The following is a 72,089-nucleotide window of genomic DNA, read 5'->3' on the forward strand; positions in this document are numbered from 1 at the left end:
GCTTCATTAGGTTCATAATAAGTTGGGCTTTGCTCCATTAGTATTTAAAAGTGTTTCCAGAAATAAGACAATCAACATTTTTTGTTCTATCCAAAATTTGCCCTTGTTTCAGGGCCACTTCCCTTCTTTCTCTCCATCACCCCATCTTACGAGATGAGAAATACAGCTTCTATTGGTTATAAATACACTAGGTCCTTTGGCAACAGAGGTGGAATAAAGGTAATATTAATAGAAAGTAACAAATCTGAAATTTCTTCCAGAATAGTTATATAATTTATATATATCTATAGGTCTTTCAGGTTCGCCTCCTTCTAAAAAATTTCTACTGATAGAGTCAGGCATCTATTTTCTTGGCTGCCTCTCCAAGTGTGTAGATATAATACATTACAAGTTATTTCTATTATAACTCTTGTGCAATACCATCAATGTTTGCATATGGTGGAAATGGGGCCATATAGGATATAAATAATTTGATCATAGTTTTAATAAAATGGTATAGAGCTTTAAATCCCACAAAATATATTAAACAACTAGTAATTTTTAGGCACTATGTCTCCCTGAGTCAGAATGTGAGCTACCACTTCCTTCTGTTCTCTTCCTTCCTTCTGTTACCTTCTCCACATCTGTTACTCTCTTCCCTGCCCCCATCTGTCTGTCTTCAGCATGTCCCCTATGGACTCCTCAGGTAGTGTTAGCTTTTCTCCTACAAGACACTAGTTTCTCAGTGATAAGTTGAGCATTATATTCTTAAATATCGAAGGTGGTTCTAACTGAGTTAACCACTTGACTTTAAGCCAAAGTTCAATTTCCAACTGATACCGTGGCACCTTTTGTAAGGGAAGAGAATATTGAGAACTCTAAGTCAAATGGAAATAGGGTAAGTGCTCCTATCTGACATCTTGATGAATAAGAATTAAGTCAAGTTTAGTTTAGTAGTTCATAGGTTCATGTCAGCAGTGATGACAGTAGCCATTAGTGGTGACACTAAAAATGTTGATTTTAACAAGGATTTCCTTTGAAGTTTAAGGGACCTAGCGACCAAAGTTCAACTCTAAGATAGGATGGAACATAGAAAGGAGAAAATGCCTTAAAAATGGATATAATTTACATCCTCACCATCATGTTACCTATAGCTCTCAGGTCATTTTCATCAGTTATAGAATTATTATACAGAATTATTATTCTATTATTTATAGAATTATTGTTCTATTACATTAAATAGAAGCTACCAATTTTATTTTCAGAGAAGAAACCATGGTAAAATTTGAAAATAGAGTTCTCTGTAAGGCAGGAAGAAAGAGGATAATTCATTCTTTCCGGAACAAAGTCTATAACAAACTCCAGGTGGCGGCTTTGTCCAGTTCCCTGACGATCATAGAAGGCCACGTAGAGGAATGTGGAATCTAATCTCTAGACTAATGTGTCCAGGGCACAGGTGCTTTTCTGTTAGTCAGCAGTGTTTCCCATGCGGTGGTCTTGGATCATCTGTATCAGCACCACCTGGGAAAACTATTAGACACTGACATTCTTGGGCCCTACCCCAGATCTACTGAATCCGAATCTCTGGAGTTGGGTCCTGGACTTCTGCATTTAATACTAGCTCTGCAGGTATTTGTCATACACACTGAAGTCTGAAGCTCAGTGCTTTCTAAGTGCACAGTGTTTAAGTGGAGAATTTATAAAACTCACTGTCTCACCACTTTGAACTTGAGGGAAAACTGGAATTTGTATCTTTAAGCAAAGGAGATTATTAGTGAAGGTAAATCTTAATAGTCCTACCCCTTCCAATGGAATGCTCAGCACAGTCAATGGCGACATTAAATCACAAGAAAGGAGAGTTATCTAATTGCTCCTTTTCTCCCCAACTCAGTCAGTTATGAGAAGATCTGGTGGACTGCTTGCAGCATGACATAACTGAGATAATTAGAAAGGGCATTCTAAACTCTGACACCCATGATGCTTACAATGGGAGCAGGTTTGGTGACAAATTGCATGGTTAGATGTCTCCTTAGACATCTCGTTGGACAGACGGTAGCGCTTACAAATACCTTGTATACTATTTGACTATGCCAATCCAATGAAAAATGTGTCCACGCAGGAACGTAACTGAGTACCCGGTCATAACTTGGTCAAGAGCTGCTCTACACCGCTGAGGCTTGGAAGGAGACTGAATTTGGAGGTTAGTAACTTGTCAGCCTGTGTCAATGTCCCTATTTTTGTAATTTCCATTTAAACTCCTTAAGACTATGCTTGCGTTTCCCACTTATTTGACGATCTATTTGGAATCAATGCCCATATTTTTGTAACCTCCATTTAAACTCCTCAAGATTGTATTTGGGCATTCCACTTATTTGGGGATCTATTTTTATCTGACTTGAACTTGGCAGTAACACTCTTGTGCTCCACTGACACCAGGGAGGGACTGCAGTATGATTCCATGCTTAAAATGTCTATTAATCCAGTTGCTTGCTCCCAGGTCCTGTCCTAATGTCCCTATGCAGGCAGAAGAGTTCCCCCAGTGTGGTTTTTGTAACATGAGACTGATTTCTAGTACTGTCCCAGAGACCTGTCACTTGGGTGGGGTCTTGCAGTTGTTGAGGTCTGAGGCCCAGATCAGCTGGTACTACTATCTCTTCATCTTTTCCCGTAAGTACTGGAGATAGTAGAGATTCATATTGGAATCTAGAAGATATTTAACTCTTTTATTCATTGGCTGTTTTTAGGCATTTTAAAAATTATTTTATGAATAGTAAATGAGAGCAAAAATATGGGGGTCACAGATGCCTCTCCTCAGTCTTCCTCTTGCACATCTTAATTTTTTAAAACAGTTAAACTTCTAAAACACCAGTCATTTATGTCATTGTCTTGGTATTCCAGGAGACTTTTATCTTTTATCTCATTGTCCTGGTATTCCAGAAACTTTTATCATATTTGTGCGGCTTTATAACACTTTGTCATCTTCTTCGCCTGCAACATTCATTTCTCATGATCTCCGTACCAAAAAGGAAACTGCATTTGCATATGAAACAATTACTGTGATGTTTATTTTTCACATGTTATCTTCATATATAGGGTGGGGCAAAAGTAGGTTTATAGTTGTAAGTACATACAACACAATTTATTCTTGTATTATTATTAATTATTGTATTATTTTTCCATATGAACAACTATAAACCTGGTTTTGCTCCCCCCCTGTATGGAGTGAGTCTTTAAAATGATTTTGGCTTTTCTAAATAAATAAGCCAAGAAAGACCCTTTAAAAACTCTTTTCTTCCTTAAACATTATTGTCTCCTCTTTTATTTAGAGTTCTCCTATAAAGACACAAACAAATCTCATTGCTGTGTTACTTCAAACTGACTCGGTATCAGTCACTGTAAGCCCCAGTGCAGACACCAAATCCTGTTTTCTGTCTCCAAGGCAACTTCCAATTTCATTTAATAGAGTTTGTAAGAATGTTAGGCCCAGTGGAGACCCCCGTTGAATTTGATTTTAGAATTTCTCTGCCTGGTGATTTAAAGTTGTTTGTTTGATTACAGGGCAGGTTGATGTGTGTGAGGACCCAAGCAGGCTGTGGTACCACACATGCGGATCTGCTCCATGATGAACCTGTTGAGACCATCTTCCCAACCTTTTGCTTGTGTGAGGAGGAAGGCTGTATTGTGAGAGATTCCGTGAGTTGTGAGTGGAGTACAGAGTTCTGGGCCTTTGGTCAGACAACTTGGGAGTCTGACAGACCTCGTTTCAATGCCTGATTTTCACAGCTGTATGATTGCAGCTAATTTACTTAACCTACGTTCTCACTTTCCTGTCTTTAAAACACTGTTGTTTTTATGATTAAATGAGATAATAATGTTAATAGTTTAACACAGTACCCTACACATGATCACTAAAGGTAAATGTGCTATTACGCCATTTCTATCTCACAACATGACAGGCATTTTCCTATGTGCTTGTAATTATAGGCCTAACCTGTAATTTATAAATCTAAGCTTGGTAATCTTTAACATTGGACAGTGTATTTATTTTATTCACAGGACTATTCACCTTAGAGGTACAGATTCAGTTTTCATTAGTTATTAATGTTCTTTTTTAAAAAGATTTTATTTATTTTCTTTTCAGACAGAGGGGAAGGGAAGGAGAAAGAGAGGGAGAGAAACATCAATGTGTGGCTGCCTCTCATGTGGCCCCCACTGGGGACCTGGCCTGCAACCCAGGCATGTGCCCTGACTGGGAATCAAACCGGTGACCCTTTGGTTCACAGGCCACCACTCAATCCACTGGGACACACCAGCCAGGGCATGATGTTCTTATAATTAGTTTTCAATGAGTGTGAATAGTAGGACACATAGGAGAGCTGCTAGCTTTGAAATCACACAGACTGGTTGCAAATCTTGGCTCTTGCAATTCCTAGTTACAAAATTGTCTGTCCCAGCCTGTCTGTGCTCAAGTTACCATCTTAACAGGGGGGACAACTATAACTACTTTGCAGGCCTGTCTAGAAAACTTACTTAAAGTATATAAACTACCAAGTTAGCATCCTGTAACTAACTGCTTGATAAATGTTAGCTCTTTTCTGTTTTGTCTCCCTTAAAATAACCCAGAAGTAGCTACTAATTTGGGAAGTGTTTGCTTTTGTACTGAAGGATCTTTGGGTTCATTGTATTGTTTTACCTACCTGTAGCTAACTGTAGGTACTAACTGACATATCAAAGATAAATATGTACCAGTTTTTCATCCTGAAAACCCACTAAAATAACCAAATGTATATAAAACATGGAATACACTTACAGACAATAATATGGAGCCAATGGGATAAGTGGAAAGTAAATGAACAGATCTTGGATGGGTAAATCTGAGCCATAAAGTGGGAAATGCGGAAACTGACCAATTTGCACCTCAGAAACTTGATGACCCAGGAAGTTATGGGAACAGGTATTATTATTATTGAAAGTGATGTGAAAGTAGAGTAGTTACAAGAAAGATTTGTTAGATGTTCAGGAAGTAGATTACTCCTTGCAGGTGGGCAATAGCTCCCTACCTGCTCCCCGGAGCCCACCCCCTACACACTCTTTGGGACTCTAATAAAAGCCTGGGGATTTGCCCTTTGGGGAGGGCAAACTGGAAGACTTGGGGTGGAAGAAGTTCAGGTGCGGGTGAAGGTGGAAATAACATACTGAAAACAGGGGTGAAGTGAACTAAGATATACAGCTGTATTCCTCTAATCAGCTTCCAAAAAAATGGAAATCAGTCTAACACCTTTGAGGCAGAAGTCTGAAAATTTTGTTATGGAAAAATCAGACTAGACCATGAGAAGAGATCTAAAAGTATTAACAAGAAGGGTCACAGCCAGATTACGTTTAGCAAAGCCCCCCTAGTCCACGTGTCTCTTCATTCAGCAGTTTCGTGTGCCATTCTTAAATAAACCTGGCCAGCTAAATATCTAAATAGTTTTTTAAAAGTTTCCAAAATGAAAAACAGAGGCAGGAAAGAAAACAAGGGAAAAAAGAAACTTGAAAGAAATACTGTTAATGCAGGGAGAAGAAAATCTCAAAAACAAAACCCTAACATTAATGTGTAAGAGATTGATAAAAAAATACTGCATTCATGAAACAAGAACAAAAAGAGCCCTGGCTGGTGTAGCTCAGTGGATTGAACGTGGGCCTGCAAATCAGAGGGTTGCTGGTTCAATTCCCAGTCAGGACACAGGCTGGGTTGCAGGCCAGGTCCCCAGTGGGGGCCACATGAGAGGCAACCACACATTGATGTTTCCCTCCCTCTCTTTCTCCCTCCCTTCCCTACTTCAGGAAGTAGATCACTTTATTTTAAAGTGATCTAAAAATAAATAAACAAAATCTTTTAAAAAAAGAACAAAAGGAAAAGATACATTCAGATTTTTTTAAAAAGAGCTGTGGAAGTTAAAAATTATAACAGCTGGAATAAACATTCAGTAGAAGCTCAGGAAAATACAGTTGAAGCAATATTCTAAAAATCATTATAGGAAGCCAGGAAATTGAAAAAATAGAAGAAAAGGTATAAAAAGGTTAGAGGAACAACCCAAGAAGTGCAAATTTTGAAGAAAAAGGGTTCTAAAGAGCAGAACAGAGAATATGGTAGTGAGGAAATTATAAAAAAAATAATTCTTAAAATGTTCCAGGATTAAAGGATATTAGTTTTGAAATTAAAAGAGCCCAACAATTGCCTAGCACAGTGAACAAGGGAAGGGCTCTGCTAAGGCACATGAGATTTCAGACCCCTTGGGAAAAGAAGAAACTAAAAAATGCTGAGGAAAAGAGAAAAGAGAGAGACAGACAGACAGAGGACATATGGTAAAGAATCATGTATCAGAATAATAGCAATGCTGCATAGTGAGCAACAGCTTCAAAATGCTGAAAGAAGGTTTCCTCCTAGAATTTTAGATCCATCCAAACTAGCAGTCCAGTATGAGGGAAGAGGAGTGACACTGTCAGGCATGAAATCTTCAAAAATTAGCCTACTCTATCTCAGAGTGTCGCTGAAAGTTCTAACAAAATCAAGAAACAGGATGCCTTAGTAACCAGAAAATAAACTGGGATGGGACTATGTAACGGAAATCACAGGGTATGTTGAAGGGAGACTCTAAGAGAGTGACTGTGCAGTTGGTCTAGAGCTGGTAGTCAGATTTGGGCAGGGGAGATGGCTTCGGTTAGCTTGTCTTTAAGAGACTGAAACATATAAAATACCTGATGTGTGTGAACATGTTAAGGGGATATTTATGATTCTGAGAAAGATGAGCAAAATGAAGACTGAATTATTATTGACAGAAGAGAACAAGGAGTACAAGTAAAACAGTTACATGAAACTACATGACTCAGCTCATGAATAACACTTATATATTCATAATAATGTGAAAAGTAAACACTGATGAAAATAAGATCAATGACATTATTAAATTAAGAAGATAAAGAAACTGAAGGTAGGTATGTGGGTGTGAGTGGGGAACCTGGGAGGGTGTGTAAGATGAAACCTCATTTGCACAATAGGAAATCAATAGGTATCTATTATTAAAAACTCAAAATATAGAATTATAAGCAGGTTATTTAAGAATATATGGTAAAGATTTAAAAATAGGGTTAAGCTAGTTGGAATTTGTTGCCTCTGAGGAGCAGGGATTGGGGTGGTAGAGATTGAGGTGGCGCAGTAATGTTTTTCTCATCTTGAACTTTAAGAAAACTTTTAACCTTGTGTACTGTAAATATATACATGTTGAATAAAAATTAAAGTCCTATATATGTTATAAGAACTCCCTCTTCAACATACCTCCTCTCTTACTCTTCCTGCTAATGAGCAGGGCTTTTTTTTTGTGAGCATGTTTAAAGAAAATATACATCTCTTTCTAGCATGTATATTTACATGAGAATATGACAAAAAGTACCAGTTTTTACTCATGTCAGTTTCTAAAAGCAGTGGCATAAGTATTTGAGTTCAGTGGTTCTTAAGCTTTGCATGGCTAAGGACAACATATTATAATATGATATAATATAATATAATAATATATATTATATATCCTACAATATAATATATAATATAGTGTAATATATAATACATTATAATATTATATAATATGCGTTATATTATATTAATTATATTACCCCTTTCCATGAACACTATATTTTGAAGTATGCATTAGCTTTTTTATTTTTTTTCCCATTTTATTTGTTAAATTGTTCATAAGCTACAAATGAGACCTACTGTATTATCAGTCATCAAAGTGAATTGATTACACACTGCCCCAAAGCCACATATGTGTTTAGTTTAAAAATGATTTATGAGCTTCTTTTACTTACCTTATTTTAAGAGAGGAAGATTTCCAACAAACAAGTAAAAATAAAAATGTCAGAGAGCAGAAGGTGTTTTGCCTGAATTAGAATAGGGTGGTTTAGGGACAGGGTTCTCACTAGATTCGGTGGTTAACGAAGGCCTCTTTAAAAAGGTGACTTCTAAACTTAACCAGAATGGCCAGGAAGGACCAGTCCTGAGGTTCAGAGATGGCATCCCAGACAGGAACAAACTTGTCCTATTTGAAGTAAGACAAGGTCAGTGCAACTGGCCCTGGTTTTCGGTGTGCGTGTGTGTGTACTTATTGAGAAGTCTCATTAATTCATGCCAAGTCTGTGCAAAGGAATCTACATTAATTTTTAAGAGTCTCACAGAATACTTTGCTGGTAAAGGTCCTTGTAAGGTCATTACTTCAAGGACTAGATAAAGCTGCATTATATTCTTTTTTGTAAAGTTTCACCCTAGACCTATGTTTTCTAATCACCATATCTTTTGGACTATAAGATGCACTTCCCCCCCCAAAATTTGGGAGGAAAATGGGGGTGTCTTATAGTCCAAATATAGCTTCCCTGGCTCGATGTAGGATAGGGGGCAGCAGTAGAACAGGGTCGCAGGAGGCAGGAGCAGGACCACATTTTTTACTTCAACATTTTTTTTCCTATTGTCCTCCTCTAAAACCTAGGTGCGTCTTATGGTCCGGTGCATCATATAGTCCAAAAAATACAGTACTGACCAAAGCTATGAAGGTAAAACATTAGCAAAGTGCCTTTTAAAAATCTTCTACAGATAATATATTAACATGTATGCTTTTGCATGAGGTATTTTTCTTTCTAGAGATTATGACACACACCAGACTTTATATTCAATCAGCTCAGAGTTATTCGTTGACTGCAACAGGATGAAGACCTAGCTTTTACTTTCAAGGATATAGTTTCAAGGGTGAAAAGTTGAAAATACTGTTTTTGTTAATATTGTTTTTTAATCCAAAGACAGCCTTTCTCAGTCACTCACTGCTTATAAACATGATATTCGTCTTGCTTTTCTTAAATTCATTTCTGAAATCACATTTTCTTTTAATATAATTCTAACTATTTAATATTATTATGGACATGGTTTCTCAAATCCCTAAGTCAAAATGAGAAAATAAATTTCTAGGTGTTAATTTTTATGCAGAACTGTGAAATTTTAACTGAACTATCTCAAATAACAATCAAGTGTTTGCTTCTGGAAAAAAGAAATGCTGTGGGTAATGCAGATGGCTTATTTAATTTAAGGAAAATGAAGAAGTCAACATTACTTTTATGAATATTTAAATACTTTCTTGGTAGCATTCTCTAGAGGAAAGCATTCTTGAAGTCCATATTAATTAAACAATTTTTTATTGTTGTTCAATTACAGTTGTCTGCATTTTCCCCCCATTGAAGTCCATTTTAATATTTATAAGTCTAATTGATATTTTTTATTTCATTTTATATTTTCTTCAGGTAATTCAATTAGCATAAAGTTTACAATGTTTTATGTAACAATTTTTATTTTAAAAAGAGAATTCTGAACAATGATTTAAAAATAATTCTTTTCATGAGGATCTTTTTTTTAAAGAGGACATTTGTAGGGAAAAATCACACACTTCCTTGTGTTATACAGCAGCATCCTGTGTGTTTTTCAGAGATCCTTCATCATGGAGGGTGGTCCAGTGGTAATTTACCAGGGAATAAAAGGAGTGTACAAAAATTTAATTATTATTTGACCTCAAATAATTATATGCCACTAAACTAATTAAAGAGCAAATTAACAATGTCCCGCTAATGGGCAGTCTGCTCCTTGTATGACTCACTCATCTTGCACAAAGAATAAGTGATTTGTATTAGAAAAGAGTTGTGAAGGATGTTTTTTGGGATAACTATCGCTGTCATTGCTATGTTAAATCGCAGGCCCAACCTCTGGATAAAAAGAGACGGGCTTATCATGAGCCAGGAAAACAGCAGCCCTGGCCTGATAGCTCTGACTCAAGGCCTTGTTTCAAAGCTATGACTCAGTGCAGGGCAGCCCCGTCCTCCTCAGTGCTTTCCAAAACAGCCATTCAACCTCTAATGTGCAGGTTGCGTGCCTCATGCCGATTATTTCTGTGAAGTCCACCAGAGTCGGCCTTATTTTCTGCAAGCATCCGTCTTCATTTCCAAAGGAATAAAGCGGGATTTCAGTGGCAGTGCTGTCCACGGGACAGAGCTAACAGCTCAGGCAAAACAACGGCTGGAGAAACCGCTAGCAGAGTGTTAACTCTAACATAAAGGCTTTTAAATCATCGTGGCACGTATGTCTGTTTGCAGTGAGTGTGCTCGTGAAGCCTGTGCAGTTTAGTTTTAATGCGAATCAGAATATGTACAAGTGTAAACACTGACATAGGTTAGAACTCAGTGGAGATTTTTACATTCATTGCTTCCTTTCTTATAACTTCTTCTTATTTTGTCCATCCCTTCTTACAACTAAACGACAAAGACTTATTTTTTTATTGTTTCTTTATGCAACAACCTGTAGTTTAATAGAATCAGTTGATCAAGGGGCAACAACTAGAGACCCAGTATAAGTTATATTATATATTCAGTCCAAAGTGATAATAAATGGCAGTTGCCGGTGTGCAGGTACAACAGGGGTTGTGGCTCAATGGAAAAACCATATCCCTGGTGTCAACCTTGACACCCAGGGCCAGTCCATCGCCACCAAGCTTAGAAAGAGGTGAAGTTAGAAATCTAGATCTTTATGGGAATTCAGTTGACTTTTAAAAGGTAGCAACTAATTTTAAAATGTTTAAACACCATGTAGTTCAACAGCCAGTTTGCAAGCTGTTTCTGGCCCGTGGGCTGCCAACGTGCAACCTCTAACTTGAACTCTACAGTTCTAATGGTATCTTTCATTTCACTTTGACTTACTGAGAAATGATCCTCATTTTCTGTTAACGCTCTGTCAACATAAAGTTTTGCAGTAAACAATTGGAAATTTGACTCAAGTAATTATAAGTAATGTGACATAAACTACTTATTGTCACTGTTTTATAGGTAAAAAGAGATGCTTAGGGAAATCATGTGATTTGCCCAATGGCAAAAAGCTGATAGAATGTGCACCTTGTGTAAGTACAAGACATGTATTATGTCCAATTACTCTGTGTTATGGACTGAATCGTATCCCCTCCTCCACCCCAATTCATATGTACATGTCCTCTCAGCGTGACTGCATTTGGAGATAGGGTCTTTTAAGAGGTGATACACCCTAATCCAACAGGACTGGTGTCCTTCTAATGATGACATCAGGAGCATATGTACATGGAGAAAAAAACCATGTGGGGGACACAGAGAGAAGGTGACCACCTGCAAGCCAAGGAGAGAAGCCTCAGGAGAAACCGACTTTGCAGGCACCCAGATCTTGGCATTTCAACCCCCAGAACTTTGAGAAAATAAGTTTCTGTTGTTTAAAGGTAGAAGAAGAAGGAGGAGGAGAATGAGGGGGAGGAGCAGAGGAAGCAGAAGGGGAAGGAGAAGAAGATGGCAACAACCGTAACATCCTCCACTCAAATGACAATTCATTGCTTCGTGCTTTTTCAATTCAAGGGAACTCCAATCGCCTACCATGCTAAATTCAAAATATCTGGAAGAAAAGATACCATCTGGATGTTTGATATCATGTAGAATAGAATGGGGACATAACTATATTTGTTGAATGAATGAATGCTGCTAAATACTTGAATGTTTGGAAATGTCAGTATGAATGAAATATTTTCTGTTGCCTTGGAATGATAAACATTGAGTGGATGTAGACATAAATGCTGAAATCTTCAAAAAGCCATGAAAAAAGGCAGTATTTTTCTTAAATAATTTATTGATATAACCTCCATTTTTTTCCTAGACAAAAAATGTAAGAAGAAAGGTTTTTATTCAGGCTAAGTAGTATATTAAATTTCAAAGATTACACTTTTTCCATTCTCATATGTTCTTATGTAATTTCTAATTATATGTTTTAATTTAGTTGTGAGAATGTCACTTAAAAAAGCTAAAGCCAAATCTAGAATTTTACACTGTAAGAAAAAAATGTAATTAAATGTAAACATTTGTAAGTATCATTAATATGAGTATATAGTATTAAAAAGAATCAAAGCATTACTTTAATATAAACTATTTGGAAAAACAAATAACATGTTCCAAGCTATGAACCATAGAAAACAGAATGGCATATATTATTTGAAATAAACATTTAAGAAAAAGTTATTTTGATTAGAAACTGAATTTTAATAGTGGACATCATCCAAATTTTTCAGAATGAGGCAACTGAGTAACACAATTGAAAATTACCCTATTTGCAAAAGCTTTTCTGGCATGGACCAAAATGAAGTGTTTATATTACTGTCTAATGGGGGGGGATGAGGATTAAGAAGTTAAAATATGTCCTTAACATAGTACTCAAATAGAAATGGACTATTTTCAAACATGAAAACAATCAGTTATTTAGAAGTATAAAAATGTGTGTTTGTTACCTGAAAATTAAAATTCCTATAAAATTATATTTAATAGTGAATAAGGGACATTCATTGCCATGATATCCAAATATAGGCTATAGTTACTGTATGTCTATAAATAACAGAGAGAAAACTGGAAAGGGGGGAGGAAGAAAATGCCTTAATTTATAACAGATGTTTAAAATGCACCTTGGGATACATTCATTATGGACATACACAATTAATCCTTCAGAGACTCCTGCTCACATCATGCTTTCCTTACCTGTTCATTGCTTTACGCTTGCACACTAGGCATGCACCTGGTTGAAATGTAAGTGACTCCTAACATCAGCTTGTTAAATCTTTTTCTATAAATTTTCCTCTTTAAAATGTGGCAAAATAAATTCAGAAACAAAGAAACGCACCTACATAAACAAGGAGATCCCTGAAAAGCATAAGTAGCCACTGGACTCAACCAGAAAGCGCAGGTGGAATGAGAATTTAAAGGACCTTAGAGCACTATGAATGTTTTTCACAGTGTCACAATTACAGAAACACCTGGTTCTGCAAAAGGGGCTGATCCGCTGGGAAAATTTTCCAGGGTTCAATGAGCCTCAGAGTAGCTTTAATACATAGAAGGCTACATAGAAGATTATGTAGATTTCAGCCACATGCTGAAATAGAGTTAAACATACCTGGGCTCCCTGGCCAAAGGTCTTCTTGGTAATTGTTCTGTCTACCAAATAAGTCTTTATTATGATTTTTACTGCACTATTAGTAGCAAAATGTAAAATATTCTAAAAGTTGCCTGATTCAGAGAACATTTTGGGATTTAAATCAACTGGTCCTAATTTGATATGAGGACCTAAGACATCATTAAGCAAACAGGAAACCAAATTTCTGTCTGGACAGAGAGTTGTAATCTCTCTCTCTCTTTCTCTCTCTCACCCCCCTACCCCTCCCCTCCCTCCCTCCTTCTCTCTAAGCTACTGAGCTTAGAGTTAACCACTTTACGGTGAAAGTAGAATGGTGCAAGTCAGATGTCACATATTACCCTGATGACATGTTGGTAGAATTCAATTTCTGCTATAAATTCAAGGTGAAATAAATATCCACTGTGCTTAATAGTGTCTTTCACAACTATAATCACTGAAGCATTTCTATTGACAATTTAGTTTAGTAGCAGTACTAGAAAGCTAGTAATTTACAATACCAAAGCAATGTTTCTATGCAGTGTTATTTTATGGAAATGAAAGAGTAACAGGTAATTACTGACAAGAGAAAAATGGCTCCATGCAAATACATTATGTACCTGGGGGTGGAGAGGGGGACAATGGGGTGATTCTCTTCAAAGTCATCAAAAGGGTTGGATTGCATCCGGCAGGTTTGATATGATGTCAGAAGAGTAAAAGGGAACAATAAATCAGGTGGGTCTTAAAGATCACAGCAAGTGCTTCAGCTATTACTCCGATTGATAGGCAATGGGTGACATGATGTGCTTTGGGCATTAAGCAGGATAACTCTGGCTACCTTTTTAAGAGGAGAGTCAAGGGCAGAAGTGTGAAGACCATTTAGAGACTATTGCAATGGTCAAGGAGGGCCCACTAGAAGTTTGGATTAGAGTGGTAGTATTGGTAAGAAATGGTCAGATCCACTATACTTTGAAGGAATGTCAGATTTGGAATAAGAGGTCAGATTTCAAATCACAGAGAAAGAGGGGTCAAAGATGACTCCAAGTGGTGACCCGAACAACTGGAAGAATGGGGTTGATTTTAACTGATATGAGCCATGAAATAATATTTGGTAATATTATTTTTATTAACTGTATATAATTATGTCATAATCTAATAATGGCTCAGCTAGGGTACTTTAGGCTTATTCCTATTTCTCCACTATTCTAAATAAATCTGTGGTTACTGTCCTTGGACCCAAGTATCTGTCATTTCTTTGATATGTTCTATTGACATGGACTTTTAAGGCCCGGGATACATGTTGCCAAACTTCTTTTCATACATTTTGCAAACACGAGTATGTTATATATTTTTACCTATCCTTTCATTGTTGGGAATAATAAATTTCATTTACTAAGCATTTCATAACACCAGGTATGATGCTAAGCATTTTACACATATCCTCTTATTTCATCCTCATAGCAGGATGTGGTATAAACATTCTTATTTTATTTTACACATTAAGAAACAATCTCAGAAAAAGTAACCCGTTCAAAGTCATAGTTGTTGTCAATTTATAGGTTCTCAACCCTTAATTTCATAGTTTTCATTCACTTAATCTTTGAAAACTTTTTCTGAAACTTAAGAAATTAATGTATTTGTTACAGATTGTATTTTTCAAAAATGATGACAACAGCGTCTCCTGCCCCAGTCATTCTTCTAGAACAGGGGTCAGCAGACTTTTCCCGTGAAGAGACAGCCAGTGAGTGCCGAAGCTTTGTGGGTCATGCGGTGCCTGTCGCGACCTGGCCACTCTGCTGCTGCGGTGCAGACCCAGCCGTACACAACACAGAAAGGTATGAGCGGGTCATGTGTGTGGTCCCCAGAACCCTTGTTTACACCACCAGGTAGCAGGCCAAGTTTGGCCCACAGGCCATAGTTTCCCAACCCCTGTGTGGGAATCAGGGCTTCAAGGAACACACTTTGAAAACCTCTCTAATGGGATAGATTTATTTTCTCAGTGTTTGGAAATAAGCCTGGTGTCATGAAAAGTTAAAAGAAAAACTTGAATCAGGTGACCTTGGTTAATGTTCCAGCTTTAATTAGCAATAAGACCTTGTGCAAACCACTTCACATCTGTGATCCTCAGTTTCCTCATTTTTAAAAACAGAGATTGTGGAACTGAATGATCTTTAAGCTGATGTTTTGCTGAAATATTCTAGGATTGTCATGTCTAACCAAAAATCCTCCTAGCATAATATTCCGGAGATACTAGGAATGAGAATGTCATTATGAAACTGAATTATTTTAACACAATTCTCTACTATTTATACTCTCAGAATTCTCTAGTAATTCACATATTTTATTTAGCTTGCCCACAAGGTGTGTTTTAAAATATGAGTTTTTGGATTTAGACTTTGGCTGAACATTCAGAAATTAAACTGAACCTATAGCTGTCGTTAAATGTTTATGACTAAAAATAGGTTAAATGATAGCAAAAAATTCTGTACAAGGCCAACTTTAAGTCTAATGCAGGTGGAAAAGGAATAATTAGTAAAGATGGGTTTTGAAAAGATGTTTATAAAAGAAATTCCTCATCAATCTTATTCTTATTTTAGTCACTACCACACTTGGCCACAGTATTTAACATCTAAGAAAAAGCCTTCAAAACATAAATTTCTCTTCAGTAACCATGACAACATTCAAAACAAAAAAAGTTTTAAGAGGGTTTCATTTTTCTCTCTTTTTACTTTTTGGCAGTAGTCATTTCTGCTTCTGAAACAAGTCCATCCAAATTTACTGCACTGCTCTCCATGCAGATCGGTGCACAGCACAAACTAGCTCTGTTCCAGCGTATTTAGGAAACAGCTAATAGCAATGGAAAGAGAATTGAAAGTATTGGTGTGAAATGGTGTTAAATTATGTTTTACAAGCTTTAACTTAAAATGTCAGTCACATTATTATAAGGTTTACTTTCCATTACACTTTAAAGCTTCATTTTAATGATCAAATACAGGATAAAACATATGCTTTGTAAAATGGGTCAGACTTGGACTTGAAGTTGATGACCTAATTGTATAAGAAATTGAATTTGAAACATTTCTAATTGGTATGTTATATTAGGAAGGTGCATACTGAGAAAATACTTTATTGTTGCAAACTTTGAAAGTGATTTTTACCCCTTTCTTGAGGTTTGATTTTAAATTGAATTTAGATTTGCAAATTTGTAATTATATTATTTTATCTCATATGGGACTTCTACTTCAAAGCGAGTCACTACAGTTGGTATTTGGCAGCAAAAGAAAGAATTAACAAAACAAGAATGCAATCTATGGAATAAGAAAAAATATTTTCAAACTATTTCATAAGTGGTTACTATCTAAAATATATAAGGAATTTAGAACTCAATAACAAAAATCCAAATAATCCCATTAAAAGGGCAGAAGATCTGAATATATATATATATATATTTTTTTTTAAAGATGTATAAATGGCAAACAGGTACATGAAGAGGTGCTAACCTCATTAATCATTAGAGAAATGCAAACCAAAACCACATTGAGGTACCACCCCACAGCTGTTAGAAGGGCTATCATCAAAAGGACAAGAGACAGCAAGTGTGGAGGAGGATGTGGAGAAAAGAGAGCCCTTGTGCACTGTTGGGGGGAATGTAAATTGGTGCAGCCACTGTGGAAGCAGTATGGAGGTTCCTTGAAATGCTGAAAACAGAACTACCGTATGACCCTGCAATCCCACTTCTGGTTATACACCCAAAAGAAATGAATTAGGTTCTCAAAATGGTATCTGCTCCTCCATGTTCATGCAATATTATTCACAATAGCTCAGCTATGGAAAAAGCTAAAGTGTTCGTCTATGGATAAATGGATAAAGACGATGTACTATATATATAAAGTTCAGCCATGAAAAAGGAGGAAATACTACGATTTACAATGACAGAGAATCTTGGGAGTATTACACCAAGTGAACTAAGTTAGATAGGGAGAGACATACTGAGTGATCTCACATCTGGAATCTTAAAAACGCTGAACTCACAGAAACAGAGATTGCTTGTTGCCAGAGGCAAGTGTGGGGAGATGGGGGAACTAGGGAGACGTTGGTCAAAGGTGCTAGCTTCTAGTTGTAAGATAAGTAAGTTCTGGGGATTTAATGTACAGCGTGGTGACCGTAGATAGTTAACAATACTTGACTGTATACTTGAAAGATACTGAGAGAGCAGATCTCAAATGTTCTTACCACTCAGAAAGAAAAGGTAATTGTGTGAGGTGATGGAGGTGTTAACCAACCCTATTGGTGGTCATTTTGCAATATATGTGTACAAAAGCATCATATTGTTCACCTTAAATTTACATATAATATGTCAATTATATCTCAGGAAAGCTGGAAAAAAAAGTGCTACTTGCTCATTTAGTTTGAAAAAAAAAAAGATGCTGTTTGGAACTCAGGTAGGTGGGGATTAAGCATTCATATTTTTATATTTTACTAAGTTGGAAGGAAAAATGACCCTATATTCATACATAAAAGTTTAAGATGGTGGGGAAAGCCTATTTCATGAATGAGGAAATAATATTTGCATGTAGTCTAATGGATTCTCAGGGTGAACTAGAATAAACAGGTCCTGCCCTAGGAGTTAACACCTCTCAGGCAGAAATGATAAATAATTTCTTAGGTAAGTCAAAATCTTCACCCGAGAGCATATTTAGTCAACACGAAACAGGAACTTGTCCCCATCTCCCAATGTGATTAACAACACTTCGTGGTTTTGCTCAAATCAATTATAAAAATAAAAGATTGAATTAAAATTCTCATAACACTTCTTACATTCATATATAAATGAGCAAATGGTAGCTGTGTTATGTAAGGGTTTGGAATACTCTAAATTTTAAATAGGTTTTTTGAAGGAAAAATAATTGGAAGACCTACGTGGCAATCTTTTTAACAGGTTGTGAATCACACTATAAAGATAAGTTGCTCTTTTTTTCCATGGGATTTTTCCAGTTTTTAATAGCAGTTATCCCTTATTGGGTGTTATGAAGTAGTTACTTTTGGATACACATCATGTTTCTGGTATTCAATGAAAATTAGAATCTTTAAAAATAGTAGACAATTGAAAAATACTTGGTAGCTAAGGCAATTAAGTCTGTTACAAATCAAAAATGTTTTATGAGTTTATTTAACAGATCTTCTTCTTCCTGACACCATTTGAGTAGAAATGCCTGAATGGTGAAATTAGACCTTTGTAGTTGTTGCAATGGCGTAAATCTGCAGAGAATCCCTGTCAGCTTATCTTAGATGCATTCTTCGCTATTGTTGTAGATCATAACTTTTCCTTTTAGGGACAGTCATTTATAAGAAATTCTCAGTGGTATTACTCATAATAAATATACTTGATGTGTGTGAATAATGTTTAGAATCAGCCAAACACCAGCAAGAAATTTTTAAACCGGAACCTCCCATAAGGCCAATGAAGGTCACCTCTGTAAAAAAAAGTAGGTTAAATTCTTGATCTATAAAGTCACTTAAATTCAACTATTGTTTTAGCTGCAGGTAGGATGCAGAGGTAAATGTCATCATTAAAATGCAGCCCTTGCCAGGTTTCCTGTCTTCTCTGGCTCATGATTATTTTATTTCATACCAGGGCTCACTCCGTGGGAAAGCATCTTACCCAGGGACCGACCAGACAGGTTGGGCCCGGTTTTGATAGGCATTTCCACTTACCAGCGTTTGACCATAGGAAACTGCCATTTTTGCAGGTTAAAAAATTGTGGGATGTCAGCAATTCCTATTGCTCAACCTAATATTTGCATGACCATGGGCAAGTTATTTAATTTGGAGGGGTTCTGAAGATCCTCACTTATAATAGGAAAATAAAATTTAGCTCAAAAAATCATTACAGGAATTAAACGCGATGACGTATACAAAATAATTTGCCTTGTGTTTAGCCTATGTTTTTTAATAAAAGGGAACTATTATTATAGCAACTCTACTGCGATCACGGCAGTAATGCAGGAGTATTATTACAGATAAAGTCAGTGTTAGTGAGGTTTCCCATAGGAAACAACCCAAGGTACTCACATTTATTTATTTCAATGCATGACACCTGGGTCTCCAGGTCTTCATGAGAAAAGTGGGCTAAGCTCATACTTGCTGCCTTGGTAGGGCTGTTCCCAATCCCACGCAGGGGCATTTGCTGGTATCTTGTTCACCATCTTTTGTTCTGGTTTGAGAGTTCAAGGCATTGATATGAAGATATCTAATGGGAAATTTTTCTATTGATTTTTTCTTTAAATTCTTATTCACCTTGTATTTATTTAATTCTTTTATTTTACGGGTCCCCCTCAGGACTCTAGGTACCCCTGAGTGGTCAGACTAGCACATTCCTGTGAAGGATTCTCCATTTGGCAGAACGATTTAGTCACACAGTTCTCACATCCCTGACTGGCCCTCTCAGCCCCACCTACTTCCTTTCTCCAGGAGTTTCCATCAGGAAACTCCTAGAGGAGCCCTTGGTACTTCAGAGTGACATCGTGGTACAGACCACCCACTCCTGCCTCTGTTTCTCCCTATGGAGTAGAAGAATACTAGTTATACCTCACAAAGTCAAGAAATATAATAATGATAACATAAATATCAGACATAGGCAGTTTCCATGGGGAAACAGAAGTGCCCAGCACATAATACATGTTTTAGCTATTTTTATCATCTTTCTTATAGCTTTTTCCCTCTTCTATCAGAAAGAAAGCAAAGTACGGGGAATTTAAGTAATTTGCCCAATATATCACAGATAAATATGAAACTGGTTTTAGAACCAAAATCTATTCTTATGTTGAAGCCTTGCTTGAGTTGCATCTCTCCGCTATGTTCTCCTATAGAGCTTAGCACTCTGATCACTTTGAATAATAATGATTTGTGTCTTTGCCTGCCTTTTTCTGAGCTAAAGGCAGCTGGCAGGTAGGGAAAGTGTTGTGGTTTTTTCGGTCCAATAACAGAAATGTACTTGATGAATAAGTGAAAGACTAAACTTTCCCCATATTCCTGTCACTTAATAGGGACCTTCCGTTTTCTTGATGTTTCCCTGGGAGAGCTTTTGGCAACCCTTAGTTAAAATCTCAGCATCTCCCAAAGATCTTGTATTATTAATATCTGCCCCGCACCTATGCTATTGCCTCTTAGCTATTTGCTGGAACCTTCCCCCTGACTTGGAAGAGCCAAGTTTTCATTTGCTTGGCCTGGATTGGGCCAAAAGTAAAAAGGAGCAGAAAGTGGAAAGAAAACACAAGTAGTCTATGCTAGCAGAGAAATGTCATCAGGCACAGAGAAATATTGTTATAACTGACATGAGGGGTTATGCCGGAAAGGGAGAATGCAACACTTTGCATTTTCTTTTTCTTTTTTTAATCCTCACCCAAAGATACATTTATTGATTCCAGAGAGAGAGGAAGGGTAGGGGGGAGGGAGAGAGAGAAACAGAGAGAGAGAGAGAGAGATGTAAGAGAAACAGAAACACTGATAGGTTGCCTCCTGCACGTGCCCCTACTGGGGGCCAAACCCACAACCCAGGCATGTGCCCTGACTGGGAATCAAATCTGTGACCACTTGGTTAATTTGACAACACTCCAACCAACTGAGTCACACTGGCCAGGGCCACTTTTCATTTTCTTATATGAGAGGCTGAAAGCCTTCTTCTCAAAGCCTCAGCAGAATTTTACCACCAAGATGTGAGACAAGTGGCAGCCTGGTTCAAACTGGCTCTGATGTTAGATGTATAGATTTAACTGGATATGTATGTGTGTGTGTTCACATACAGAGTTATTGTAGGAAATGTATAGATTTCTGGTTAAAATGAATTTACCGAGTTTTAAAATAATTGTATTCCTTTAGGCTTAAATTTCAGGAAGTTAGTGTAGCTCAGTTTAGTGTTGTTTTATGCTTCCACAGAAGTCCTTGTTTGCTGCTGGGCGATGGGTATGGCCGTTAAGTTGATGACACCACATGGTCACAGTCCTATCTTTCTTCCTACTGCTGTATGGGAAATCCAGGGGCCAAATGGATCTTTATTATCATCACAATTTACTCAAGAAATGTTTACTGAGTGCCCACTCTGGGCCAGGTAATGAAGGAGACCAGCCATAAGCAAATAAAAATGTACTGAATGCTTTGAAGAAAACTAAAGCAGAACAAGGCGACAGGGTATGAGGGAGTGGGATGTTGTAGCTATTTTATACAGGGTGATGAGATTTGGCCTCTTTTGGTGAGAGTGCATTTGAGAAGAGCACTGAAGGAAGTAAGGAAGCCACATGGTCATCTGCAGGAAGAGCAGCCCTGGCAGAGAGAACAGTAAGTGCAAAGGCCCTAGGGGAGAATATTTGATATGACTGAGGGGTAGCAACATGGCTGGAGGGAAATAAGCCAGAGAGCAAGTAATAGGAGATGACATCATAGGATACATGGGGACCACATTAAGATCTCTGACTTTTACCCTTAGAATAGTGGAGTACTGACATAATCTGCTCAAAAGGAGAATGGAGAAAAGCAGGAGACAGGGGCAGGAAGGCCAGGTCAGAGGCTATTACAAGTAATCCAGATGCGAGACAGTGGTGGTTTAGGTCATAGTGGAAGCAGCAGAGATGGTAAGAATAAGGACTCTGGATGTGTTCTGAAGATAAAGCCAACAGAGTTGACTGATGCATGGGAGGGGGGGAGTCAAGGGTGACTTCATGGACTTGGGCCCGAGTAATTGGAAGAATAGACTTGCTATTGACTGCGATAGGAAATGCTGCTTGAGGAGGACGTTTCATGGTGAATGGGGGGGGGGGGGCGGGCGGCAACATAAAAAATGCAGCACATTTTTCATTTTAAAATGTAGACAAATCTTACTGGCTTTGATTTGGCATGAAAGTCTTACACGGATCTGGTGAGAATTTCTTTTGGAGGACAGATCTTCTCTGTAGGCAATGAGTCAGATTTTTTTAGTCATCATAACTTAAAGGAACAAGACACCGAAGTTGGTCATAATAAAACACAAAACCTCTACAGTCAGTCTATGTATACAAGTGTCTCATGGATTTCACTTCCTTCAATAATGGATAATTTTGTGGTGTGTTAAGCCAGAGAGCATATGGTTAATGTAAATAGTGAATTAGCTATCTGGGGTTTTAAAAGTCTTGGCTTAGATTAAATTAATGGGAAGTATTTACTGAGAACAAGTATTAACTTGTGGGTGATTTAGATCCTGGGACCTAGTTGTCTACCAAGAGAGCAAAGGCCCCGTCAGCGGTGATGACTCAGAAGTATTATGATGGCTTCCCCGTGCACGCAAAGAGGAGGCCATGCCTGGTAGTGGAAAAACCCCTTCTTCAAGTACACAGAGATACTTCTGAAGCACAGATGCCATCTTCTCCTCTCCACTTGCACAGGTGAGAATTACTGAGCTTGGATTCACTTTTCATATATTAGTTTGAAATCCACTTTCTTTAACAATTCTATTGTCCCTTCTTATTCAATCAAGACAATCCTAAACTTGAATCTATTGTAACATTGACTCAGAGTAGTACACAATAGACCCTCACAATTAATAGTCCTCAAGGGAGCAGCCAAGCAGCCTCTTCAGGCACTCCCAAGAAGGGTCCTTGCAGCCTCAGTGTGTGACCAGCAGATGCCTGTTCATCTAATGAATGCCAGGAAGGCCTAAATTAGGAAACAGAGTCGTAGGAATAACGGTCTTGCATAAAGAGGTGAGACTCTCTGCCCAGCAGCCTCAGCAGAGCAATCTTGTTTCTAAACATAGAAGCAATTTTCGGGCCTCTTTCAGGGAGGGGAGACAATTACTGCTAAAACAAATAAGGCAGTGTCTCTATACCTCTGGCACTAAGTGAATGTCCTCTGGGCAAGGACTACAGCCGGGACAGCAGCTCATCAGTTTGGCTGGACCAAGCTAGGCTAGGGACCCCATCTGATTGTCTTTGAACAGTTTAAATACGTCTCCTTAATTGATGGATTAGCTAACTAAAACAGAATGTGAGACACAGTGGGGATTGCTATGCACTTCACACCCATTTGCCTAACAAGGAAAATGTACTCTATTCACTCCAGTTGGGAGACTTCCATCAAGACTGTTAATAACATTTGAAACTTCAGGATATAACTTCCAAGTTGTCTCAAAATTCTGATTATGCCTTGAAACTATCCCTTCGAATTTATCTGAGCATCGGGACAGGAATGTGATGGATTAATGCTCTCTCCAGTTAAGTTAGAATTCTATGAACAGAATACATGCGAGTTCCCACAAACAGCTTCCTTGAGCTGCCAGATTGTTGCACATTAAGGACCCCTTTAGGGCGTTCTTTTGGGCTCCGTGTCATCTACCTGCATGAATATGTTTTTTCAGCATTGCACCCCCATCCCTACCCTGTGATTTAACTCCAGGATCATGTGCTTTAGCTCTGTCCGTCTATGGCAACTTCCACATAGGAGTTTTAAGAAAATGTAAGGTCATTCTGGTCTCAAAATTCTTTTATCTTCTTGACCCTTGCCCTTTTCCTGTTTTCATCTTGACATTGCTCAACTCTGGACAGCCTCAGTTTTCTTTCTTCTTTGCTTTTGCTCCTGGGCTGCAAAGCACCGCCAATGATTATTTCTGACTTGTTTTGCGCATCTGCAGGTCTCAGCCTCACTTCCACTCTCACATTTAGCCACTGACTTCACTTTCTATTTTGATGAGAATGAGATCACTTCAGGGGAATTTTCTTCACTCCTCCAGTATTTGTGGTCATCCTGTCCTTTTTTGTTCATTTTCTTCTTTCTTCCCTGGCACATAGTAGGAATTTAATAAATATTTGTTGAATGAATAAGTAATTGCTTCTTGATCCCAGTCCTTCATAAAAATGGTAGTACTTTGTCCTGTGTCCTTTCCCTGCACCTTCTCCTCTTCTTGAAAACATGGCTAATTTTTCTCTAATTTACCTTTTTCTCATAAAAAAACTATTATTTTTAATTATGTTTATTGTAGAAGAAAAAATATTTAAAGAACTATAAAAAGTGAAATGAAAATTATTTACATGGAGAGAAAATTACTGATAACATTTGGGTGTACCAGTTTCCATGCTTTTATTTAGTTAGTTAAATGAAATCATGCCTATGTTTATTTAAAAGTCTTCTTTTTAAGTCTTCAGTTTCTTCTACTTGCCACATTCTTAACTGAGTCCCTTGGAGCAAGTCAATTTCTTTAAGCTTAAGTTTATGCATCTATGAAACTAATATTAGAATCACTCATACAATTATATAGTCGAGATTAGAGGCAATATTACACATAAGAAATTAATATACAGCTTGGCATACAGTAACTGTTCAGTAAACATTAATTCTTCTCATTTTTCCTCTTCTTTCACTTTTAAATTTCTTTAAAGTTTGACCTCTCACTACCTCATCTTCATCAACAATTTATTTCTTATGATATATCCTAGAGAACATATGTAACAGATTAAATTACAAAACACAATAATAATATGAACATGTGTGAATCCATTACTGTATTAAGAACTACAATATTACCAATATTTCTACCCATTTTTTTTACTTGAAGCCTTTGCACACACTATTATCTCTTTCAAGAAAGTCCTCTATTTCCACCTTCAGAAACTCATCCCATTCTTCCATGTCCAGACTACATGCGGCCTACACTCCATGATGTTTTTCTTGATCACCAGGTTGCGTATTACCTCTCTGTTTTCTGAACCTTTGCCGTGGTTCTTGCATAACATAAATTTTGCTTTGTAATAAAATTGTGCATAAATATATCCAACTAGATTATATAAAAGTCTTGATGGTAGAAATTGTGTTATTCATTTTTACTTCCTGAGCATAGTATGTTCTCAGTAAATACTTATTGATTAAAATTTTTAACGTCACAGAAGAATCTATAATATTCTCACAAGAAAGGAAATCAGCCCTGCTGTGGCTCAATGGATTGAGGGCTTGCCTGCAAACCAAAGAGTACCCGGTTTGATTCCAGCCAGGGCACATGCCTGGATTGTGGGCCAGGTCCCCAGTAGGGGGTGCACAAGAGGCAACCACACAGTGATGTTTCTCTCCCTCTCTTTCTCCTTCTCTTCCCCCTCTCTAAAAATAAGTAAATAAAATCTTTTAAAAAAGAAAAGAAATCATACTATGCTGCTTCTAAATCCTCAGAAGAAATTAAGTTCTAACACAAAGAACATGGTAACAGGAAGCAGTTAATTGATGAGACTGATTCTGAAGTCAGAAAGTTTAGATACCTACTGATGGGAAGTCATTTTCAAGTTATTTAAAGCCCAAGCTCCTGCTTCTATCATCCTGGCTTTCAAATTTCACATCCATTATATTCTATAGAAGGGATTCAAATTTATACCATTAGAGCCACTCAGAAATTCAAGAATTAACTATAAACCACCATATAATGTATTCATATTAAATCAGGACACATAAACCATCAATATAACAACTAAGATATGCCTATCCCTATACAGCAGACTCTTCAGGGATAGGAGAGAAAAAAGGCAATGTTTTGAGAAAGAAGAAATCACAATATACCTTAAATTGGTTTATCCGGAAAGCAATCACAATTTGGACACTATTGGGGAAAGGATAACCACATAAAGTCCCTGAATTTCACCCTCAGTTGTGGAGCAAAGATGTAAGAATAGGATAACTGTAAGTAAATTGTGTTGAGTTAAACCTTGGCCTACCTTACAGGATTCTTTCTTAACTTAGAAATTTTATCAAATATATCATACTAATTTTATCATCTGAAAGTTCTATAAACTCAGATATAGCTTTTAGGAATGTAAGAATTTGACAAACACATTATATAAATTATCAATAGCACCTTGTGAAATGAAATCTTGCATAATTTAGAATTTTATGGCCAACTTGCTATACTTACTGCATCAAAAGTTTAACTTTGCTGCATTCTGGCTCCAGTGGAGTAACTAGTAATGAATCAGCTGTCCGTCCTTCTGTAAACATCTATACACTGAACAAAATCTTTTCCGGCATTGGACAGTAGGGAGTGATTCCCAAGAGAATGGAAAGTTGTGAGGTGAGCCTCAAGAACCTCAGTTTCTTTCCAGGAACAATTTCCAAACAATAGTTTACAGAGCTGGGGTTTGAGCAGAGCACACAGCAGTCCCACTGAGCTGAGGAGGCAGAGATTAATTAGGCTTTTGGTTGGGGAAAGTGGCTAGCATGTGTGGTATGGGTCACTGCAGAGAAGGAAACTGTGCGGATATAAGTGAGAATTTTCTGTAAAGCTGTGGCAGAGGTCTGGGTTGCACACGAACAAGGCAAGATCATCTGAGCTGACTAGAGAGTAGCTGCTATGGGGTTGGGAGGAGAGAAAAGTGCAGACATGGCAGTTCTGTGGGTTAGGGAGCATGACCGTTCCAGCTTTGCCAATGTGAGCCTATCTTATTATTTTCTCAGCACCCCTGGTATCTAATACAAGAAGAAAGAGCATATCTTAGAAGTAACAATTGTGATCTAGAAGAAGATCTATTCTAGACCTTCCCAAACAAAGCTTAAAAGAACTCCAACAAAACCCGAAGGGAGAGGGGGTTTGGAGGCTGAGTCCTGCCAAGTTAGGAAGATTTGGGAAACACTGAGTCTTTCCACAGTTCAGTACTAACAAAACAACAAACCAAATACAACATAAAGTCAAGGCAGTAACTGAGAGATTTAAATAAAACAAGCATCCAAATTCTTCAGAGGAGGATAACCAAATCCATAATCTCTTTTAATCTTAAATGTATTGGGGTGATATTAGTCAATAAAATTGTGTAAGTTGCAGGTGTACAACTTTATCATACAACATCTGTGTGCTCCATTGTGTGCTCACCCCCAACGCCGAGTCTCCTTCCACCACCACATCCATAATCTGTTTGAAGGATTATCTATGACATGAGACCTAAAAGAAACAACAAAATGTGGTCCGCTGGCAGGAGAAAGATGTCAGTGGTACAGACCATTCACAAATACTCAATACTAGTCTTATATAAACTCTTTCAGAAGATACAATAGGAAAAAAACATTTCCAATGCATTCTATAAAGCCAGAAAAACCCCGATAACAAATCTAACAAAGCCATTTTTAAAAAGGATATTACGGGGCAATATAGCACATAAACATAGACACAAAAATCTGCAAAATATCAACTTAATCAAGTAAGTCAGTTTTTCCCCCTCAGGCATGCAATGCTGCTCCAAACATTTAAAAATCAATCAGTGTAATTCACCACAAAGAAGAAAAATCATATGATCATCTTAAAATTCAAAAAAGTTCATTTGACAAAACTCAACGTTTGTTTATGATAAAGATTCTAGAAAAACCTGGAAAATAAGATAAGTCTCTCAATCTGATGAAAAGTGACCTACAAAAATCTATAGCTCACATCACTCTCAACAGTGAAAGGTTGAAAGCTTTCTCCCTAAGCTCAGGAACAAGCTTACTGTGTCCACTTTCACACTTTCTGTTCAATACTGCATTGGAGGATCAGGGGTTTGGTGGGTAGAGAAGAGGAAGAACCACATCAAGAGCAGCAACAAATGTACAGAACTTATTGCCTCCAGAGTTGGGATTGGAAGGGAATCTAAATTAATCAAAAATGGCTTAGAACAATTTGCAAATGAACTGTAAATAGCTACTGAGAGAAGCTGTGCATGCTTACCTTCTAAGATAGATGTCAGAACACACATTTGTGTCGCATTGCCTGGGACTGGCAGGAAATTTGGCCTGAACAGAACATAAATTCAATCTCAAAGGGTCATTCTTCTGTTCAATTTATTAAAGTGCTTTATTGATTAAAATAATCAATTAAGTGAAACAAATGGAAATTTTCTTGATCATCGTACTCAATTTTTCAAAAGTTTCTTAATTATAATAATGTATAAAATGTTCCAACTTCATATAAATGGCAATAAAAAACAGAAATTATTTCCCCATAGTCCGCTACCCCAATATTAGTATTTGTTTCCTTCCCCAGCACATTTGTTCTCTAGCTGTATTCATAATATATATAATATGTTCATGAGTGTGTATATTTTGTATCCTACATTTCAACTACTTTCCTTCATAAACACCCTTCCCTGATGTCTTATAGTTTAAGAAACAATGGCTTTTAATGGCTGTATAATACTTCACTAGAAATGGAAATTTAACTCCTTGCTCTTAGTGTTGGATATCCAGAGTGCTAGAATTTGTATATAATTATAAATAACACTATAATGAACATCTCCATTTATATACATATATATATACAGATTTGAATATATTTTGTGTTATTAGTATAATCTTTAGAAGGAGGCTTATTGTAGGAGTTCGTACCAATTGACGCCACCAATAAAATGTATGTATACTTGTTTTAGTACATCTTTACTTTTATTTTCTCATTAAATACAAAGGCTTTTAGAACCTACAGATCCCTCATTCTTCTTTAAGCTTTTTGTGATTTCTTCATTTTATTGTAAATTTTCTACTTTCTTCAGCTGTAAGTGTCTTGTGGGGTATAATATGATCTTATCACACGTTGTGGATATGCCATTTCAGACCACAAACTCAAGTATATGAGAAAATTAACTTTATTTCTCTATAACAGTTCTTCACATCCTACCTACTTAATTTAACTTCATAGTAGAAACAAAACATGATCAAATTAAAGTAAACTCAGTGAATTCTTGTTTGTGTGTTTCCCCCCCAAGTGAGTTCAGTGCAGTCTTGAGTTCATCCTCCCCTGCCCCCCAAGGCTGCATCTGCAGAGCAGCACCAAGCCTTCCTGCCCTGAGCACATCACGTCACCACTGCCTTCGCCCTGTCCTAAGGATGGCCTTGGCGGTTCTCACAACTTGAGTGTTGCACCTCCCTGGGCTTCTCCGAGAAAGTTAAGCACAGGTCTCCTCTCCTCTCAGTGTATCAAACCCTTCTCAGAGTCACTCACCAGCATCCTATTATTTTATTTCCAGCTGCCCTGCTCAGCAACCTCATCCAGGGAATTGTCTTTCCTAAGGCAGAGGAAAAATCCATCTTAGTAAATAATCTTCTAAATCTCCAGAGTTTCCGTAATGTCTAGAAACTTAGACAATTTATATATAATGTCATCAAGGACATTTTCAATCTGCAAAAATATAATATAGTATTACCTATGTTTCTAAATATGCGGGCACCCAGTATATATGATAAACCTCAGCTTTTGAAGCTCAGGATAATCAACTTGGTTTGTTCTCTATATTCTATGTATGTAAAGAACAAAGTCCACCTGATTTGTTCTTTATATTCCCTTAAGCTATGAAGGAGAAATGCTCTAGCCTTCTGGATTGGGGTGGGGTGGGGGTGTTGATAGAACATACAAGTTAGTACTTCCCATTATTATTCTATTAACCACATTCATTCTTGAGAGATGTCAAGCAAACCAATTTCAAAATATTCCTTTTCTATTGAACAGTTAGGAGAGAAGCAGCTAAGAAGCCCAAAGTGTTGACAAAAAGATCTGTAGGTACTTCCTTCTAGTTCTTGTTCTAATTCCATAGTCAGTCTATTTAAACCAGGATATGGCTGTTTTTGTTTCTTTGGTGGTTACGACAGTGGCTGCTACTTAATACATTTTCAGTGAATATTTGATAAAGAAACAAGTGAAAGGAGTACCATGGTGGGCACTACTAGGCAAGGGGGTTCTCTCAGGCAGAGGCAAATTTAAAGTCTATTTGAAGACGTGATCTAGGGAAGCAGAGTTGTCATGCAGCCCAAATTCATATTCTGAAGAGCCAGGATTATGGCTACGGAAATTCTGGCGATGGTCACACGCACTACTGAGATGGCAACAAAAATCTGCAGCTGGCCAGAAGGCAGACCACAACCAAACCTGGTTCACAACTGGAGCTTTGAGTGGTAAGTACATGCCTCCCTTTGGTGTGTGTTGGTGGGTGGGTGGGTGTTGATGGCAGTTGAAAGGAGCCACACCAGACCCAACCTGTTGGAGTATGTTTTCTGAAACACAGTGTGCTGTTTTAGGACCCACCACAAGGCTATTCTCCCAAACCTACCACATCCGCTCTGCTACGTTCCTGTAGCTCATCTGACAATGAAAAATAATGAAGCACTAATGAAGTGAATATTCTATGATTTCTTCAAATGGAAGAAAATTTTGGTAAGAAATGAAAAGTATGTCATCTTTGAATTCTTTGCACCTTGTATGTTTTCAAATCAAGTGGTAGTATATCCAACCTTTCTTCTGTCTCCTTTCATTCGAGTAGGTCAAACTCATTTTCACTTCGCATATTAGGTGTAATATAAATAGATACTGGGAGGTGATTTTTGATGTTAGAAAAGTTTGTTTGCTTTTGTGCTAGTATTGGTTAAATATTTCCTTTCTAGTTTTATTTATGTTGTTTATTAGAAATTTACTTGGAAAACTTCACTTTTGGGGAAGTTTCACAAGCTTTGGCTCAGTCTATGAATATGCGTTTACTGACAAAAAGATTCTGATATTTTTACAAAGGCTCACAAAAACTATTTAAGTTGATAATGTAGGGCCTAATTCTCACTCCCTTGTCCACCCTTCTCTACAGAAATGCGAGGCACTCTGCCTCCGGCATAACAGGCCCAGGGCGGTCTGATCTGGTATATGCTGCTTCTAAATCATAAAATATTCAGAAATTTATTCTGTGAAAAGGTTTTCTTAGACCTGCATTTGTTTCTTTTGTTTCACACAAACTGAAGGATTCTACATTATAATATAAAATATAAAATCTTTACTCAAAATACATAATTTTGAAGAAGATTTAGCCACAGTTTACTATAATTAGAAAGTATATAGATTTAATTTATTTCATTGCCTCCCTTATCAGAACATACACTATATGTAATGTTAAAGTTTATCTACATCAGCAAGAAAATAATCATCTTCAAGGAAAATATAATCTCTAACACTGTCGAGGGAACAATTAAAAAAAGCAAAAAGAATATTGAGTGATATTCTTTGTGAGTCACCAGGTACAACTTTATCCTGACCAGAAATAACCTCCTTTTTTAATTTAAAACTAGCGTTTCAAGTGAAATTTCAAGTGAGTATACTTAAATTAAAAACGAGAAACCAAAAACAAATAAAAAAGTTTAATCTTTATCTCCTGTACTCACTGATGTAGACTGTAGTTGAAAAAAATTATAAGACGACTGCTTAATTTTATTAATGTAGATACTGCTCTAATGTTATCAGTATTGATGAAAACATTCTGGTGTAATAGCAGTTATGATTCTAATCAAATTACATACTCCTGTGCAATTCCATATGGCCATAAACTTGTGTACTTCAGATAGCATACAATAATAAATTTCTTTCTGGAACTATGTTTCTGTCTACTGTCTTTTTTCTTGATTTTGAACTCTACGCATTATAGGAATACATGCCCGATCCTGCAGATGGCCCAAATCCGCTGCAACACAGCTTAGTCCGGATACTCCAGCTGTGTGGTGCTGTCGTCTGCACATCCTTGGCTAAACCCGAGTCTTGCTGTTATCCTTCTGCTCTCTAAAATGTCCCTATCTCCCACTCAAAGCATTTAAAGTGGTGCATTCCTCCTTTTCTTTTCTGCCCCTGCTACTGGTCTGTAGGCTCCAGAACACAGAGAAGCTCAGACCTCTGTTCTGTCACTTAATTCTCTGAGTGGGGGAAGGTTTAAAAACTCTTTTAGTCTCTGTTTAATTATCTGTAAAACAATAACACAAAAAAGTTACTAAACTTGTGGTGATCAACTCATAAGGTATAGAGATATCAAATCTCTATGTTGTATACCTGAAACTAATGTAATATTGCACGTCACCTAAACTTTAACAAAAAACGCTTCTGTAAAATAGCTACATGCCAGTCATTGTGTCTGTTTATCACCCTGACCAGGTAGGTGCCGATATCATTTCTGTCTTTAAGATGGGAAACTGACAAACTGACAGATGACTTAGCCTGCCCAAGGCTATAAAGTTAGTAAGTGGTAGACATAAGCAAGGCAGCTGCCAGTAGCATTTAGACTGGCTCCATCAGATCTACGGTACATGTGTTAGCTATGGTGTGGTCATAAGAATGTTTCCTTATTGATTTTTGCGAGAGTTAAGTGGGCAAATTTTTGTGAAAAGCTGAACCCAGTGCCAGGTACACAATCAACGCTAAATAACTATTGTTATTTAAAATTTTTAATTAAAGTATTAACAATATATTACAACTATAATACAATATTATATTAGTTTCAGGTGTACAGCTCAGTGACTTGATATTTCTGTACCTTATGATGTGATCACCGTAAGTCTAATAACCATCTGTCACTGAGCAAAGTTATTACGATGTTACTGACTATATTCCCTGTGCATTACATTACATCTCCGTAACTTAATTTATTTTATAACTGAAAGTTTGTACTTCTTATTCCCTTTCAAATTTTTAAATCACCCATCCACCCCTCCTTGGCAACCATTAGTTTGTTCTCTGTTTCTATGGTCTGTTTCTGTTTTGTTTTAAATTATATTTAATTTTCAATTAAATTTAATTTCTCCTATGTTCAGAAGAATAAATTAGAGAATTTGTAAAAAGGGTTTCTTTTTTTTGTCTTATCTGACTCTTTTGTTCTTGTTTCAGTCTTTTAACCTTAATACAATGAAATAAATGCCCAGGATCATTGTTTTGTCTTATTTTTCTATATAACCCTGCAGCATTTCTATGACTGAAAACTACATTCTGTGTAAACCTAAGTTTCCTTTTGAATGGGTTACAAGTGGAACTGACTTTTCCAATTACCTACTCAATTGACCTGGTACAAAGAAGGTTAAAGTTCCCACCTAATATATGATCATTAAAGCTTTTCATGTAGCTTTTCAGACAAGGCAGTCTGGGAAAACCCTGAGACAACATCATTTTTGGTGCCAGCCTGATAAAGCATTTAGCATTTGTCAGTTAAGGAGAAAGAGACGTTGATATATTAATTAGATGTAATACCTCTCTTTGGACAAAATGAAAAGAATTTCCTTTTTAAAAAAGAAACACATTAGATAACAAAAGGTAAATATAGGGTAGCTTAGATAATGTAATGAATCCCTTAAATGATACCAAAGCTTTGAAATGTTTGAGAAACATGTACTAAACAGGTTTTTTTTATTATTATTGTTAATGTCATAGTTGATAATTTTATTGAGGATGATTTCCAATGCTAAGGTAAATTAAGAAAAGAAGTTTTGGAAAAAAAAGTCACTTACCTAGCAAATCAATTTATCAGCCGCCACACACCTCTTCGATTTTGTAAACATTTTTTTTTTGCCAATTTCCGAAATGTCACAAAAACAAACAGTGAGTAAATCCAATAATTGTCCTCCAAGATTTTAGTCTTAGTTGAAATCAATCATGTAGGCTATTTATCTCCTCTTTTCCCTTCCCTCCCCCACTGCCAGACCAGTGTGGGCTGCTACTTGAATGGCGTTCATCCACATGTGTTTCAGTTTGGGAATCCTTAACCGTAATTGATGAGGATTATTTTTCTTTTTCTTTAAGAACAGATACACAGCATGCTTTAGGAACTAGGACCACAGCAGTTTATGCGCAAAAGACTTGAAATTCCATCTTTTAAATATTTTACAACTTTTTAAAATATTGAGTTCTATGTATCAGTATTCAGAGAAAAAAAATGTTAGCATCGCATATTTCAGATCAACATTTTAGTATAATATTCTAGTGCACCAGTACATTTTTATAAGATTTAGAAAACTAGCTTCTTATTATAAAAACATATTATGTCAATATTTATACCTAAACCCTTAGGAAGGCTTTATATTTCTGCTAACATACACTTTCATAAAAATCAAACTGAATTTAATTTCTTAATTTGTTTCCTTTTATGGAAATAAGAAAAATTTGTTTTTGATTGTGTGTGGTGTTTGCTAAAGAGCATCTGATTTCAGTATATATTGATGGTGGAAACTTGGGCTTAATTCCAACAATCCAAAGTAGCTATTGTTAATGTTTCTCTCTCTCTCTCAGTTGAGGCATAGAGCATTTAGGAAAGCATCTAAGAACACATGTCTAGAACCTTTAGAGTCAGGATAAAATCAGTTAACCTCAGAGAGCTAGACAATTCTCCAGCAAAATGGACTTATTTGGGAACAAAAAATGGCAATTCAAGTACATCCAGAAAAACAAAGAAGCGGAAGCTCTTTTATGCACTTGAGAGGAGCTGTTGTAAATGAAGAGTCCACTGGAGGAAACTGAGAGTTTGGAGTTTAGTGACTTTTATTGGTTGAGTTATGGAAGCACTCCTCCCATTGGCTGGGCTGTTACTGGGTGAGGAGGAATCTTTTCTACCTCCTTCAGAGGGAGTAAAGTTGTATCACTTCCTGCCCTGTCTTTTCCTGTTGGGGTCCTATTGTGAGTTAAATGATACATGTGTGAGACTTCTCTCTTCTAACCCCCTGACTCTATTTTAAATGAAGATTTTGTTCATTAATTTTCACACCCCAATTTTCTACCTTTCCTTGATGAGTGCTGTGTATTATATTCTAAATATTTAAACTCATGAAGACAATAGAGATCATGGCATTTTCTTTGTATTTGAAAGTATTTTCTTCCTTTAAAATATCATTTTTGGTGCCTTTGTTAGTTACAGGAGTTTGATTCATGTTCATACATTAATGAAATGTAGTATTTAATTATATCACAGGATATATCATTATTTCCATTCATTTTGAAAGGTAAAAATCTCTTTTTCTGACCTTAGAAATAGGGCTTGGAAATGAGAGGCAAAATATGTTGCAGTATTGTCTTCAACTTTCATTACATTTTGCTGACCTCAGGGTGTTATTGCATGCCATACTACTATGAAATGTTGTAGGAAAAACAGCCTCATAATTGTATGTGTTAATGTCAGCTTTGTATTTATCTGTTAGCATTATAGAGTGCAAATACTTGGAGGAACTGCCTATGTGCTAAAGAAGCTGTGAGTCCTGAATCCTAACTCTTGATCTCATCTGAACTAGTCTTATCATAAACCAGAGGGGAGCAGAGATTATGTGTCTCTTCCCACATATTTCAGATACACAGGGCCAGCTCTCTTGGCGCTGCTGATGCCCAAGATAAGTGTTGAGGGTGAAAGCTTGTGGCTAATCTGTTTTCTGGGGGAAAAAACACTGTAATGCGTTACACCCAACACGTACTTCCAGTGATGTCAAGCTCCTCACTCAGCTTGGGTTATCTACTAGTTGCTAGTTCAGCTTCGATTTGGGCAAGAAACCTAATCACATTATGATCTTATTCTGATACAAATGTGTTAATTCTAACATTGCAATTATCAGAACACTTCAAAGGAATTCTGAGGCAATTGAAATCACTCAGGACTTTTAACTTTAATACTACAATGCATCTCATTACTGCCAGTTTTAGTAACAGGAGTTGACACCCAGCCTCAGACTTCGGAGATTGTTACCTAGAAATGTGAAATAATTAGCTCTTTGTAAACTATACTGAAATAGAACGTTAGCTTTACTGTACCTGTTTACAACATTTTGAGTGGGGTTTTTTTCCAACTGGAAGAGATGCAGGAGCTTAGTACGGACTCATGCACAGGTTTTGTAGGACGTCCGACAAAGTGATTGTTTTAACTGAGGGAGAGTCAAAGGCGTTGTGGTTTTCGTTGCATCACACTATGCAACGTGAGGGCCACGGCACAGAGACTCAGGGCTCCCACAAGAAGGCAAAGGCTAAGACTGGTGATTTAAGACTACATTATCCTGTTTCTAATTCTTCTCTTTCCTCCTGCGGAAATGTAATTGCAGAAGCTGAGAGAGGGACTGGAGCATGGACTTCTATATCTGCCTTGAAGAGAGTCGTAAAGTCTGTTTTATGAGTCTCTCAAGCCTCGTTCTACTTTTCCAAATTAAAGGGGACAATATGACAATCTCACCAAGCTCTGATCTTACATCTTAATTTGCAAACTCAGCAGCAATATCAGTATCTGGCTTAAGGGGCTCAGTGAGAACAGTGTTGAAATTAATGGCTTATCTACAGCAATTCAGTACAATGTCCTCTCTGTACTGCAGCTGAAGCCATTCTTTAAAAAAAAAAAAAGACCCTCTTCTCAATCACAAAAACTAATTATTTCTTAAAATTGATGGACTCTATGTCAATTTCTCAGTTTTGACAAATGCGCCACGTAACGTCAGACAACGCTAGGAGGGACTTGGCGAAGGGAACTCTGTACTATCTTCACAACTCTTCGGTATATCCGAAATTATTCTAAAATGAATGTACGTACTCATTGCAAAGCCATTATGTTTGTCCTAATACATTTGCAATGTGACGGCCTAAAGACTGGGAAGAAATTTTAACGTGCTGTGTTTCTACTTGAGATTTAGCTGAGAGTTTTCATAGTGTGCGGTGTTGCCCATTTCTGTGACTTTAAGAACTTAGGGCATTTTGTTTCTCACCCTGTGTCATATATAAGGACATGTGAACTTGTCTATAGCATTTTGTTGAACTGTTTGTTTATGGCCAAGTCAAACAAAAGCCTTCAAGCCTCCAGATCTTCTGCAAAGTCCCCTCACCTGTACAGGCTTTGTCAGAGAGCTGAAACTAAACCTTGATGGACAGTGTCTCCTGATTATAGCTTCTAAGGACCACCCACTTCTGGGGGTGAGAGGCTAATTTAGACTCCCCACCAGGCCCATTTTAGACCTTAGGAAAACAAGCATTTCCTTTAAGGCTTCCCAAACTGGACAGAGCTCTTTAGGAGCTAAGGTTCTTGCATTTGTAACAGAGTCAAGAGCAAATCTTAGTACTACTTAAACAGAAGAGAGAGTAGAGTTTATACTTTATCTTATTTTAAAAAAAACTTTCAGTGAGAAAGAAAGTGTGAGATTTAACTACAATGATTCTATGTGGAATGAGAAGCCATTGGTTGCCTGGAGACAAACGTAATATCCTCTGACATATAAATTCATATACAGTGCTTCTGGAATCTAAATCTGTTTCTTTGCTGTAGTTAAAACATTACTAGCGAAAACCAAACAATGCATTAACCTGAAAAAGAAAATAAATTTATTGACACAATTTTGCACATCCCAGTTAACTGGATCAGAAACGAAAGTACAAATAAAGGAAATAAAGTGGTCACTGGGCCCCTCGTCCTGTGTAGCGTACTCGTTGGCATACCTTGTGGCTTTGCTATCTTCTAAGATATTAAATCACTGTGCAAGAACATTGCCAAAAAAAATCCTCTTCATTTCCTTTTAGTGACTTCTTAGTGCCCTCAGTGGAAGTTTAATAGAAAAGGAAGGACATGAAGTAGTTTTAATGACAGGAAACCCACGGCTTTCCAAATGAATAAATTCCATCACTGGCTGCCACAAAGTGTGCTAATTATTTCCATTGATAAATTGAAAGCTGTAAAAGTCGAAAGTATATAAGCATGTGGTTTACAGTTATAATCAACCTGTCTGCGTTACTGAAAGTTCGTATTACCCTCACTAGTTAATAAGCATTACATTTATTTTTTATTCCCCAAAAATATATCGAAAACATGTGTTACACTTTTACTGATTTGACAGATGATTACATAAACTAACCAAACTTCAGGTTTCTGATCTGCAGGACGTTAAAATCAAGTATTAATCTGTTCCTCTAATATCAAATCCTGAGGATGAACTTAGTTTATATTTATGAAAAGATGAAACAAACAAAATAAGTAAGAGCCAATCATGTTCAAAGTGTTCAGAGGAATTAGAATACTATACTTAATTATATTCTTTTAAATATCAGCTAAATCATTTGGGAATGAAATAGAGAAGTTTATTCAACAAAATTTATTATGTACCTCTGTATGCTCTATATGAATTAAGGTATTAATTCACAAATACTTATTTAGTATGTACCATGTGTTCTGGAAATACAATAGTAGCCAGTATCGCCCTGGCCAGATGATTCAGTTGGTTGGAGCATCATCCTGTACACCAAAAATTGTGGGTTCAATTCTCAGTAAGGGCACATACCTATGTTGTGGGTTCGATCCCCATTTGGGGCACATAGGGGAGACAACCAATTGATGTTTCTCTCTCACATCAGTGTTTCTCTCCCTCTCTCTCCCTTCCTTTCTCTCTAAAATCAATAATAAACAAAAATCCTCAGGTGAGGATTAAAAAGAGTCAGCAACAATGGTAGCCAATATAGACTCTCATTCGTGTCTTTATGGAGCTTGTGGTGCAGTGGGAGAGCCATTAATGTAGTGAATATGAGATTATAAACCTGGAATATGATAAGGAGGTTTGCAGTTTGATGAAAGCCTGCTGACCATAGGGATTACTGTCCAGGTCATAGAGTTTAGACCTTCCCGGTCAAAGGGGCATCAACTTGAAATACCAGCAATGAGCTGAACAGAACAGGGAGAGTTCCATATGGCATATGCAAAGGCTTTGTGGTGGGACTGAAAAAGGCCCAGGCAACACCAGGGCAGGACATGAGGCACGTTAGTGCCTAACTCACCCACCCAGTGCTTTTGTGCACCCTTTCCTCGATGGGGATGTGGGTGCAGACTTCATCTGGGCACATGGAGAGTGGAGTGGAGTGGAGACTGCACAAGAAGGTCCCAAGTGCTGGGCATGAGCTGCACAACACACATGGTCGCCTTAGGGAAGTGGAGTGTCATAATGTAATGGTGGGGGGGCAGGAAGATGTCAGAGGATGCAAGATGCTGGACACTGAATGTCTCTGTGACCCCAAAATTCGTATGTTGAAACATAACCCCTAATGTGTTGGTATTTGGAGGTAAGGGCTTTGAGAAGTGATTATGTTATGAGGGTGGAGCCCTCATGAATGGGATTAGTGCTGTTATAACAGAGACCCCAGAGAGCTCCCTCACCCCTTCCACTATGGGAGGGTGCAGCCAGAAGAGAAGATGGGCCATGTCTGAACCAGGCAGCCAGCATTCACCAGACACTGAATCTGCCAGTGCTGTGATCCTGGACTTTCCAGCCTCCAGAACTGTGAGAAGTCATTTTTTTTTGTTTATAAATCACCAAGTCTATAATATTTTCATGGCAGTCTGAATACACTAAACCATAAGAGGTCACCACTTTATAGCAAGTGGAAAGAATGGCTTCTACTAAGCTTATTAATATGAAATAAACCAACTATACAATTTCAATTTTGCACATCTTCCAACATTTCTCAAGTTCTAAGTAGCTGTTCAATGAAGGAGAACAAAATGTCTTGTTATACTCATCTTGGTTATCGCTTTGTCTTTGCATTCAAGAGTGGAACCTGTTGTGTTCTCAACCAGTTATTCTCACTGTTTTTGGACTGGCTGAAAGACAAGACTTTGAATGTAATTTAGAAGACCTATGTGAGCAATCAAGTCAAGGCTTCATAATACTTGACAAAAAAGGTACTGTGGTTCTACTAGAATTAAAAAGATATTAAAGTAATGTCTTACAAATGAGCTCTGAGGGAAATAGATGGTGGTTTCCTTCATTCATTCATCCTTTTAAAACAATCTTTTAAATTCATCCTAGGTGCACTTGTACTAGTAGCTGTGAGAGAAGGTAGAAGATCAAAGAATGAGTCCTTCCTAGGTCCTGTCCCCCAAGTGTTCACTCATGTTGGGGAGGTGGTCACCTACACAGGTAATTAAGAGACTGAGACTTATCAGCAATAAAACTGACCAAGGATCTTCTTTAAATTAATTAGTTAATTAATTTACTTTTAGAGAGAAGGGAAGGGAAGGAGAAAGGGAGACAAACATCGATGGGTTGCCACTCTCATGTGCCCCAACCAGGGACCAAACCCACATCCTAGTCATGTACCCTCACTGGGGATCGAACTGGTGTCCTCTCACTTTGCGGGATGATGTACAACCAACTGAGCCACACTGGTCCGGGCCGATTGACAGAGTGTCTTAACTCAGGGGGTGAGGAAAGTCACTCTGAGCAGAGGCTGTAAGCAGCTACCTGACAAAAATGGGAGACAGCCTCTCGGATGGAGAGGTCAGCAGGAGCAAATGCAGGGGGTGGGAAAAGCGTGCTGCTGGTGGGTAAATTTCATTAAAAAACCAAGTGGTAGAAGGGGTCAGGTCAAGGGAAAGTCTGAATGTGAAGGAGCAGGGACTAAATTTTGTTAGAGATGGGGAGCTGTTGAAGAATCTTCCTTCTTCTCTTGGGATCCATCCAAGGAGTCCAACCTGGGTTCAATGCTTCAGCTCAGACACAGTTCCTTACAACGGGGCCGTGTGTCCAGTAGGTATTTCGTAAGTGCTTTACGGAATGACAAAATCTGGAATATAGCGGCAGGAGTGTTTAGTAACTGAGTTTAGGAGTTCAGATTTACGTTTTGGATCTATCCCTAGGATATCTGAATAGAAGAAACATTTCAGAGGGTCCCCATTCTAAGCACACATACCAGTTAGGAAACTGTTGCAGTTGATCAGGTGAGGGGCAATGAGAAACTCAATTTAGGTTCTCTTTGTGCTGAGGGAGAGAAAACAACAACTTAAGAGGAATTTAGAGGCTAATAAAAAACAAGCTTCATGCTTAATGCTTAAAGGAATGTTTGCAGTAAAGTGGGAGGGAGAAATCAAGGATGACTCCTAGGCTCCTAGCTTGGATAACAGAAGAGAGTGGTGTGGACAAAATCAGAAAAGATAAAGATTTTGAAAGCACCAAATAATTCATAAATTGAATTAGGAAAAAATAGGTGCAACAGGATATTTCAACACACGCAGACCTTGTTGTCGTCCACACGGCATGGCATTTACTGACACACAATTTTCCGTGACCGTATTAACAAGAAGTCTTTTTTTGGCAAGAAGATGCTATTGTAACAACGCTTAGACAGACGACTCCTTGGTAGTCTCTGATACAAACCCTTCCTGTGGCAGATTCAGTGCATTCTCTCTTATTCCAGCGATCTATACATCCTTTCCTGTCATTTCAGATACTTATCGCACCGCCCAGCTTCCACATCTCTCTGTTTTCCCTCCTCAGTTCTAAATAAACCTAATCCTTTTAACTTCTACCCAGAGACATTATTTCACAAAGTATGAATCATTTTGCCTCTTCTCTTGGGATCTCATCCAGGGAGTCCATTTCTCATTCTTAAGCCTCAAATCAGACACATATTTGTACATTTCTATGCCTTGTATCCAGTAGGTATGTGATAAGTCTTTTCAAAATGATAAAATCCTGAGCATGGTGGGAAGACTGTCTAGTAACTCCCACATGCCAGAATCTTATTTATTCCAGTTCATTATCAACACATTTTTAAATATTAACATGGCATTGATGACTCATATATGATCCTCTATAATCCTATCTTTTGTTTATGCTGTATTTGCCTGTAACCAGGTCTTTATATCATTTATGTGCAGTTTGTGTTCCCCCTTTTACTTGTTCTGATTTATTTTTTTATTCTCATTATTTCTGTTTATTTTTCAAGGCCATTGAAAAATTACAATTATCTTCTCCAAGTTGCTAAGCTTCCCACTCAACTTGGTGCCGCTAGTAATTTAATGAGCATCTCCTACATTCGTCTGCGCCATTAAAGATGTCATTAAATATTTCTGGCCCAGGATGATTCCTTTGAAAAAGCATTCACATCCTCCAGGCTGATAGTGCATTGTTGATAACAACTCTTCTTCAGTATTTTTCTAACAAGTTGGTGCTTTTATCTAGTAGCAAAGGAACTTAAATAACAACTAATAAAATAACATAAAATAGTCCCCCCTTGTCCACGAGAGATACATTGCAAGACCCCCAGTGGGTACCCGAAACTACAGATAGTACTGACCCTTATATATATGTTGTGATTTTTTTCTGTACATACATACATCCTATGATAAAGTTTAATTTAACTCTACATATATATGCCATGTGCTGAACTCTATGTATACTATCTTTTTCTTATGCATACATACCTATGATAAAGTTTAATTTATAAATTAAGTGCAGTAAGAAGTAAGAACAATAGTAACAATAAGTAGTAAAAAAATAGAACAATTATAACAAATGTTGTAATAAAAGGTATATAAATGCTGAGTCTCTCTTTCAGAATATCTGATAACTGAGATGGCTCCTCAGTGACTCTAAGAGAGTCTCACGTACATCACAGGCACATTGCACAGAGGGACCAGTCGTGTCCTGGAGTGGTAGCAAGAGAGATTTCGTCGTGCTACTCAGAATGGCACATGGTTTAGAACTTGTGAATTATTTCTAGAATTTTCCCTTTAATATTTTAAACCCGCGGTTGACGGCTGGTAGCTAACGCTGCACGAAGTGAAACCGCGGGTGAGGGGACTACCGCATGCTTGCACCGGGTCTCACTTTACAGAACTTTCCCCCATCGGTTACTCAATTTGAGGCTCCCGTGGCCCTGTGAGACAGGAAGAGGAGGGGCTCTTTTCACTTCTGTTCCAAAGGCGCGGGAGCTGAGACTCAGGTTAAGTAACTCCAACGTCACTCAGCTAGCCATCGGGAGGAGCAGCTCTTGAATGCACGTTTTCTGACTTCAAAGCCAATGTTCTTGCTACTCCAGCATACTGAACCACTCTGTTTCTACATTAATGTGTTGCTTACTACTAAATTAAGAACATTTATTAAAAAATTCTGATAACTCTATCCCAACACTAATCTTCCCATTCTTTTAATACCTAAGGCACAATTGGTCTGCACAACACAGTGAAGTTCTGCAGGTATTGATGGTTTCCTAAGTGTAGAAGGTACTGACCTGAACACTGAAAGGTACATTCAATAATCACACCACCATTCCTGAAGATGGCCTGCCACCTTACCAGCTATCGGGGGGTAAACAGCCGCATGTGACTCCAAGAACCGCAAAGCCTGGGAAAATAATATAGGGTGCTAATCTCACAGCTGTTTATGTGGTGTTTTGAATCTTTTCTGTTTATTGTTTTAAGAACAATGGCTCATTCCTTGAGGACATATTCTAGGGAGTCCACATTTACATCTTCAGTCATACCTAGCAAGTTCTGGACAAAGAGTGTGGATTTTAAAAATACTTTTTAACTTGCTGGTTGACCTCGATATTACTGAATTCTTACTACGTATCCAGTATAATGTGGAAGCATAACCCTGTCTCTGGCAAAGAGGAAACTGGTGAACAAGGCACATTTGGTGGACACTTAGGACACTCCTTGAGTAGATTTGACCCTTGACTCAAGGAGGAAAAACACATTTGGAAAGATCAAGTCTGTCCATATTATAGAAGACCCAAACAGCAAGCCAAAAACAAAACAAAACAAAACAAAAAAACAATGTGGTAAATAGGAGGTATGATTTCAGTATCAACTAAATCCATTACCAAAGATGAGAAGAAATGCTAGTTATGCCACCGATTGGTTTTACTATATGGTGATGTAAGAATTCCAATCCATATTATTTGAAATATGAAAATAAAGATTTCTTATTGCTTTGAAGTGGCATATTTGTTTTCCTTAGTGTTACTTTTGCCCACCTGTCGAGACACCCTATATCTAGCACATTAGTGGCCTTCTCTTTTTCCTTTTTTCTAAAAGTTAAATTTATTGGGATGAGGTTGATTAATAACATTGTATAGGTTTCAAGAGTGCATTTCTGTGGTATGACCCGTCATCCGTACACTGCCTTGTGCGCCCACCACCCAGAGTCAAATCTTCTCCTGTCACCACGTGTTTGGCCCCCTTTACCCTTTACTACCCACCACCCCCCTTTTTCCTCCAGTAGCCAGCAAACTGGTGTCTGTATCTATGAGTTTTTGTTTGGTTGTCTTGTTTGTTCACTTGTTGCTTGCAGTTTTATATCCCACATATGAGGGAAATCATATGGTTCTTGATATTTTGGTCTGATTTATTTCACTTGGCATGATATCCTTAAAATCCACCCATATTGTCACAAATGGCAGTATTTCATATTTTCTCCTGGCTGAGTAGTATTCCACTATATATATGTTCCACATCTTCTTTAGCCCATCATCCATCCAAGGACACTTTGGTTGTTTCCAGGTGCTGGCCACGGTGAATAATGCTGCAATTAACATAGAGGTGTCTACATGTTTGCAAGTTTGGGGGCTCTTCTCATTTTCTTAAATCTAGTCTAGTTCTACTGGGTTTCTCTCCACATTTTTATCCGTTTTAAAGCTAATAAACTATTTCAGTCATGATTTGTGTTTGCAAATGGTTATTACATTTGGATGTTTTCCATCCAAATGATTTAAGTTCTAACAGTGCTACTTATTTTGTCTTCTAATCAATTGCCTTATCCATTCAGTTGACATGAATGTAGAGGGCAAATTACATGGGAGGATCTGGATTCTACAGACAATGCGTGGAATAAAACGAGAGAGTCCAGGGCTCTGAGAAGCTTCCAACCCGGTAATGGCATGCAGTGGGATGTATCCTAAGTCCTTTGTATATCCCCCAATTTAGGAACACCACTATAGCATATTGTTTACTCCATAAAATAAAATATAACATAATTTAAATATTTAAATATATTGAAGCTGTATGCATGATATCAGAAAGTGAGTTACTTTTTTCATGATATTGAACAAAGCCATTCATGTGGATGCTGAGGAGCTGGCTAGGTTCACTCAGGGGTAAGTATGTTGTTCTCAAATGGTTTAATATTTGTAAAGATTCTTATTCTATGTCTCATTATGACTAATCTTTGTAAAAATTCTAATTTAAAAATGACATATGCCATTAAACCCTTGTTATCACTAAGTATAGTCAAACCGATAAAGGTTAAATATGAGAACATTTAGGACTACCTAAGTGAGAAATAAAGTCATATTTGTAGGAAGTGATCCAATGATAAAGAGTTATCTAGAATGCATTCCAAGAGATGTGGATATGATGGGCTAAGTAATGGGGACCTGCTGTTCGAGCAGGAATGGAACAGAATCAATATGTCTGGCCATCGTGGGCTGAATGTTCCTGAAATCACAGATCAGAGCCAGGGGGAGCAGGGAGAAGACAATCAGAGTGGTTCGAATGTGATGTGCTGAGCATAGTTTCCAGAGTGGTAGCAATGAAAACAGGAGTGCAAAGATGAAAGCAGTGCTAGTCCTCCAGGGCCTGACATTTAAGCAGACTAGTACACAGCAAAGGAGGTGATGGAGCGGGGAAATGAACCAGGGCCTGTGGGAACACGGAAAACAACTGGGTCTAGAGTACGGGCTTACAGGGCGCCAAAGCAGGGCATGGTGCAGTTTGGGAAGGGAGAACATCCTGAGAAGAAGATGTTAGTGGAATGAGAGTACACAAGGCCTGTTCTATTCATCAAGCCATTTCAAATATTAAAGTAATGTGTTCCCACGTGTAATTTTAAAAGATCCTGCTACCAGTAGTTTGGAGTAGAGATGGAGGAAAGAATCAGCTTGTGCTGAGGTAAGCAGACCAGTGTGAGAAAATAGCCTAGGTTGTTGTTTGGATTACATTAATGTTGCTACACAAAGAGCTCTGAAAATAGTCTCTGGTATACAATTAGCTCCCAATACGTGTAGCTTCTAGAATTACTAATACTAGCATTCTTATTGTTATTTATATTATCGCAATAGTCCTGGTGACAAATTAGGAATGATTAGAACAGGCACTAGGGTTCCGGAGGTAGGGATACAGAGGAAAACCCAGATTCTCAAAATATCAGCAGGGAAGGTGTTCGTTCAGATGACAGGGTAACACAGAGGGAGAGGGCTAGAATGCACTTTTAGACTTTGAATCATGGCCCATTAGTAGATTGTGTAGCCAATCTAGAGGGCTTAGACTGGCCATTTTAGAAACCAAAATAGAATAGAATTTAAAAGTCCACACTAATTATCAAAAATACTATTTTGCAAAACTTTTATGTGGATGAAACAGAGAACACTTCAGGCGGGTCTACAGTGTAGCTAGTCGGTGCAGGTCTGAAGGAGCCTGGATGACTACAGTCCTCCCATTGCAGGGCAGGCAATCCAGAGCAGACCGGTGCTCCAGTTCCCTGCAGACAGGCTCAGTCCAAGGGGAAATGAGGCTCAGGAGCTGGGAGAAGCACGCTTATCTCTTTCCTTCAAGCCTACATATTAGAGAAGAGATTAGATCAATCCTCTTCATTGATTAGAGATATGAAGAGAGGACAGAGACGATTTTTTCTAAAACACTCATTCCTATGGTAGCAAGGAGACTTAAGAGTGTGTGTTTTCCTCTGCTGAATGATTTGTCTTTCCTCAATTTTTGGTGAGGTTATTACTCTAATTTTTATTTTCATATGGATTGGCACTAAAATGGACTTAAAATGAACTTAAAACTTGTAAATTCAGAAAGTCAAACCAACATCACAACTCTACGACCCCAGAATGACTTTTGTTTTCATGGGGAAACAATATTTTGCTTAAGTGTAAGGACAGTACAGCACGTGCATCTCTTGGCTTTTTGTGGCTGAAGATATTGGTCTGTACGCCATTTTCCTGTTTTAACCCAGAGAGAATTCTAAGATGCAGAGGATGAAAACTGAACATAATTTGTTTTAAAAATAATGTATAACAGTATATCATGAATGCATACTCATGTTAATAATATTAACTTGCATTATGAGCCCAGACTCTAACAGAAAAGAGTCCAAACCGCTAGCTAATAAAACCAATAGGAACAGGGAAAGGAGGAGGAGAATGTGAAACTGATCAACTGGACCAGAAGATTTCCAGTTGTCTAAGCTGTATGTACGCAGCTCTACGATTCTTGTTTGGCTCCTCCTTCCTCTCAACCCCAAATACAACCACTTTCCAGACATTTCTTGGAAATGTCTCTTGATTCTGTCTCATCCTTACTCAGGATGCCAGGGGTTGAAACATGAATCCTCTGTGCCTAGATCATCACTCCATGCTTCAACTCTGCCTTTCCCTCCACCTATGGACCCATCTTCTCAAGAGGCCACTTCAATGGGATTGCTTGACTTGCTTAAAGTTCTTTGATGGGACAATTCAGTATGCATGTATGAAAAAAAGGGAAGACTTTAGCCCCTCTTTATATTATACACATAATTCCAGATGGAATTAAAATCTAAATGTTTATGGCAAAACAATAGTTTGGAATGTGATTCAGGAAAAGGTATTCATTTAGTGGGAGGTTACCCAGGGTGTTTCAAACAAATAAAAGAAGCACTGACAACAAAGAAAGAAATAGCTCTGACTACATTAAAATTAGGAATTGATGTTAATTAAGATTAAAATTAAGTTTTATATAAAGATATATAAAAATGAAAAGATAAGCTTCAGAACTGGAGAACATATTTGCAACACATAACCAATAAAACTCCAGTATCCAGAATTTTAAATAACTCCTACAAAACAATATGAAAAAATAGACAAACCAATAGAAAAAAAGCAAAAGAATAGGTACTTTATAAGAGAATAACAAAAAAAATTGAAACAAAGCAAAAAACTCTTTGATGAACTTTCATTGTCTATATCTCAAACTGCAATTCTGCTTTCCAGGTCCTCCGTAAGCTTTCCCCTCTAAAGGTTTACTTCCAATTGCTTTTCCTGAAACCTCCGTTACAGACAAACTTACTGTCTCCCCAATAAACCCTGTCTTTCTCTCCCAAGGAAGCTTTTAAAAACTAATACATAGGCTACAGCTCCCTGAAACTCCTCCCTGGGAGTGACCACAATACACCATAAATCCCCTCTAGTATGAGGGAGGACGTCCATTCATTCATTCATTCTTTTAAAGATGCCTCGCAATCCTTGTGTTCTTCCCTGTTTATGCCAGATTTTTCCTCTTCATTTCCTTTCCCTCAAGTAGACATTTAAACTCTTCGAGGTCAGACAGCATATCTTCCTTTTTTGAAATCTGTACATTGTTTTAGGATTTCCTTTTCCTAACGAAGATATTTTTTGATTGATGATAGTGAAAAAAAGACTGTCTTTTCAAGATATTTTTTGGTATAAATGGAATTATCATAATAGCATCTCTAATTACTCTGAAGCATTATCCTTCCACTCATTTTGCTTGAAACATATCTTCCTGAAATAAAAAATACTTTCTTCCTAGTATTTTCCATAGTTAATATCATCTACATCCATCTCCACTTTCCCTTCACACATCAAAGGATTCACAGAATCCTGTCAATCTCACATCCTAAGTATCTCTTGGAGCTATCTGAGATCTCAGATCTTATGTCCTCTCTATCTCCAAGGCCACTGCCTGGGCTGGGGTCCCCACGAACTCCACTGGAACGTTCAGCACAGTCCTCCTGGATGCTGAGCTGTCCGGGCTGCTGTGGGAATGAGTTCTCACACACTCCTGCTTTGAAGACCTTGTGTCCAGGCTAGAATATGAAGTTCTACAGGAAGGCAACAGCACAGCACAGTCCAGCTTTGCACAGAGACAGCTCAGTGCTTGGATCCTGGCTATACTACTTGAACTTGAGTGAGAATAGGAAGAAAAGAAGACAAAGGATAAATGTAAAAATCTTCCAATGAAATAACCACATATGGACAGCAAGACAGGAAGAACCATCAATGACGGCTTTGGCTTATGAGTTTGAAAAGGGTGTATATGATGAGACAGCAATAGGATATTAATGGAAATAAGTAAACAAGTAAACAAGCAGTTCTACTCGTTTGGTGAGGGTTCATCTGGTACGTTTGATTCTTAAAATATTCTCACTAAACAGGTAACATTTCACAGAATTGTTTAATGTTACCTTGTGCAAGTTACTCAATTTGTACCTCAGTTTCCTCATGGATAAAATGTAGATAATAGCATTTACCCCACAGGGTTATGACAACAGTTAAAGAAGATGAGAAGTTATAATCTTAGACCAGTGTCCAGCACATAGTTTGGGATCAAAAATGTCAGCTGTTATGATGATAATGGTGATGACCCACGACACTTGGACCACCTGGATCCCCTCTCCAACCACACCAAAGGAATCAGCCTTAAAGGATGTGTTACTCTCTAAACACGTGTCTTAGTGTTCTCACCACCCCCTTTCTGCAAATAAAAAGTAAGTGTCCTTCTCATTCTTTAGAACCGATTCTATCAATAAATTCTCCCTCATATTTTCTTATTATTCTAAGCTGTGCAAATGATCCCCACTTCCAGGGTCCCCAAGATCTCAATATCATTTCTAGAGCACCTACAATATCAAAATAATATCATTATGCTATGATATATTATAGCACTTACCACAAGGAATTTCTTGATTACAGGACACATGCTTATTAGAAAAAAGGGCTTACTGTTTTACTTTCTGACTATAAAATATGCTCAATGTCAAAAAGTTGAGAAAAAAGCTACAATCTGATTTTAAAAACCAACTGTAATATGATCACTTAAAGATAACCATCATTTATAACTAATATCTACACCTAGGGTACCTTAAAACATTTTTAAAAGTACACTGAGGTTGTCTTTTATGTATAGTCGGGTGTCTATGTTTTTCTTGTTTTTTGTTTTTGCCTTAATATCTTATCATTTAAGGACATGGATCTTACTCTCTTTTAAAAATATATTTTTATTTATCTTTTATTTTTAGAGAGAAGGGGGGAGAAAGAGGAGAGAAACATCAATGTGTGGTTGCCTTTTGAGTGCCCCCTACTGGGGACCTGGCCCGCAACCCAGGCATGTGGCCTGACTGGGAATCGATCCAGCGACCCTTTGGTTCACAGGCTGGCACTGTGAACCACACCAGCCAGGGTGGATCTTAATTCTGAATTAGCTATACTATCAAAGTCCTTATAGTTATAAAATCTCATGTGCTCTCCTCATCCTCATTTACTCCTTCCTTCATCTAAAGAGGTGCTCAAAGATCTATATAATAAAGGTTTGTTTCATAAGTTAGAATTTATTTAATCATTATGGTGTTAGATGTTACACTTTCTTTTCTAAGAGATAAAACAATTCATTTTCCTCACCTAATGGTTATTCCAAATGTTACATTGATTTCATGAGTTTTGCTTCAAAGTTTGGAAAAGTTAAGATATGAAAAATGAGGTTGGCATGGTGATGTCTACATGAGCAATTTTTCATCATCAATCTTAATTGTTAAGAATGATTAGAGTATCATGGAGATGGAAAAATGTAACGCATTTGTTTTGGGGCGTAGGACAAACTTATGTCTTGAAATTGGCCTTAAAATGGACCATTTAGTGTCAATTATGTCCCAGCACAGTTGAATTCAAAAAGGATCTCACATTTTAAAATTTCCTTCAACTATTAGCCCTGCACGGGCAGGCGTATCTGTGAGGCACACTTTAATAAGCATTTCCCATTCTTCTGGATGAGAAGACCATCGAGGTTCTAAGTTCATTTGTTTGCTCACAAATGTAAGAGTTCTATTCTTGATTTTACCAACAAGTTTTTTTCTGAGCTTCTGGTTAGTGAAAGAAAGATCTAGAGGACAGAAGGAAAATCATGGATGTAGGTTTTATAAAGAATCCTTTAGAGCCAAAAAGAAAGTACTAATATTATTATTAATAAATTATGAGGTGAAAAAATTTTTTGGCCTGTACCGTGTGTTTTAGCAATGATAAGCATCAGTTGCATTTTTTAATTATCCGGGAATATTTTACTTTTGCCTACTGAGTGGTAGGAATGGTTTATGCAACACTTTCTCATTTCCTAGTGTCACAACTGAGATAAACTGTAAAAAGCTATGAATGTAATGGTTTATGAGAGAAAAGGACCCACCATTCCGTACCCCCACCCCCATCGTGTAGGATCTGCTAGGTTAGAGAGCCTTCCCTGGGACAAAACAATTACCCGCACTTATCTAAAAGTCGCCACTATCATGAACAGGAGGCATAATAATATTATGTTAAGATATGTTTCCCCTTTCAGGCAATGCGGGGACAAAGGAATGGAGCAGAGATGAAACAGTTTCCCTGTGGCCCCCGGAGTTAACTAAAACATAGTCCTTACATGACTGTTTATGGCTGTGATGTTCATGCTTCTCAGTTAAGGGTCCCAATGTTTTCACAGTCAAGTTTCTTTTCAAAGGTTTTGCCAATGACTTCAGAAAAACTAACTAACTATGCTCTGAAAATTGACAAATAGTATCTAAGTATGAGACTAAATCATTTGAGGAAGAGAAGGAAAGAACTAGACAGGTATGGGTCTATAAAGGAATTAATTCTTTTTGAAGAACTCTCTTTGTTCAAGGAGTTCTCATTAAAACAAAAGAGGGCACGTGTGAGACTTAGGACTTACATGTACTAATCACAAAATAATGTGAACACAGTAAAATTTAATCAGTATCTGTTGGCTATGGGTCAAATTGAATTAGTTTATTTGAAGAAAATATTTTATAGTGATTTTACTAACTGACTGCTAATTCTTTGCAAAGAGGATGCACCTAGAGAAATTTTAAAAGCCTAGGGGAAATATAAACAAATGATAAATTCAGGGCGACACCTTTGCTCTGGACACCTTGTTTTGTCACGGCTGTCTTTCATTTCTTTTTACTGCATTTTTAAGAGAAGAGTGTTTGGCTGCTAGTTAGGGGGTTATACTCCCCCTCTTCTTCAGGGAGAACCAGGCAAAGGAATTATGATGTGTGCCATATTGTAAAAGGAAACATTTGCTTAGAAATCTGTAGCTGACATTTTTATGCAAGATCTTGTGCTTTCGAGGCAATGAAAAGCTGGAAAATGTCTTCCATTTAGAGTGTGAGGAGGATCTCACATTCAAATGGACCACACTTACCGGTCTCTGATTAAAAAGGGTGTGTTTTGTTTTTTCTCTCCACTAGGTGCTGGTTGGCCACAAGTATCATATAATTAACCTTGAACGGCGCTGGATGCGTCCTGAACATACTGTGGGGTTTGGGCACACAGATTTTCTCCTTTCATTAGAACTTTAGTAAAATATTTTTGATAGTGTTTTAGTAAAATATGAAGTGGTTTTCTTAGAAAGTTCTTAATTTAGTTTCATTAGCTCGTTCTTTATCTGAAATTGACATATCTGGCCTTTAAATATGTTATAATTTCTTGGTTTCTTTCTTGTTCACTAAAGAGTCAGGCTTTTCTTGACAAGGCCGACTCCTCGTGAAGACCTTATGGAACTGTCTTCACGCGTTCCCCGTCAGCCTTCGACTCTGCCGGCACAGGGCCCTGGAGGGGACTCAACTCTGCTTCGCCTCGCCCTGCAGTGGCAGTGGGTGGCTGAGCAAAGGGCACAGGGCATGGGCCTTCCACTGGGGCTTATTTCTGCTCATTGAAGAATGTTTCTTACATTGGGATCAATCATCCATGTGGAGCCCCTGGGGACAAAATTGCCATCTCACATTTTACACAAATCATTTAAAATTTTCTCTGAATATGTAAGCTTAAGACAGTCAAAACAGCATAGATACTGATGTGATCAGTAACAGGTATGAATAGAATAAACAAATACTATAAAATAAGTTTTCCTGTCATTTAATATTTTTTTAAACCCCCCACTTTCTTACAAATCAGCAAGTGCTCTTAGGTAATAACAGCTCCCTGCTTGAATGTTACCTCCACAAGAGCAAGGATTATTTTCTGTTATTTTTTGTTCACAGATATGATCTAAATGTAGCGAGTGCCTAGTATGTAAGAAACCTGCCAAGCACTGGGAGGAGAGTGTTGAGTGAAGCAGGAGTGACTCCTGCTTTTATGAGTGTATACTTCAGTGGGACAGAGAGGCACAAAACAAACAACCAAAAACAGAAAACAAACAAGCATCAATGCTCAGAATGAACAAAAAAGCACAAGAGATTCTAAGAGACAAAATAATTTGGTTTGGGGGGTGGTGGTCAGGAAAGTCTTCTCTGTGACAATGACATTTTAGTGAGTCTGGGGGGTTGCTAGGATTGGCCAGAGAGAAGCCAGGAGTGCAGCATGGAGAAGGAGAGAAGCTCTGGGTGTGCCTGGAGAGGTAGATGGGTAGGAATTGGGAATTTATCCTAAGTATTAAGAAACGACATTAAAGGCTTTTGAGCAAGGAGTGACATAGATTATATCTAGATCATCTGATTGCTGCATGGAAATGGAATATGGGGCCGGGGGGGGGGGGGAGCAAGACTAGAATGGGTAGAAACATTAGGGAACTACTACATTATTTCTAGCATGAAATTGTTGGTTTATTTCCAGGAGATGGCAATGCAGATGTAAAAATATGAAAGACGATGGGCTCAGTGTGTTTTGGAGGTCTGCTTCTTGGATCTCGGTGATGGTTTGGATGTCGGAGTTAAGGATGAGGGAGGTGTCAATAACTGCTATCAGGTTTTTGGGTTGAGCAATGAAGTAAATTTTGGTGTCATTTGCAGAGGAAAGGAAGACGGAGAGGGAAGTAAATATTGGGTAGATGACCAAGAGATCAGTTTTAGACAATAGATGCCTGTATAACATGAAAGCGATGATGTCAAATAGGAAGATATGTGAGAGATGTCTGGGTTGGATTTATAATGTAGATATCACCAGTGTATAGATTTTTTTAAACCAGAGAGACAGGTAAGATGGCCTAGAGCAATACTTCCCAAACTTGTTGGAACATAGAGACCCCTGGGCAATTATTTAAAATACATATATATATGCATAGGATCTGCCTCATATTCACTGAGTAAGAATTTCACGGTTGATTGAGTGGTAATTTGTGTTTTAAGTAAGTACTCTAGTTGCTTCTTATGCTTTAGGAATCACTGAGCAAGACAGAGCATATAGACCAAGCTCTGATGGATTCTAGTATTTCAAGGTATGGTGGGAAGGGAGGGTGGGGTGTAGGTCCCAAGAAGGAGGATGGAGGAACAAAGAGAACATTAGAAATTGTGGGGCCTGAATAAAAAAATGGATGCTCTTAATCCCTCTGTCACAGGTTTAACAAACAGTCCTACTAAATAGCTTTGTTTTACATTCTCACATTTCATATTACATCTGAAGACATCAATATGGATTCATATGCACAAGACTTCCCCATATATTTTACCAAATCCTAAGGCCATAGGCAATCAGAATTACCTTTACTCTCTCTGTATATAAAATATTGCCTTCCTAGAGCAAACTAGTGCCTAATGAGCCAAACAAATATATTTGACCAATTTTGGAAGCCATAGATAAAAATTCTGGCATCATAAATACTTTCTGCTATGTGGCATTTGACCATTAGAATGTGATCATTTTTAATTATAAATGGCAAGTAAAATGAGGCTATCAAGATTGCATATGAAGTGTGACATTCTTTTCGTTGCTGTATCTTGATTTTATTGTGCTTCACTGTTGCGGTTCACAACAGTGCTGTTCCGAAACCCAAGAGAGTCTGGTTTCAAGCTCTTGCTCCTGGCCAAGCCCAGGATACTGGCTGGGAGGAGAAAATCAACCCTGCCTTTCAACATCACAGCCTTAAACTCTAAACTCAACTCACATTATATTTGTCAAGATCAAAAAGGAATTTGTGCAGTTATTTGTTTGCAGATTTAAAGCTTCAAGGAAAGAATGAAATAGTATGAACATGTACGCTGTGTTTCCCATCTATCTCTCCATGAGTGTATGAAATTGACTGAGTTTATTGTATAAGGTTTGATGGTTCTATTTTCTGCCTTTACTATCTAGTGTTTAAGGGAAGGTAGGTTTAGCCGATCTGTTTTATGTCTATGTGACAAGCATCCTCCTTCTTTTTTGGCTCTATTCTCCTTTTTGGTCTTGACTTCTATCACTATTTTGGAAAGTCAGGAAGTCAGCCAGAATAAAATGAAGTCTAGCAGATTTTTTTATAGCATTTATTTAGGACAGTAATTCCAGTGGCAGTACACCATTAGCTAGGATATATTGGCTACTTTTATTACGTAGGTCTGAATTCCTTGTCTGTCGTACCACACATAAACCCAGAAGAAAACAGTTAGCAGATGTGTGGTTTGCGCTGTCTCTGAGATGTTACTTTCAATACTCGATTCCTAATTTTCTGGGAGGAAATACCACCTTCTGGGAGGGTGGATGATTGAGGGGTTGAGATGACATTAGAAGCAGAGTTTTGCTTCTGGGCATCGCAAAGCTCGGTTTATTTCTTTAACAAAGGTCAAAGTGTTAAGTGTAAAAAATATCATGAAGAAACATGTATGTCTTCTTGTTTCTGACCACTTAAAATTGACAGACAAGGCAATGATTTCAAAAATAAATTGAACTTTGAACTCAACAATGGAATGAAGATGCGCTTCTGAAGCAATCCACGGTGTAGGTGTGGACCACCTGACTCAGAGTCATGGAGATGATGTTTCCACCCACAAAATCAGAGAGGTAACACAAATAATACTAAACTATGGGAGCACATCATCCTAAACTTTGGGGGAGAATTAGTTGTCAAAAGGCTTCTGGATTTCCTGGCAATAGCTGTCCCTACTTAACCTTCAGGGACAGTGACTAACACTCCTCATAATGGCTCTGTACCTCCATGCATTCCATTTATATTGTTCACCTTGAGAAGAACTTATGTTGCTCCCAGAACTCGAATGGAAGTTGCTTGATGGGTGAGAAAGCAAAAGAGGTAAGGGGAATGCTAAGAGGAAAGTGACAGAAGTCTTACATCAGAATATTGGCCTTGTTGGTCTTCCTTTGCAACTTGCATCCTAAGGATGTGATAGAACAGATGGGTGGAAGTGAGATGGAAATAGGGCTAAATTCAATTACAAAAATGTGACTTCCATACTATTTAAAATCTCTGAAATTTAGCTTCTGAATCTATAAAACTAAGATAACAACACCTCTACTTAGTCCACAGGGATAAAAAATTATAAAAATCAAGTGAGTTATTTGAGAAAAATCCTGTAAAACTCATTTAACAGTATTTTCATTGAGATAACCAAGTGAACAACATTTTAGAGGAAGGAAGAAGTTCAGGCATAGCCTTGGTCAAGTAACTCAGTTCGTTAGAGCATCGTCCAATACTCCAATTGAACTGTAGGTTCAATCCCTGGTCAGGGTACACATAAGAATCAACCAATGAATGCATGGGTAAGTTGAATGCATGGGTAAGTGGAACAACAAAATCTCTCTCTCTCTCCCCCCTTCTTCTTTAAATAAAAAAAAATTACTAAAAGAAGAAGTTCAAATACAAATTGCAGTTGTAGAACTTTAGTAGTAAAAGCAGCAGTGGGACTCATGACTTGTGAGCATCTAATGCATGCTAAGAGCTGGCCTGTCAGGTTCCTTATATACACTGTTTTAATATTTATAATAACACTGTAAAGTAAATTAAAAAATTCAACTGCATAAATGAAGAAATGAAGTTTCAGACAGAAGTGAAGCTACTTTCCCAAAGTCACTCAGCAAGTGAGCACACAACAGTGCGCATCCCCGGCAGGTGGAACGTCACGTCTCTGAGCAGAGCAAAAGGCTACAGACTGCCTCCTTTCTGCTTGGAACTGTTACGACTATCTTTCTAATGTCATATTTCTACCTTTTAAGATCCAAGAGAGTACAGGTTGACAGGACCCTTGTGGGGTTTTCGTTTTTGTTTTTGGGAAAACTAATATGGTTAGAAGAGAATCTCTGACATCGCCAAGATCCTATGTGCAACTCAGCCTATAAAGAACACAGAACCGGAGTGAGGAGCATCCCGTGTACTTGGTGTGCTTCTGCGAGTTTCCAAAACCACCTGATGGAGACTTTGGAAATGCTACTACCTAAGTAAGTGCATTAATGAAGCTAATGTCAGAGAAAAGCAAGAAGGTAACTTTTTATAAAATGTGCTACTAATTGGAAACTATAAATAGTATAGGAAAAAATACCCATGTAAATTAATTGTCATCTATTGTAAGATATCAAGAGAAAAAACCTATTATTGTGATGTCAATTCAGCTAAAAGTAAGTTTAGAGAAATTATTTATATCAATAGAAGAGAAGATGGATAATAGGCAATTAACAGAAAATCCTTGACAGCCAATAAATGTATGGAAAAAACCTCATGCAACATGTTATCAAAATACTCAAATTAAAAGAAGATCAAATATTTTACCTATCAAAAGGCCAAATGATTACAAAATTTGACGCTGGTAATCTTTTCATGATGGGGAGTGAGACTGGCTACTGGTAGAGGTAAAGTGATAAAAAATCTTTTCAAAAAGACACTTAAAATATTATCAAGAAATTTCTAAAGTTTTACAGATTTTGACACTAATTCTATTTCTAAACAAATATTTAAAACTTAAACATAGATGAAGTATAAGCAAAGTCATTTTACTGTTATTTTTCACAGTCAGAAGTTAAAAAAGACACTGTTCAAAACTAGAAAAATATTTCAGCGAGTATACTTTCCTATGGCAGTGCATTATATAACCATTAAAATAATATATTTTAGAATATTATCTAAAGGAGCAACTTACAAAAACATGGAAAAAACAAATATAAAAGGATATACAGAATATACTCATACACATAATTTTCTTTAAAAAACATAGCAAAGAAAAAAAGCTAGAAAAAATACACTAAATTTCAGTGAAGACAAAATTTAGTTTTTAAATAAAACTTGCATTTCTATGTTTTATATAGTGAGCATAGAATAAAAAGCTAACATGAAATTGTTCACAAGCATATTATATAAAGTTTGAATAAACTGAGTGATGCTGAGCAAGAAACCCATTTTGACTGTTAATGAAGTAACTCCAACAGGTCATCATTTCATTTACAAGAATAAAATATTTATAATTTCCAAAAAGAGTTTCTGCATGACAGTTCATTCGGCTTTAGGAAGACCGTGACGTTGCCAGACATTAAACCCTTCAGATGTTGAAAGTGACCGCATCGTTACAACTGTTTTCTTTCCCTGGCAGCCGAATTTGCGCCTTTTTTTCCAATCATTATATTTTCTTACTTGCCCAAATAATCTATGCTCAGAGAGATAATATTTAGGCAACTGATGTTGGTTGTTTCTTTCTTCATAGTCACTTAAAAAAGTATAGAACATTTCTTTAGCTTACTTTTTCATTATTTCCAGAGGCAAAAACTGGCAGGGCAATTTATAATTCAATTTTTGCTAAATCCATGACACCCAATATATATGTCAGGCATTTCAACGGCAGGGTACTTTGGGGATAGGTGATAAATTGTACTGATTATAAGTGCAAGCTGTTCTTCTAAAACATCATATCAAAAAGAAGGTAGGTATTATTAAGAAAATGTAATGTATCTTTAGATTGTCCAGAAACATCAGAGATAATCACTTCACGGGAATATATTCCCCTTGGTGTTATACAGCAAAATATTATGGTTCTTACCATGTTTCTGATAGCACTCATCTGGGAAAAGGAATAAAGAAAAGACTCTATCAGTTCACAAACCTATCACGGGCTGGTCGTCTTTCAGCAGCCACGCAGCGCTCGGTGCTGCAATAACTCAGGCCTGCCAGAGTGACTCACTCTGAAACCCGAAACATGGCCCTAATCATTTTAGGACTGCGTTGGTGTATATGAGTAGTATAAATATTATTTTATCATATAATCTCCTCTGATCTTTTTAAACATCCTTTCAGTGTTCCAGATATTTCCTTGTGTGATATGTGTGGCTTAAGCAAAGCCAGGAAACCTCCTAGGGTATCTCCAAAAAAACGCTGAGAAGAGTGGACAACTGATATCTGAAAACCTGCCCCAGTGGTATACGGGCCTCGGTGGGTGCACCCGTGTTGCAGCTAAGTTTGGCCTTCCATTAATGAGTTAAGTAATTAAGCAAAGCAAACTGGTAGGTGACTCCAGGTCTAGGCATAGGGAATGGGCTATGGAGCCTTTCACCTCTAGGTCAATGGTTTCTGTTTAATCAGGCTGTTAATGACTAAAAGTCATTGTTTCCATCTGAGAGCTGTTTGGTCTCAATGTGAAGTAAGTTGGTGGTCTGCTATCAGTTTCTCATGTGCAAACGTATAGATCATGAAATCGACTGCTGCTTTGTGACAACTCGGTAAAAAACATGCTGTTTGGAGGAAATGACAAAACAGCTCCATCTTAGGCAGAGCATGCCTTAAGAAGGAAATGGATTCCTAAGTAGGAAAAGTTATATGGAAATAGTCGACCTAAAATAATAGAGGATTCGTGAATTTGCTCTTACTACTTCACAGTGGGCTTTTTATTTACACAGTGGCTTTCGCAAAAATTGACTTAACTTAAACCTCAGAGTTAAGGTATGTAATAGAGGCCATGCTAACAACATTATTTTAAAGTTACAGAAACGAAAGCTCAGGGAGGGCAGGGCTGTTCTAAGAGCCCACAAGTAGCAAGTTTTTATATTGGTGCTGGAACAGTATGATTAGCTTCTTGGAAGATTTCTGGAGGGCTTCCAAAGCGCCAGGAGAATTTGGGCAGTATAGAAAAATAACTGATGTTCTGTGAAGGGTGTAAGCATGAGGTAAATCAAAAAGGTAGAAATCAGCAGTGTTCATAGTAGAATACAGTACATATGTTTCACATTATGTGTTTACAGAGGAATACATTAAAAGACATTTTAACATACACACACAACTGCATTAATGAACACCTGTGTGTTCACACAGACTGAGGTTATGTTAAAAATAATGAATTGTTAGTGGTATTCTTTCCACGGGAAAAGTAGCAGTAAAGACCTATGCAGAACAAAGCATGTAACTACTTAGGAGGAAGCAGATGTGAAACTGCTGCTGGAAACAGACAAGAAGTATACAAACCTTTCTTGTGAGATACGAGCAGTGGCTGAAAGATAAAGGCTATTATGATTCTGAAAGTAAGCTAATAGTGAAAAGAAAGGCTTCTGATAACTCCACAGCTAAAAGATGTTGTTGTGGGACTTTTCTCTCAAGAAAATTCCCAAAGTCCGTAGAGCATCCTGCTAGTTGATAGAGCAAACACAACCCAGGTAACAGCGTCTCTCAGCTGGGAGATGTGCTCTCCCACATGCAGGGTTTGGAAAACAGTGGGGATGATTTGGGGGTTCACCATGATGGGGGCACTAACGGGCAAGGTCAGGGACACTGAGCTTCAGTCCCTCCCGGTGAACCTTGTCCCATCCCCAGTGCCAGTAGTACCTCAACCAAGAAAGACCATTCACAGTTTTCTCCCCACGGCATCTCTGTAGACCCAAGACTATAATTTCAAGAGTGACGAAGCAAGAAAATCATTACTCGTTATCTCAACGTTTTTATCACTGTTTATCTGCTGCCTACTTAAATTTTGCCTTCACTTTTTAAAATGATATTCCTACTAAGATTATCAGTAAACCAAACACCTAATCTAATGGACACTTTTCAGTTATCAGCCTTATTAGAACTCCCTTTTTCCAGAAATTCTCTTGTGTTCCAACTTTTTCAGTCATTCGCTCCTACCTTTCAGAGCACTCCTCAGTCTGTGGTTCTCTGACTTCACCAACTCCTTAACCCAACTTCTCTAGGATCCAATTCTTGGCTGCCTTTCCTTTTCTTATTGGTCTTGGCTACCATCACTAATGAGTCCCAGATCTCTATCTCCAGCACTAATGAATCTCTTGAATATCAGACCAACAGTGTTTAGACAAAAACCAATGGTCTACTGCACAACTCCACCTTCATATCACATACATGGGTTTGGGCTTTCAGAAGCATTCAAATTATGCCACTACAGTCTTCTCCTTTCTGTTTTCATTCAAGTGACACATTGTTATTAAGTTAGCTAAACATGATAATATAAGTAGAGCATGAGATTCTAGGTCAGCTGAAGAAATGAACATAAGTAATTACAAAAGGATGTATTCACAACTCTATGGGAGGCAGAAGAGGAAGGCATTGACTCTGTAATGGGAGATAGAAGAGAGGTTGAGTAGTTGGAATCCAGGAAGCATCTTAGGGTAAGTATCATTTCAGCAAGAGTTCCCCACGTGATCAGAGGCATTCTGAACAAAAAAGCAGCGTGTGCATGTAGCTGAGAAAGATGAAGGCATATTTGTGAACCTTTTGGTAATTTGTTGCGACCACAAAAGGGGAGGGCAGGGGATGTGCAGTGAAAGTGAGTTAGCAGCCAGATCATAAAAGAGCTTTATTTCCATGAAAATAACTTGGACTTTACCGTATAGGTAACTGAACAATTCAATAAGTTTGACTAGAGGCTGCAGGACAACTTCAGTTTTGTTTTTCAGATGATTATTCTCAGTATTGAAACAAGGATGGCGGTGGATACAGAGTACTGTGTAAGAAGTCATGAACATAGGAGGACTTTCAGCAGTCAGTTTAGAAATCATGAGCGCCTGGTTTAGGAAGCCAAAATTGTAACACAGACTAAGAAAAGAAGTCTACATATGCTACTCTTTGAAAGTAAAATCAGCGGGTGACCACTGAACTTAAAAAGTGAAGGAAATGAGAGAGAATTCAGGATGACCACCTAATGCCTGGATCTGGTGATGCAGGACATGATGCTGTTGAAAAAAAAAGGCGACCGTAGGAGGAAAAGACAACGAGAACATTTTTATTTCACCAAGGGCTGAAAAAGGCAGCCTTGAGAGTCAAAACTGACCAGTGGCCTTTTTTTTTTTTTCCTAGGATCGGTCCTACACCAACCTTTCCCCTTCTTTGGATGATAAGCTTTGGCTTATCCTTAATGGCAAAATGGGCACAGTAAAGAGAGTGTGCATTGAAAATTCAAAAATATCATCCTTGTTATATTAAAATGCAGTGAGTGATCTTGGGCGTGGTACTTAACCTGAGTTCAATTTTCTTATCTGCTAAGAGGGCAAAATGATTCCTACCTCACGGCGACGCTGTGTAAAAGCTCACGTGGAGGCAGCCAGCACATTCTCTACGCTCAGAAAGTCTCTCTGGAAGTTAGGGCCGTATTTCCCTTCCCACAATATGGTGTTCAAATAACCTCAAAAATATGTCAAGTGTTTCCCAGATATTCTTATTTTAAAGATAAAATCATGCTCCTTACTGAACTCCTATATTTTAGCACATTTGACAGAAAAAAAAATAACTTACTGGCATTGTTCTAAGCCTGCTTGAGGTACTTAGAGATTCAGCAGTATGTATTTATCTAATTGTGGTAATTTGTGTCAACTATGTGCTTAAAAAAGTATTGCATAGGAGAAACTAACAGATTTTTAAAGGATAGGCCTTAAAGGTTCAACAGTTTTTATGAAAGTTAGCATGCATAAGAGGCAAATAACTTTAGCAGTCGGAATTTAAAAATGAAAATTTCCTCACTGCGGGGGTTGAATGGTATGAGCAGAGATGGGAAAATCTCAATTTTAGATTTGATAGGTCCAACTGATGAAACATTTTTGAATTGATGGCTAGGAGTGGAATTTGATGCAAAAAAAAAGTTTTGGGAAACCTGATAACAAAGAAATTATCATTTATTAAAGCACAATCAAGGAAAGGTTTTAGTGTAAGATAAACCAGACCTAATGAGCTAACTTTCTCTGAAATTATTCCAGCTATGGCCCCCTATTATAATCTACATAATTTGGTTTAGTTGATGTAGTTGTTTGGGTGATTTATGCTACTGATAATGGAAGCTTATAAATGTCTCAAAGGGAAGTGTAGCTCTTCATAGTAGACTGTGTTCTAATTCACTTACACAACCAGTTTCCACTAGCAGCAGCTTAAGTCTGAAAGTTTATCACTGAAAAGTAAGTTATAATTTCTTCCCGAATTCCTGAAAAAGGAGATAAATCCCGGATTCTTTATTAAATGACTGCTCTGTTCCATGAATTAACTGATTTAAGAGGTTACCTCTAGTCTACATAGAGTGGTTTTGACCCCTCGAATTGGAATTATATCTACAAGTGTTGTTTTCAAGGAAGAATGTTAGTGCAACATACATTGCCCTCATTTAAAGCAAACTTCCCCGGCCGCCTTGGAGCATCTTCCTTTGTGTCGGTGCTGATGTTACACTGTGGCAGTGCATGCCTCTTGGTGATGTGCATGGTGCTTTCTTAAGGTTCCTTTTAACCTCTTGTAACTGAAAACATACCATTTATAGGCGAGAAATTTTGAAAGAGGATATCTTTGAGACCATTTGATATTATATAAATATAAATTAATTCAGACTTGAGCTGAGTGGCTGCAAGCAAGCAAAAAAGAGAGAGAGAGAGAAGGAGAAAGAAAGAAAGAAAGAAAGAAAGAAAGAAAGAAAGAGAGAGAGAGAGAGAGAGAGAGAGAGAGAGAGAGAGAGAGAGAGAGAAAGAAAGAAAGAAAGAAAGAAAGAAAGAAAGAAAGAAAGAAAGAGAGAGAGAAAGAAAGAAGGAAAGAAAGAGGAAAGGAAGGAAAGAAGGAAGGAAGGAAGGAAGGAAGGAAGGAAGGAAGGAAGGAAGGAAAGAAGGAAGGAAAGGAAGGAAGGAAGAAAGAAAGAAATGCATATTTTAATTGGTATTGTAGAAATCCCCTTAGGAGATTCCATTCTATATGTTCTCATATGACACCGTCCAAGTTTAGGTTTCATTTGGAGTTCCACAATTGCCCCGTTATGAAGGTTTTTAGTAGCTGGCCCATGGTGATATATCTTCAGAGAGTGTTTACTATAATTTAAAATTTGGATCTGAATCCATCCCCATGCTTAATGCTGACATTCACAAGGGCTTGATTGGCTCGATCTCAGGCTAGAGAAAGCTCTTATTGTGGTCAACCTAACTGAGCCAACTATTAATAATGTCAGAATACCATTCTGCAAAGCAGGGCAATACTTAGTCAAAGTGATTCATATTAGCTGAGCATGAACAAAGAAATATGAACAGGCAATGTCACAGCCCTGGACTGCCAGTGAATCCATTGCTCTTCTGAGCACAGTGGAAAGAATCAGGGTTCATGCTCCTGACTGTTCAGACTCCTTAGCAAATGTTTCACTGTGTCCCAAGGAGGAGACAGAGTGTTTCAATGTGGGAAATAGAACCTTCTGTGCTGTCTGTTCCTGAGAAAAGAATGCGGTTTCTAAAATATTACTTTTTGAACTTCCTGTACTGTATTTATACAATTCTGACTCTTTGAAAGGCCAAATTGTGTTATGACTAAGCCAGTCACTGGTAGACTCCATTTGCTCTATGAGAGAAGGCTCTTCCCCGTCCATGTGCAGTTTCCTTTGGTGCATTTCTTCCCTAGTGGACATTCAGCAAACCTTTGACGGAGGAACAGTAGCCGTGGCAGCCATTGTTCCACCCACCTTGATACATAATTATATTCCACCTGAGAGCATGTTACAGTTTAGTGGTGAAAAGCAAGGTGTGGGGTAAGACCTAACTGGAATATAATCCTGTCTTTGGGTTCAACTCCCTGAGCCTCAGTTTCCTCATAGTGAAACAGAGATAATAATACATCGGGAAGCAGTTTTAAAGATTAGAGAGTGTATAGCACAGCACCTCCTGATTAGCAATTGCTCAATAAATTATAGTTCTTGGCCAGACAACCAGAACATTTGATTTTGTTTGGGTTTTGAGAATGTGTTCAGTTGATGAAAATGCATTAGTAAATTTTCAAACTCTAGCATATGTTCAAAATCATCTTTACATACACTTGTGAACTCAAAATGTCAGAATAGGAAGAACAGATGAAGTAAGCCAAGTTTTTTAAAACTTCTTGAAAAAGTTGTGACCCAAATCTACAATTCATAGACACACCATATAACTGAAATGAAAGTTTAATGAAACAGTACTCTTCTTTGTGTGTTATACATTGATATTTTCTCTTTTTTCTTTTCCCTTCACTTCCTTTCTGGTTAGAACCAGCTGAAGTGATTTCATATGTACTTATGCCGTATAAACAACAACTTGAAAACAGTAATTCAGTGAAGAGTAAATTAATTTATTACACAAATGTTTGTATTGGTTATTCAGTGCCATTCCATTTTAATTATATTTTATGATATTTAATTATAGTAATGAATGTTTGCCTTTAGGAAAGGGGAAGGAAACTAGCAATTGCTAAGTGTATACTTAGCCAGATACAACCTATGCTGTTTTGCATATATCTTCTCTTTTGTTGTGAGAATCTTACTATTATCCCTATTTTACAGATAAGGAAATGAAAATTACAAGAGATAAAATATCTTACCCAAGAATTCAATGAATAAATTCCCCACTGTTTCTAAATGCAGTGGGTTATATTCCTTCCACTGACACATCCATAAGCTTTGATCTCTGGGCTACTATACCATATATTCTTCCCCGTAAATTAAATTATGCGTATCTGACCTCTTAAGAACAGAATTTCCTTTTAAATTATAACACAAAAACATGGAGGAAAAGTCACATATTGGTTCTACTTTGCATAATCTTAAAAAAGAGTAGCCCTCAGGAAGAAGTATTTTGAAATGGCCGGATAATTAGGATAATTTACATTTCTTTTTAAACAGAACTTCCTGGCATGTGACTGTTTTGTTCTGTGATTCTAAATACAATAGTTTAAATGTTTTCCCCCCTAAGAAAATACTTTTAGAAGAGACAATACTGAAATCTGTATTCTCTTTCAGTTAAAAATAAACCCAACTTTGATGGTACACTCATAAACCTAGAAGGATTTTAGTTTGATTCAGTGTTTGGAAGGATGATCAAACTCCAAGTTTATTTTTTCAGGTTTTTTTCCTCCTACAAATTCTTCCCCACAGTGGATTAACAACAGACATTTGAAGTTGTACTGTTTAAATATCTTTGAATTATTTTTGTTTAAAAATGTCAATGGGTATGATAGGAGAAGTACATTTTTTTTCCTGTAACTTCAAAACAACTGAACAGAACCTTTGGACTGAAACCAAGAATTGAATGTTTTAGCTTTAAGAAGATTTTCTTTTCTGAAAAGTAATGAATGAGTCTCTTTGCAAATTTAACTGTTTCAGGGTTCAATTCTCAGACTTCCAGCCTTCTATGATATTTTCTAAAAAGTAGTATATTATGAATAAATAAGCATAGCTTTTCTTTCTTAGTTACCTCTCGAATCAGAAGTTATGTAAACTTCAGATGTATATAAGGCTTCTTCCGTACAGTGAAATGCATGAGGTTTTTAAACATGTAAAAAGTGTCCCATTTTGTTAGTGGCTACTTCTTTCAAGTTTGCATTAACGAATGACACCCCCAAGGCTAGCCGGTGATGACAGCAGAATGAGAAAGACATATTTTCTACTTGGGCTATTTGCGAATAGAGTAGAAGTCCATCATTGTGATGCCTCTGGAGGAGGCACAGATATATTCAGTAACTTTTATTTTAGGATTACCAAACAAAAAAAATGTGTGCAGGCTGAGGGACGTATCAGAGACTGACCAAGATCCACAGTTGCTGAGACTTTGTATTGAGGCAGTTAACTCCTGGGTCTGCTTTCAGACACAGTGAGGGCTGCGAAGCAGAAGGGCCAATGTGAGCCTGCTGTTTCAGGAGAACGACTTTGCAGCAGCATCTGGGGGCACTCTGCCATGCCTTCCAGGACTCCAGGCCTTCCCAGAACCCTCTAAGCTTGCACCCACTCTGGAGCAACAGCACAGTCCCGAAAGCACATGCATTCCTTGCCTCCTGTGCCTCCAGGGCTGCCTTCTCAACTCTTCATTTGTGGAAAAGATGAGCCAGGGGAAGATGTGAAATGTGCAAGGGGGGGGAGTTATAATGGCTTTATGAAATCATTCCTACAATTTTAAAATGTATATTGGCTCATTTATTTCAATTGTCACCTTGTTGATATAGTCAATATTTGTGATGCTAAGTAAGAGCATAATGCATTCTTTCGTATTTCCATTCAAAACCAGCTGTATTTGTAAGGCAAAGGGACTCCTTTTTTGTGAAGGAAATTTGTAGAGATAAGATGAATGGTAACTATCACTGAGAGTTAACCGGTGACTCAGTTGATGGGTGAAGGTTATCAGAAGGAAAATATGGAATGACAGATTAGTGAACCTGTTGATGGACTTTGTTTTCTCATTTTCTGAAGCACTCTTTGTACCCTCTGATAAAACCAAATTTGTGACAAAGTGCTACCATACAAAAAATATATAACTTGGTGGGAAAAAATACATTCTACTTATTTACTTCATAGTCTCCTAGGTGACTCTACTGAATATGCATAATTTGTGAAGTAAGATAAAAATAGCAGACTTTTTCAAAATAAGAATTTATTTTTATTGATCATAACTGAATGTTTATGATTACATAGAAATAAAGGGCTGATGTATTTAGCATTATACTTCAGAATGATTAATCTGGCATCATCTGTGCTAGGAAAAGAGACAGTCTAGGAGTGAAAAAAGCAGGTTCATTTTTAGCGATAAACACTGCTTTGAAAATCAGTATTGGACATTATTTTAATAAGACATCCATGTGGTAGAATGAATAGACACCAAAGTTCTAGTTAGAATTTGCTTTCTGGCTAGTGGCCTTGGCAAGGCACTTTACCATGTGGAAATTTAACTTTCTCATCTATAAAAGAAGAAGTAAGGCATCTGTATCATCTTTTAAAGTCTAGAACAAAAGTTTTGGGAAGAAATGACTCCCCAAAGTCATTTTGATTTCATCAAAAACAAAATGTCCGGGAACTTAGCCGATGAAATTGCCTTTTATGCTTCAGGAGGACGACCGCTGCCTCTCCAACAGCCTGTGGGAATCGGAAGCACCTGCGCCTGAGCGGACTGTTCCGCGAGGTGGGAACCCACCTGTCTCATCAGCCTCCCCTCTCCGCCTCCTCCCCCTGAACTCTGTGCTTCAGTCATGCTACACTGTGACTGTTCCACGGTCCGCCTCACTGCCTGTGAGCCTGGCCACCTTTCCTGATTAAGCCTTTTTACTTGAAATAAAACTTTAAAGCACTGGGGGTTGGGAGAGGGTAGGGAAAGGGGGAGGGTTTCTGGGCATGGCCTCAGGAGGGCCTCTGTGAGAGCCTCCTGGTGTGCGGGGCTGGGGGAAGGGAGTTCGAGGTGCCAAGCCTGAGGCTTTATGACAAGAGGCCTGTGGTTTTGTTTTTTTTTTTTTAAGTTTTTTTATTGATTTGAGAGAGAGATTTGTTATTCCACTTATTTAGGAATTCATTGGCTGCTTCTTGTATGTGCCTTGACAGGGATCAACCCACAACCTTGGCCTTCCCACAGGATGCTCCAACCAACTGAGCTACTGGGCGGGGGTGGAGGGGTAGGGGTAGGGGTAGGGGTAGGGGTGTGAGAGGACTGAGAGTGGAGTTGAAAGCCGCTGGTGGAGACCCAGGGCCACAGTGAGCAGAGTGCTGGCTCCACCTCTCTTCCTGCTCATCTCCTCAACCTTCTGTGCAGGTCTATGCCTCCCCCTCACCCTGCACCTCCCCGGATGCCGCAACAATTGCCCCCTCGTCCTGTCTCCACCCCTTGTGCTCTCTGCGCTACACCTTCGGGGTAGAGCCCACCTTTCGCACCCCTCTGTGGCCCCTGCAGTCCGCGCCCCTGCCTCCAGTGCTTCCCAAAACCCTGCCCTGCGTCCAGGCTGGTGGGGCTATTCACCCTGGAGCTCTCATTAGGCAAGGGTCACTGGGGAGCTGGCAATCTGAGTCCACCAGACCCTCACCCAACAGGGGAGGGCGCTGACCAGGCATCCAGCATCACAACCTGGCTCTGCCCAGGTGGGCACAGTCTCCGTGTCAATTGTGGGACCATACGCCCTCCAACCCAGAGCCCTGCACCTAATGCCACACTAGGAAGAGAGCAGTCTTGGGTCACACCTAGGACAATTCTCAACCTTGGAGCACTGCCAGACCACTGCCAGACCCCAAATCCGAGATCTCCACCTTGGACTTCCGTTTCTACCAAGGGCTTCTTCCACTTATCAATCTTGAGAGCATCCTAGACCCCTGCCAACCACTATGCCATCTCTCAAAGGCCACCCTCTTTAGTCAAGGGCACCCGCAGAATGGCACTCACAGGTTCCTGTGGTCTAGCTCTTCTATGAACTTGAACAGCCAGCTGCGTCACTTGGATGCCTTCCCCTAAGGTGGTGGGTGACTCCTACTTCCTGACCTCCTGGGACCGACTTGAGCTTGGTGTGGTGGTATAATACCTGGGGGCCCTTCTTATCTGGGAGTTCTCCATTTTAGTGGGGCCTTTGAGAAGGACCAGGCCTCCCTGGCCAGGGCGACTGGGACCAAGATCCAGAGGGGGCCCAGGCCGGAGCTCAGAGTCGTCCCTGGCTGAGCTGCCCCAGGCCAAGGCCAGGCAGACGCTGTATCCTGAAGCAGGAGGTGGGGGTGTACGAGAGCAGACCCAGCAATGGGGCCCGTGGCAGGCTGAGGTCCAGGCTCTAGAGAGCATTTATGGGCAGCTCCTGGGAGCTTTTGGACAGAGGTGACATCCTGTACATCCCCACCCCCCATGGCACAGAACTGGAGCTGGGGTTGAAACTAGGTTTCTTGGGGTGGAGGTGGCCTGAACCCCTAGACACTGTGTTCATGCACAATTTTACTATTTCTAATAAAACTTATTACTGATTGAAAGAACGAAAAGGAGGGAGAGCATGCTCTTTTCCCTCTCTGGGTTCTTTTCTCTCTCCACACTGGCCTTCTCTATATTCCTGCCACAGCTACCATCCCCGTTCTGGGACAGTCTTTTACTCTTCAGCATCAGTGTAATCCCGCAAAGGCGCTGTGAGACTGGGAGTCACAGTGCCTAGGTTCAAATTCTCAGTCTATCACTTTTAATAGCAGGTGACTTGGGCAAGCTCCTAAGCCTCTATTTTTTCATCTGAAAATGGGAATAAGGACCTACCCCTTTAGGGTTGTTATGAGATTTCGATGAGATGTGATACGTAAAATGCTGGCTCTGTCCCTGTCACACAGTAAACACTCCTGCAGCGATTAACAACATCATGGTCCCCAGAGCTGTCTATGTTTACCTGTGTGATAGCATTTATCTCCTTGTCTTGGAATCGGTTACTTACGATTTCCTTGCTACCTATACCCACTGCCACCTCCATATCCCAAATATACCCCACGGTCCCTGAAAACAGAAACGGGGCCTTTTTCACTGCTCTGTTCTTAGCAAATTAAAATTAGCCCTGTCTCATGGTGGAGGCCAAATAAGTATTGAATGAAAACATGCTTATTCCATCTTACAACCTACCTAGAGAAAGAACCAGACATAATTATAATCCAGAAATAGTCAGTCAGAATGATTTGGGAGTTAATTTTTGTTTAACCTAGAACTTTCAGCTCAAGAACTTACTTGAAAAAAGTTACAGTGCTTATTTGAATATTTCGGTCACTTCAGAAGACGGAAGCAGGTTTCCCTCACTAGGAAACCCTGCTCTTTGGTGATTTGTTCTTTGGAGACTAAAGCTCTATTGGTAAAACAAGCTGACAATAGGCCATGTATTCTTTATTATGGATCTTGCTGATAAGAGTAACAGAAGTTGACAATCAGATTTTCATTTGGCCAAAGCAGCCAAGAAAACATCCTATTACCAATTTTCTAAAATCTAACAAGTAATTCAAGCAACTTGTGGGAAATGCTATATTGAACAATGGTTTCTCTATTACAAAATTGTCAGAATTTTGAACCCGCATATGCGGGTTCATGTTTGGGGCACCAAGGTTTCTCGTTTATAGCAAAAGAAGTAAGAGAAAAAAAATACATGATCTGTTTGGCCATTAAGAATTTAAACCCAGCTTTCTTGTATCCCATTGTCTTCTCTATAATGTAAGCTTTTTGCCCAAACCAGCTCTCCTTGTGCATAGCCCACAAGCTGAATGTCATTGCAATCCCTGGGTCATGAGGGGGTTTGCAGACCTCTTCTCTCCACTCTCCATCTTCTTCTGGACTCTCCTATTGGTTTGCCAGGTATCTTGTTCTTGAAGGATACCCTCTCTTCAACTCAAGTACCACTATCAAAGCTAGCAACTTGGGGGCCACTTATGAATAGGTGTTACTGAAATTAGGACAAATTGCTAGTAGTTTATTTCCTCTAAGATGTTCACACTGAAGGACAACACTCAGTTGGACAACCAATGGTCAGGAGGAAAAAACATTCTTAAAGTATAGGACTTCAAACAGTATCAAGGAAAGGAAAAACAAAGAAATATGTAATTTGTTTTTTAAAATGATGATTATTATAGTGTGAAGTTTTTAAATGTCACTGATGAGAAAATAACTATAAATCCATAAAATACACAGACACTTTATAATTAAGAACTACGTTTATATTTTTGAGCCCCGCAGTGGTTTAATAACAGAGGAGAGCACCACCTACCCTGACTCTTTAAATAAGCATTCGCTTACCTCAGTGATTGTGGCTTACTTAGTCAGATAATCCTGGAGTTCTTTCTATGATTTAGTCACTGATATTGAACAGGCTCAAAAGCAAGAAAAGAAGGGAAACTGTATAAAGTAAATAAACCTAATGAAGCAGAAGATACATGTACCCACGGAGTTCAACAACTTAGAAGATTTGTCTGACTTTTTTTAAGCCCCAAAGTAATCTGTATTGACCATAATAGGAAACTAGTTTTCCAAGTTAGAGAATGTACGTGTGTATGGTCAAAACTCTCTTTAAAAAAATGCAGTGAAAAATGTAAAAGGTCCTTTGTGGAAATTGTAACTTTCTCTATTGTCTCTCTTCACTAAGTCTCTGAAAATGTTTGGGTCAGTTCAGCTATATAAATGTGTAGTCCTTAAAAAGGGGGTGTGTGTAGACTGTGTATACACTGAGTATCTAGCTGTTTGTATAGCAAACTTGTGTACCTAGTCGCCATTGACGAAACACGCTAACAGTTTGTTTTGGACCTCACTGATGAAGATAATATAAATGAATAACCACTTTTTCACTTGGTCAAAGTGTCCAAGACAATACACCATTGTTCACTTTCTTAATGCACGATCACAACAAAACCACAACATTGTTAAGAGACCTCAACATGACAATAGGGTTATTCCTCCGCTCAAGGTTTTAGTGACGCCAAGTGAATTGTGCCAGCTTGCAGATGACATGAGGACAACCTGCATTTCCATGGAGTCTGAGATCCTAAACTCATAATAATTTTTCACGAAATGTAGCAAAGTGAAATTTTTTTTTTTTACTGGTGTAGAGGAGGGTAGGAGTGATGTTAAGAGAAGGAAAGGGGAGAAAAAGAATGCCAACTGGCAACTAGTTAATTAAAATAATAATGATGTCAGCCTTTTTACATTGGAAATATGCACTCCATCATGCTTAAATAGTGGGGAGTGCAGATCTTA

This window comes from Desmodus rotundus, chromosome 9 (genome assembly GCF_022682495.2).
Source record: "Desmodus rotundus isolate HL8 chromosome 9, HLdesRot8A.1, whole genome shotgun sequence".
NCBI classification, from domain to species: Eukaryota; Metazoa; Chordata; class Mammalia; order Chiroptera; family Phyllostomidae; genus Desmodus; species Desmodus rotundus.